Consider the following 72,089-nt stretch of genomic DNA (forward strand, 5'->3'; position numbering starts at 1 on the left):
AACTAAATGCTCTTTGCCCTTTTCTTCAAAGCCTTCCGGCTGCACCATGTAAATTTCCTTATGCAAATCCCCATGCAAGAAAGCTGTCTTGACATCCATCTGCACAAGCTCCATATCCTCTGATGCCACTAGTCCAAGCATGCATCTAAGTGTGGTCATCTTCACAACTAGAGAGAATATCTCATCAAAGTCCACACCCTTCTCTTGCTTGAACCCTTTAGCGACCAAACAGGCCTTGTACCTAGGCACATCATCACCTGTGACCTTTATTTTGTAGACCCATTTACATGGCAATGCTTTCTTTCCATGTGGCAAAGAAACCAAGTCCCAAGTCTTATTCTTCATAAGTGAACTCATCTCTGATTGCATAGCATACTCCCACGCATCATAGCCTCTCTGTAGCAAGAAGGCTCCCCGCAATCAGTAAGCATCACATAGTCTACCCCTGGAACAAACTTATCAGGCGGTCTAGACACTCTAGATGATCTTCTCAAGGGCATTTAAGCTTGCTGTCCCACCTGCATATCAGCCACATTTGGCTCATCATTTCCACCAATACATGATCCATCATCTACACTTGATTGTATACCTGTGGGAGTACTTGGTGGTACCATTTCTTGCTTATTTGGTGCATGGACAGCTCGTTGTCTATCAACATATGTAGGTGGATTCACATCCTGGAAAGTGATTCTCCTCATTTCCACATCCCTCATGGGTGTCTTATGCATCTTCTTCTCATTGAAGACTACATCATGGCTGCGTATGATCTCCTTTGCTTCTCGATCCCAGAGACGATAGCCCATCTCTCCACTTTCACCATAACCCAGAAAGATGCATTTCCTAGACTTAGGATCTAGCTTCTTTCGAAGCTCTTTTGGCACATGTGCATATGCCTCACACCCAAATATACGCAAATGAGAGTAAGAGGGCTTCTTGCCACTCCATGCCTCTTCAGGAATACTGCCATCCAAACTCTTACTAGGTGATCCATTGATCACATGCACTGCAGTCTTCATTGCCTCAGCCCAAAAACCACCAGAAAGACTTGCATTGGAAAGCATGCATTGCAACCTTTCTTTAATGGTACGGTTCATCTTTTCTGCAACTGGATTTTGCTCTGGAGTACGAGGGGATGTGAGCTCCCTCTTAATCCCAGGTGTATCACAGAAATGCTGAAAGTCATGAGAGAGATACTCTCCACCATTGTCAGTCTGTAGGCATTTAAGCGTTCTACCTGACTGATTTTCAACCAAGGCCAGCCATTTCTAAAATACCTGGAACACATCACTCTTCCGAGCTATAGCATAAGCCCACACTTTCCTAGTTGCATCATCAATGAATGTCACATAGTATTCAGCCCCGCCTAATGAACATGTAGGCATGGGACCACATACGTCTGAATGCACCAAATCAAGCTTTTCAAACTCTTTCTTTCCCCTTCTTTTATGGGCTGATTTAGTCTGCTTCCCATAGAGACAATGCTCACAAAATTCAAAATCAGAGAAACTCAAATGCGGTACATAGCCCAAACGGCATAAGAGTTTCATTCCATTCTGGCTCATGTGCCCCAACCGGCAATGCCACAAAGAAGTGCTTGGCTGCTCGGTTATTGCAACAACATGATCAAATACCACTTTTACATGTAAGGGATACAAAGTCCCACACTTGGCACTCCTGGCCAAAAGCATAGAGCCCTTCTGAATTTTGCAACTCTGAAAGCCAAAAGTGGTGTGAAAACCAGCATCATCTAGCTGACCCACTGAAATAAGACTCTTGGTCAGCTTAGGCACATGTCTCACATGTTTCAAAACAAATGCAGACCCATTTGCAAAAGAAAAATTTATGTCACCTGCTCCCACTATGTCACATGCGTAGTCATTTCCAAGATGCACACAACCTGTCTTTCCACTGTCATAAGTGGAGAACCATTCCCTATGGGGAGTAACATGGAATGAAGCACCAGAATCCAAAATCCAATCCTGGGAATATGCATCATCTGAAGTGGTAAGCAACTCTGCAAATAAACTAGACATGAAGAGAACGTCATTGTCACTATCATGTGTGACTGCATTGATCTCCTCGGTCTTCACTTTTCCTTTGTCCTCCCTTGGACTCTCTTCCTTTTGATTTGCACCCCAATTTGCATTCTTTTTCTTATCCTTTTGCTCTCTTTTCAGCTTGTAGCAATCATTTTTCATATGGCCCTTCTTGCCACAGTGGTAACACTCAATGTTCCGTGCCCTGGATTTGCTACGAGACTTCCCTCTTTCTTGGGACTTCCCCCTGAACTGTGATCTGCCCCTTTGCACATTTAGGGCTGCATCTTGCTTGTTGCCGTCCATAGACTTCCGTCTAATCTCCTCGACCAACAAGCTACCCACAACATCATCAAATTTCAGTACTCCACTAGGTGCAGAGTTACTGACAGCTGTACGGATGGTATCCCATGAGGATAGCAATGAACATAAGAGAAATATTGCCTTAGTCTCCGCATCAAAATTCATTTTCTGAGCCTGAAGTTGGATGAAAATAATATTGAATTCATTCAAGTGAGAGGCAATGGAGACCCCTTCCTTCATCTGCAGCTCAAATAACCTCTTCATGAGGTAAACTTTATTAGAGGCAATTTCCTTCTCATAAGTGGCACACAGTTTTTTCCACAAATCTTCCATAGTCTGCTCATTTACTACTGTGAAATAAACTGACTCTGCAAGATGAAGTCTAATAGTAGACTTTGCTAATGCATCCAACTCATTGCAATCATCCTCAGACATATTTGCAGGCTTAGCTTCAATCCCTGCCAAGGATTTAATCTGCTTCTTTTGAATAAGCACATCCCTTATTTGTTCTTTCCACAAAGAAAAGTTTGTCCCATCAAACTTTTGAATGCTGAAAAACTCCTTTTCAGACATGGAAGAGGATGCCATGATGCAAATGAAACAAAATCCCAAATGCTAGTGCCTGCAAGAGAGAATCACACCAAATACCAGGTGCACCCAAATGTGTATGCCACAATAGAGTGAAATGTCACCAAAACGCAAAGCTCAAAGCATCAAAAGATGCATCTGACTCATGTGCATATACTATGCATCCATATGAGCAAATCTGGCCCAAAAGAAAATGCCAACTGCAATGGCAATCCAAAATGCCAATAAGTGCCAAATGACTCAAGCATAAACACTGTCCACTGGCATATGCATTAATAATATCTCATCCAAGAGAGCATACCACTATTAGTGCATCACCTGCAATGTGTCAAAGCTGTCCCTCAGCATAAAATAGCATCCATGTGCAAAGCGTCCATAAAAATAGCATCCCACAAGGCAATTTGGGCCTATCAGCGCATCCAATAAGGACCGCAATGCATCTAAATGGCCTATAAATCATCCACTGCAACCCAATGCACACCACAAATGAGCGCACACTGCTCAAACTGCAACCAGAGTGATCTGCATAAGGTATGCTCAAGAAATCATAGTCCCACGGTAATGACCGCTACTGAAAATAGAACCTAAGATGCCTCAAAACATGGGCACCATTGCATAATCGGACTCAGCAAGAAAATCTGCAAATATCTCTCTTCTGCCAGAACTCCAAAATCCCAACTGATGAGTGAGAAATGGGAGTCAATAGTTATCCATTGCCATGTGGCATAAATCCAAGGTTTCAAAACCTTAGAATGAAAAATGCATAACAGAGAGACAAAATCGAATACACAGATATCTATAACTTTGAAAATCCTCCACCGAATCGTGCAAGAACTGACAGGTAGGGGTTTTTGGGCGTCCGAAATGCAATGGGACAGACGGTTTTGGAAAGCTCTTGAAGTGAAGTGGACACCAAAAGCAAGCAATAGTTGCCTCTACAAGTCAATATGGAGTCTCTGTCATCGAACGGAACAGGGAAAAGCTCAAAAAACGACTTTTTCTTTGAAAACACTTAACAGGCTCTCAAAACCACTTCGCAAAACCAAAGTAGCTTTTCCAAAGGTTCCTCCAAGGTCTCTGCACACTCAGATGCAAGTAAAGTCACCCACAAAGCTTTCCACAGAGCTTCTCCTTCCTCCCACAAAGCTGCTAAGCTTCCAAGCATTCATGCACGCTCAGCTAGATCACCCGGGCTCTGATACCAGTTGAGAGTGCTCTCAATGGAAGCAAGAATGGAAGAAGGAGAGAGAGAGACAGAGAGCCACACAAGTTTTGGTGGGTGCAGAACCACCCTAATCTTCTTTTTCATTCATTTATATATGTGTTTGAGTATTGTACATAACCGGGGTAAAGGCACAGTGACCTTTAACCCCCACAATATCCGCAGCATTCTCTGTAGTCAGACAGTACACCAAGTCGACCTCTCCATCCATGATGAGCTTGGGTACAAAGTGATATTGAATCTCAATGTGTTTTGTACGAGTATGGAACACAGGGTTCTTTGCAATTGCCATGCAACTCTGATTGTCACATGATAACTTCGTAGGCTTGTTTCGCACTGCACCCATGTCCCCTAAAATCCTCCTCACCCACACCGCCTCACAAGAAGCAAAACATGCTGATTTATACTCAGCGTTGTTAGAAGAAAGAGCAACTATAGGTTGCTTCTTGCTTACCCATGACACAGCTCCAGATCCAAGTGAGAAACAATAACCTGTCACTGATCTCCTGCTGTCCACGTCTCCTGCCCAATCCGAGTCACAAAATCCGGTCAAGATGTTGCCCTTGGTATAGGTGATGCCATAATCAAGTGTGCCTTTGATGTATTTTAGCACCCACATCCCTGCCCTCCAATGGTTCTCTAGGGGCTTATTGGAAAACCTGCTTAGTACACCAGTCGCAAAGCTAATGTCCGGCCGCGTGTTGCACAAGTAAATCAAACTGCCCACAAGCCTTTTGTACTTTTCTTCGTCCACCAGTGGTGATGAATCCTCATTGGAGAGCTTCACGTCAACCTCCATAGGGGTGCCAACTGTCTTGCACTCAGCCATGCCATATGCCTTCAGTATCTCTCCACCAGCATACTTTAGCTGTGAGATGAAGATGTGTTTTGGCTCTTGCCAAACTTCAATCCCCAAACAGAAATGCATCAGTCCGACCTCTGTAATTTCAAACTCTCTTCCTAGCAACTGCTTTGTCTGCGATATCTTTTCTTCATGGTTCCCTGTTATGACAAAGTTCATCCACATAAAGGATCACGATCATACACCTGCCTCCTTCTCTGTAGATATACAAATTTGCATCAGATGGGCTCCTCATGAACCCGTTTTGCAGAAAGTAGGCATCAATCTGTTGGTACCATGCTCGTGGGGCCTGTTTCAGCCCGTAAAGTGCCTTCTTCAGTTTACAGACTTTACCTTCTGAACCGGGGATCACAAAACCTGGTGGTTGTTCCACATATACCTCCTCCTTGAGATCTCCATTCAGAAAGGTGGATTTTACATCCATCTGAAACACGAGCCAACTTTCTTGTGCTGCTAAAGTCAAAACACTGCGAATTGTGGTTAGTCGAGCTGTGGGAGCAAAAGTATCCTGATAATCAAAACCATGTACCTGTGCGAATCCTTTTGCCATGAGCCGATCCTTGTACTTATCCAATGTGCCGTCGGACTTGTACTTGGTCTTGTACACCCACTTGGTGCCGATGACCTTGCATTTTGGTGGTCGATCCACAAGGTCCCAAGTGTTGTTCTTCATTATGGAGCCATACTCCAACTGCATAGCCTCCATCCACCTATCATCACCCTGTGCCTCTTCAAGACACTTGGGTTCTTCAGCACGGATCACCTCTGTCATCAAAGCGTAGTTGACCAAGTGTTCCTACGCCCTTCTTTGCTCCTCTAATCTCTTGGACCGGCAGTGTTCGGATGATTCCTCCTCAATGGCTAGAGGTTCTCTGCCGTCCAAAAGCTGCTTTACCCACTTTGGGAATGGCCGTTGCCGTTGTGGTTCTACAAGCTCTTCTTTCTCTTCTTTATCTTGAATCCTCCCAAGCACCGTTGGGGGAGTTTGGTCTGTTGTTGGTGGTTGTACTGGATGGATATCCTGGTCCTGGTTGTTTGGGAAGGAAACATCCTCCTCCAATTGATGTGGCTGTTTTGAGAAGACCACATCGTGACTTACTATTACCTTCTTGGTAACAGGATTATAGCGATGCCAACCCTTCGCCTCTTCACTATAGCCCAAGAAAATACAGCGTCATCTTTAGTCTTTAGGAAGTATATCCATATCCTTATACTGTAGTCGTCGATTAGCGTCATGAAGTAGTAGGAACCACCCAAAGCTTCCGTCTCCATCTTTCCACAGAGGTCCGTGTGTACGAGCTCTAGAGGAGCCTTTGCCCTGCTGGCCTCTTTAGGAAAGGGCTGCCGATGCTGCTTGCCCATCATGCAAGCTTCACATACATCGGGCATATGTGTAATTTCTGGTAGGCCTGCAATCATTCCACTTTTATGCATCTCCTTTAAAGAACTAAGGTTTAGATGACCAAACCTCTCATGCCACAGCTTAGTGTTGCTCACATCGGCTCGAGCACTGAAAGCTGAGAGTTTGTAGATGTTGTTGCGCCATGTACCTTTACCAACGACCTTCCCTTGAAGATCCAAAATCTGTGCGCCATTCTTATCGAATTGAACTTTGAGGTCCCGATCCGTGATCGCAGATACAGACAACAAGTTCCTCTTGATATCTGGCACATAAAAAACATCAACTGTTTTACAACTCCATCTGACTTGAGAGCAATCGTACCTTTTCCTTTTGCTAGACATTTTGCATCATTGCTGACTGCTACTAGGATGGCATTCCTTACCAGATGTAGAGAGGTATACCAATCCTTATGATTGGTCATGTGGCGCGATGCACCACTATCAATAATCCAAGGTTCATCTGCAGGTACATGAACTGCCTCCATGCAAATCTCCTCAATTGCTATGAACAGCTCTATTGGTACTGCCTGCGCGCTGTTGCTGGACTCTTTATTTACTCCGTTCTTCTCATCTGCAATCTTCTTTTGGCACTCATTCTGCTTGTGCCCTGCCTTGTTGCAATAGAAGCACTTGATCTTCTTCTTTCTCTTTTTATCATCAGAAGAAGATGGGTTACTAGAATCCTTACCCTTACCTTTCTTTGATCCAGCCGAGAAAGCTGAATCTTCTCCAGTCCTTGTCTTTCGACGCATCTCCTCCTCCAGAAGCATCGCAGTGAAACCCTCAAAGTTGAAAGGTGGATTTTTGTTCTGTGTATTCAACGCCATAACAAGACCGTCGTACTTTGGTGGGAGAATCCGTATGCACCTTCGTGCTAGATTCTCGCTAGTGATGGTGATGCCAATCGCAGTCATCTGATCGTGCAGATTCTTCACCCTAGTGATCAACTTCTTTGCCGTTTCATACTCAGAAAGTTTCTCGTTCGCGAGTTGAGTCTCCAGATTCTGAATCTGCGTCTGATTCGTGGTCTTGTACTGATTTTTCAAGACTGTCCATGGCTCCTCCGTTGTGGTGACATGTTGAATTAACGCCATGACAGAGTCACTTACACTGCAGACAATAGAACACAGCACATCTGCATTTCTTCTTGTCCATGCGAGAATCTCATCCGCAGTTGGTACTATCTGTTGTCCTGCATTGGCTGGATTCGGTCTCGCAACCGGCTTCACGTCCGCCCTAGTAGCAGTATCCCAAAGCTCATATGTGCTTAGGATGGTCTTCATCTTGAACTTCCAGAGTGGATAGTTAGTGCCGTCCAACTTTTCGCTTTCGCCGAATGGTGGGATTCGCAGTCTTGCGGGCTGGGCCCTCTCACAATCTGCTCGCAAACAAAAACACACTACCAAATCTTCTTGCTAGAGCCCAAGCTCTAATACCATGTAAGAAAACAATACAACGTCTATGCTCAACAGATAACAGGATCTCATATGCAAGAGAGAAAAGCAGATAGTATGGAGAATCAAAAAAATGATTACTATAAAACTGATACAATAAATGGCACTGCCTCCCAGCCGTGCGCTCTTGTGTGAGAAGCTTCGATGGCGTGCTGGAAACAATAGTGGACAGAGGCTGGATGCTAAGGAATCAGGGTGGTTGTAGCCAGTGATGATCATGGGCTTCACGGGCTTGCTCTTATATAGCCACCAGTCGTAGTTGGTTAGACCCAATTGGGTGACCGACCCAGTCTGCCCAAAATGGCCGACTGGAGATCGGCCCCGAAATAGGCCACCAACCACACGATAGAACCGTGCCGCAAAATAGAGCAACTGATCGGGATCATCTGGGGCTCCAAATGGGCCCTGCAACCCGAGAGTGGGATGCCCCGGGAAATGCTCCGTCTATCCTCAATGTGGTCACTCATGGGATGCCTTCCCGCACTTGCATGTAGCCTAGTTGGCAGTGTGCCAACTCTATCTAAAGCCGTCCAGCCATCAGGCCACACATGGCCCCCATCTGGTGTCCAAACTAGGACCCACCAGATAATCGAGCTACTCAAATGCCTTCTCCTCATATGGGGGGCTTACAAGTAGAGTTAGCTGGTTCCCGCGTAGTTACACGAGAGTGGAGCATTGATATCTAACATCTGTGACCTCAAGGCATTGGATTTCACCATTTGGCATATGCATCTCAGCCTTTGTGGTGTCCGCTACATCACAATCCATTTGGCATATGTATCTCTACCTTAATAGTGTCCACTACATCCCAATCCATAGGTATCCATGTGCCATGATGATTTTTCCAACATCTATAAGCATATCTCATGTAAGCAATACTACGCACTACTTTTTTTCTTTTAAAAAAAAAGGATTTTATATATTGATAAAAGGCAAAAAGCGGGGGTCAGTTAGACCTTACAAAAATTGGCCCTCTACCACGGGGTGGAAACCCAGGGCCCATGCTACGAACAACACGATTAGGTAGCTGTTAGGTTGCTATTGATGTCCATGATGGCTTGGCTAATTAGGGGGTCGTCGTTGCTAGTGATCCACCCAAAATCTTGAAGGTAAGCTTTCATGAGGGCTGTAATGGCCGAGACTCTGAAGCCTAGTTGTGGACCATGATAGAATGCAAATTTATTTCTGATTTCCTAGATGTTCATAACCGTCGCCGCCCTTAGGTAAGGCCATGTGGCTGCCAGTGTGGATGAGAGCTTCCATGTGTTGCCTAGGAGCGGGGTCGTCCCATTGGCACCAACTGTGAAGCCGCTCATTAGTCCCAAGCTACGCACAGTCCGTTCCATCTTCTTCCATACCTCCTTTACCACCACCGGACATTTCTAGAATAGGTGCCAGAGGTCTTCCAGTGCTTTACCACAGATTGGGCAAGACAGATTAATCTGCACGCGCTTTGCTAGCTTCGACCTTACCACCGGTAGCCATTGATTCATCAGCTTCCAGAGCAAGAATTTGGCTTTGCCGCTGGTGCAGCCTTTCCATACACCTAGCAGCCTGGCTTTCCACCACACGGGGTTGCGCCTCAACCCCCATCTTCTGTTCAGACCGTGTGCAGGGTTGTCTTCGCAGAGCAATCTCCTTCTTGATGACATTTTGCATAGCTTGGTTTTCCCCACTACCTGTTCAGATATCGAGCTCCACTCATGATATGCCAGGGTGACTGTTGTGCATTTATGTCACCGACTTGTTAGCTGCAGATGCGATTGGTACACCGCCCATGAATAATAGCTGGATGACAACTATCTTTATGTACTCTAGTTAGTGGCTCAGTTAGTATGCCACCTAGGTTAGTTGAGTTTGGTTTGAGACCCACATATAGGGTTCACCTATTCCTTTTGTACTTAGAGAGAGTTCTTTTGGCTTACACAACTAAGAAGAGGAAAACTGTTTTCAGCCTCCACCTTTATGTGTATTCCCCCATTGTGTATCTGAGAAAGCTGCAAGTGAGACTCCTTACTTCTCTCCCACTCTCTTCACAAAGTATCAGAGCTCGGTTCGTGGTAAGGAGCTCAAGAAAGCAAACCAAGTTCGTAGTGTCTTGGTAAGAGGATCAGTGTTGCTTTCCTTTTTCGAGTTTGGGAGCAAATCTCTACAGGTAGCACAGCCGAAAAGTACAAGAGTGCACTGTCTCAGATTGGGATGCCCTTCGCGGTGTGGCGAGAGGGCAGTATATGCGTGCAAAGCCCTAGGTGACATTATTTTTTTGATTCGAGGCCATTTTGGGGCCTGTTTTAGTGGCGGAAGTTTTCCACAGGCACTCATAAAGGTGCCCTATTTTTGCTGTGCGACCACTGTTTTGCAGGTCGGTGAAAAGTTACTGTAGAAATTGCATCGTATGCCTATGCGTAGAGATATTGGGAGTGATAAAATCATTTTTATTGCCTCTTGATGCATAATCGTCACTAGGAAGTGATTGTGTGGTCAAATACCACTTTCATCAGTTTTGCAGATTTGCCCTTGTGAGGCAGAAGTTGTGTTTTTTACAGTGACAGAATATTTTTGCAATGTTCTGTAATGGCATCTGATGCTTCTCTCTCTGCACATTATGCAACTCCTGCTTGAGCTGCATTTTCCTGGCTTGCGTATTTGTGCCATACCTTTTTGTCAAAGTATCCCATGCCTCCTTCGGCATGCTTGCATCTTGAATATGCACAATCATAGAATCTGAAATAATGATATACAGCCAGTACATAACTTTTCTGGCTCTGTCATGCCAGCCTTTAAATGCCTGCAACTCCTGTTGATTGGGAACATTAGGAATAACTGGTTCTTGTTCAGCTCCAGTAATGAACTCCCAATAGCCTTTTCCCTTAAGGAAATTCGTCAATCTAAACTTCCACGCTTGGAAGTTGTTCTTGTCAAGCTTTACAGTGACAATCTATGAAAAATTTAGTTTCTGTGACCTTGAATGGTCTAGGAAAGGATTATGCACATTTCTGGACTATTGGAGGCTGTCATTATTTTGTCACTTTTATTAATGACTATAGCAAAAAAGTTTGGGTGTATTTTATGAAAAAGAAAAGTGAAGTGTTTGGGCATTTCAAAGATTTTAAAGCTATGGTTTAAAAAGAAATAGGCTTGCAAATAAAATGCCTAAGGTCAGATGGAGGGGGAGAGTACCTCTCAAATGAGTTTGCAAGGTTCCTATAGGAGCATCGCATAAAGTAGCAATATTCATGCAGTCATACCCCACAACAAAATGGACTTGCAGAAAGGAAAAACACACATATTGGAGAGGTATCTTGTGTCATGCTCAACGAAAAAGACCTGCCAGATTATTATTGGGCTGAAGCAATTGCTACAGCAGTCTATATAATGAACAGGACTCCCACTGCAGCAATACATGGCATGACGCCAAAGGAGAGGTATACTGGTAGGAAACCAAATATTTCTCCTTTGAAAATTTTGGTCGCATTGCCTATGTTCATGTGCCAGATGAGTTGAGATCCAAGTTGGATCCAAAAGCTGAGAAGTGCATCTTTATTGGTTATTCTCTGTAGCAAAAAGGGTATAGATGCTATAACCCTTCTACTCGTAAGTTTACAGTGAGCAGAGATGTTGTTTTTTATGAGATGATCAGTTGGTATAAACTAGTAAATGTGATTGATGATGTAGATGTACAAAATGGTAATGCTGCATAGAATTCACAATAGTAATCACAAAATATTAGTGGACCTGTAGTGTCCTCTAGCAGTGCTTCAAATACTTTGCCATGGATAGGCAGATTGAGATCAGGAGGATCTCCTCAAAGCAATGCAGATAGTGGTATGCAAGTATCATGAAAAGGAAAAGAGGAAGTAGATCAGCCCATGGTTGATGTGAATGCAGGTCACTCTTATGTGGATGGTGAATCCAGTGGCTCAAAACAGAGCCTTGATGATGAGTTGGGTATTCCTTTTGTTGTTACACCTGGAGATGTTTTGAGAGCACTTGGTAGTGAGCCTATTTTGCGCAGGTCTACCAGAGTCATGTATCCTGTGGATAGGCTGAAATATGATGGATTTATAGCCATTCACTATGCCTATATGGTTAAAGTGATACATGAACCAGAACCCACTTCTTTTGAGCAAGCCATGGGAAAAGAAAAATGGGAGAAAGCCATGGGTGAAGAAATGGATGCCTTCGAAGCAAATGTTACATGGGAATTGGTGCCTTTGCCTAAGACAAGAATGCAATTGGCTGTAAGTGGGCTTATAAGGTGAAGCACAATGCAGATGGTTTGGTGAACAGATACAAGGTCTTGATTAGTTGTCAAGGGGTATGCACAGACATATGGCATTGATTATGAAGAAACATTTAGTCCAGTTGCAAGGATGGCAACCGTAAGAGCAGTCATTGCTATGGCTGCATCAAAGGGATGGTCTTTACATCAGATGGATGTAAAGAATGCCTTCTTGCATGGTGATTTGCAAGAAGAGGTCTATATGGAGCAGCCACAAGGTTATGTTCATGCTGTTCATCCTGAGTTTGTTTGCAGGTTGAAGAAAGCCTTGTATGGCTTGAAGCAAGCACCCAAAGCATGGTCTGACAAGATAGGACAGTATCTTGTCACTATTGGCTTTCAAATTTCCAAGGCAGATTTCTCACTTTATGTGAGAAAAACAGAGAAAGGCATTATGATGCTTGTCATTTATGTTGATGATTTGATCATCACAGGTGTTCGTGATGAAGATATCCTTCATGTGAAAATGCTATTGAAGCAAAAGTTTGAGATGTATTTGGGAGAGTTGCGTCACTTCTTGGGCATTGAGGTGATTAGATCCACAAGTGGGATATGGCTCTTGCAGAGGCCATATCAATTGGACATGCTGTCCAAATATGGGATGACAGGATGTAAGCCTATTTCAGTTCCATTGGAGCAAAATGTGAAGTTGAGCACAGATGCAAGTGAGCTTCTAGAAGACCCTACTATGTATAGACGCATAGTAGGAAGTTTGATTTATATGACTATTACGAGGCCAGATTTGAGCTATGTTGTTGGTTTGGTAAGTCAGTTTATGCAGGCTCCAAGGAAACCGCATTTGGATGCGGCTAGACGCCGGCTAGACGCATACTGAGGTATGTGAAGTCCACATTGCAGTATGGACTATTTTATGAGATTGGGGATTCAGATACAGTTGCATGGATACATTGATGCTGATTGGGCTGGTAGTATTTCTGATAGACGATCTACTAGTGGATATGTGTTCTCTTTTGGGAGTGTTGCAGTCACTTGGAGCAGCAAGAAATAGCCTACAGTTGCCTTGTCGAGCACAGAGGCTGAGTACAGGGGTGCAGCAATGGCTGCATGTGGGGCAGCTTGGTTGCATAAGCTACTTTATGATATGCATCAGTCCACAGATGGGCCAGTTGTCATTTATTGTGACAACATGAGCAATATACACTTGGAAAATAACCCATTCTATCATGTTAGAACAAAGCATATTGAGGTGCATTATCAGTATGTGCGGGAGAAGGTTCTATTAGGTTTTATTGATCTAGTTTATGTCAGCACAGAGGATCAGGTAGCTGACATATTCATAAAGGCATTGGGCGCAGAGAAGCTGCGCAAGTTCAGAGACCTACTTGGTGTGTAGGAATTGGGATTGAGCTCGAGGGGGAGTGTTGAGATATCGAGCTCCACTCATGATATGCAAGGGTGACCGTTATGCATTTATGTCACCGACTTGTTAGCTGCAGATGCGGTTGGTACACCGCCCATGAATAATAGCTGGATGACAGCTATCTTTATGTACTCTAGTTAGTGGCTCAGTTAGTATGCCACCTAGGTTAGCTGAGTTTTGTTTGAGATCCACATATAGGGTTCACCTATTCCTTTTTTACTTAGAGAGAGTTCTTTTGGCTTACACAACTAAGAAGAGGAAAACTATTTTCAGCCTCCACCTTTGTGTGTATTCCCCCATTGTGTATGTGAGAAAGCTACAAGTGAGACTCCTTACTTCTATCCCACTCTCTTCACACTACCCATGCCTGTTCTTTCATGCTGGGGGACATCATGGAGTTGGAAGGCCAGCTGCTCGAGGTTCTTTTTATCGTGGCTCTTACTAGGTCCGCCTCTCCTTCCGTCAAGCAGACCCTCCTCCTGATGTCAGTCACGGATTCCTAGATTCCCAGTCCGCCTTGTGTTGATTCCACAGAGCGATCCATTACCTCAGCCCCTTCCTATGTAGGCTCCGGGCTTTCTTGATGTCCTGGAGAGTAAACACCTCTCCCTCTCTGTTGGGGGAAAAGCTCCACCAGATGCTCTCGAGAAGGCTCCCATCTCCCCGCAGCCCATTCCTGCCCTTCCATTCGAGGAGCACTCTGCATCTCTTCCAGGCTTTGACTAGCCCCGCTATTAGGTCTGATCCAGTCACGTGGAGGGGGAATGCCGAGATGAGTTTATCATACCAGTTCAATCTTGGCCAGGTTCCCATGCCCTTGCCCTTTGCCCTCTCTATGAAGTCTTTGACTATCTCTACCCAGGGGGCATTGTCTGAGAATAGTCACGTGATCAACTTCCAAATGAGGGCTGTATTCCTACACCTTACGTCTGGGAGCCCGATTCCTCCTTGAGCTTTGGGAGCTTTGAGGGGTTCCCACGGGATGTAATGCATCCTCCTTCAGCTCCATGACTCTGCCCATAGGAATCCTCTGAACATCACTTCAATCTCGAGCCATTGCGTTTTTTTGAAATGCCAAATGGAGGCATTGTAGGTTATAGAGGTTGCGAGGATGTGCTGGATGATGAGGTAGCATGCATTCTAGCCGAGGGGTACACCATGCCATGCTCGGGAGCTTGGCTCTTACCTTGCAATCAAACCTTTTCTTGAGGGTGACCCCGATTCCCAGCGAGGCACCCAAGTACCTGACAATTTTCCCTCTCGGGATGATCTACACACCGATATCCTTCAGCCATTGCGGGAAGAGATCGAGGGATGACCGGATCACGAAGGTTTTGGACCAATTGCACCTAGATCCGGATGTTGTGCAGAAAATGTTGATCACCTGAAGCAGGGAAGCCACCGAGTTCGGGTCTTCTTGAGTGAAGGACATTGTGTCGTTTGGTGAACATCTGGGTGTACAGCTGACTACCGGAGGGGAGCACCACTCCTTGATCGCCCCCTCCAGCCCCCTGGTCTTGAGCATTGATATTAACGGTACTGTGCAGATTGCAAAGAGAAGTGGGGCCAGAGGGCACCCTTGCCTGACTAACCTACTTAGTTCAAATCTGCCCACTGCTTCGCTGTTGATGCAGAGGACTGTGCCCGCATTGCCCAATAGGGTCTTCACCATTCTGGAGAAATTATGGCCGAATCCTAGGGAGTCCAGCGTAGCTAGGATGAAATCCCACCTGATTCTGTCGTATGCCTTCTCCAAGTCGATGCCAAACATGATCACCTCCTGGGAGGAGGCGGTTGCGTAGTCCAAAGTTGCTCCAACATTCAAAATGTTCTCGTAAATGTCCCTGCCTTTCACAAATCCTGTTTGTTCCTTGTCAATAACGGCCGAGCAGATGTCCCTGATTCAGATGGCCAACGCCTTGGCCAAAATTTTGTATGATATATTTAGCATGGTGATGGGCCTCCAGTTGCCCATCTTCAGCCTCGCTTGCCATTTTGGGAAGAGCTTCATAAGGCCAGAGTTCATGTCCACGGACAGCAAGCCTTGTGCAACTGCCTCATTTGCCATGTTGGTGAGGTCCTGGCCTATCACATTCCAGAACGCTTTGAAAAATTATGCATTCAAGCCATCTGGTCCGAGAGCCTTCTCATTTGCCAGAGCATTAAGGGCTTCCAGTAGTTCGTCCTCGTTGAACGGTTTGTCCAGCTGTCCTCTGCAGTAGTCTGACACACGAGCGCCCACATCCTTCAGGGCTTCTTTAATGCTCCACTGCCAAGCTTCGTCTTGGGTGGCTTCTTCCCCTACCACTGCACTCAGTTCTTTCTTGAAGACGTCTGCAATTTTCAAGAACTCAGTCACCATCCGGTCGTCGGAGTCCTGCACCTTATTGATTTTTCCCCACATCCTGTTCCTCTTGATAGATTGGAAAAAGGTCTTGGATGGGCACTCGTCCACCGCTGGCCAAAGTTGTCTACTCTTAAGGTGGGTTGTTCCTGCTTCTAGTACCTCCTTGTCACGTAGCGCCGCATCTGCTCCCACCAATAGCGTGATGAGGATGCTATCTTTGGGGGCTTCGCGAATGGCTGCATGGAGTGCAGCTCTAGCATCCTCGAGGTTGGTGAATCTCCTTCTCAAAGCCGTTTTGGCGGCTCTGTCTTCGTCACTCACCAGAGCCATAAGTCGGCGAATCATGGAGTCCCATTTTCGAGCCGGGTCCATGGGCCCCTCCACTGCCTCTGGCCAAGTACTCCTGACTTTCTTGCAGAAGCTCTTTGAAGAGAGACGCTTTGTGTTGAAGGTGAATGGGATGTTGTGCGACCTGCTAAGGGGACCGAGAATCTCCAGTAGATAGGGTGTGATCTGAGATAGTTGTAGAAAAAATACAGCCGCCTTGCATGGGGCTTCTCAACCACCATCCTTCCTCCGAGGCGTAGAACTGGTCAAGTCTTCCCGCCTTGAATTCATTACCTTGTCTGCGGTTGTTCCAAGTGAACTCCTGCCGCCCATCTTGTAGGATGTCTTGGGCATTTACCAAGCCTACCTGATAGCACAAATCCTCCCAGACTTCCCGCTCGTTACCGAAGATCATAGTGCCTTCATGTGATCTGTCTACCCAGCTCTCCGTGAAGTTCTAGTCGCCCTCGAGGATCCAATGTTCACTCTCTATGGCGTCGCCTAGAGATGACCAACATTCAATTCTTTCCAGCCTTGAGTTGGGAGCATAGAGACTAACTACATTGAGTGGGAATCCATTCGAGGCGATCTCAACCCCTAGGAACCACCCTTTCGAGGATCTACACACCTCCTTGGCCTCAATGTGTTTCTTAACTAACACTGCCACACCCCCTCTCCCCCTAATTGGCGAGTTCACAAAGGCACTATACCCAATTTGCTCACATGAGAACCAGAAGGAGTCCTCACAACCACACTTAATTTCCTGCAACAGCACTACACATGGATTAGCTCTACGAACGGCAGCAGTGAGGCATGCCTTCTGCTTAGCTTTGCTGCAGCACTCCCTAACATTCCACAATAAGATTTTCATCTCCCCATCCCCCGCCTTGGATCTATTGGATGATTGCGCGACACGCATCCTTAATAAAATTAAACCTGTTCTCTTTCCCTTTCCCGGTCCCCCTTGCCACGTCCTTGATTCTTTTGGAGAGACTTCTCGGCTACGGCTGTGTCTATGGCATTGTGCGTACTTGGGAGCTCGAGGTCTGTTTACCTCCATCCTCCAGCATTCGTTTCCGGTGGTTGGCTTCTAGCATTTCCTCCTCTGCGGGGGAGCCTTCTCTACCGTTCGGGGCCCCTTGAGACTGATCTTGGGACAACACCACCACCATGTTTTGAGGGACCATCTCCACTACCGACGTCGATGCTGGCACCTACGGGCCGCTTTGAGCTTCATCATGGCTTTTTGTCCTCGACTTTCCCTTCTTGCCCACCACTTTCCATGATTCCTGAGTTGATGGGCTGGGAGAACGTTGGTCCGAAGATGGAGTGGACTCCTCCGCTCGTGTCGAGCTCAATTTTCGGTTTCCCCCCTCTGCGCTATCCTTATCTCCCGTTGGGTGTCCCTAAGTACCACCCGCTTCAATAGACTCCATGGGCTTCTCTTTGTCACCTTCTGCCAGGGAAGTGTTGGCGGCTCTGAGAGGGCAATTCCTGGCGAAATGACCCAAACGTTTGCATGCGTAGCATGCATTCGAAAACGAGCTAAACTTGACATGGAGAGCCACTGGCGGGCCTTCTTGGAACTTGATTGCCAGGTACTCTGAGATTTCCTGCGATCTATCCCAGAGTATCCATGCTCTTTTTCTGCCCATCGGAGCCCGTGCGGATGGGGGAACCTGGAGTACTTTACCAGTGACGACGCAAGTATCTCAGTTTTTCCCCCCAACCACGACGAGATGTTGAGGAACTACACCCAAATGGGGCATTCATGTAACAGGAATTGGTCGATATTGAAATCTGAGCTCCACGGTAGCACCAAGACCGGGGCACCGAAAAAGAGAAAGGCTCGGCCGAGTAGCTCGTTGCGTAGTGCCTCTCCCAAGAATTGCACCAGGTAAAAGCCTTTTCCCAGAAATCTGGTAGAGTAGACACTGGATGGAAGGTCGCACTCATACTGCATGAATTCAGCAAGCTCGTCCTGGGCAGGGATAAGGCCCGTAAAGAACAGATAGAGCCCTCCTCTAGCCAGTCGCTCAATTTCGGGGCACACATCGTCAGATCTGGAGCTCGCAAACCACCGAGTGCTACTTCCCCTTTTCAAACCACGGTTTGTGGGTGACCTCCTTCACTCTTCTGTTGATCTCTGCTAGGACGATCTTTCTGAGGTCATCCTCGAGCAGTGGGGAGAAGCCGCTTTGTATTTTCTTGGCTAGCAGCACCTCCGCATAGAACAGAGTCTCATCATGCGCGCTTTCAGGGGTCCCCTCGTCTCTGGATTCTGCCTTGCGTTCATCATTGGGGGGGGATGTGTCCTCACCATTTTCTGCAATCATTTCTTCTGGCAAAGTTGGCCTGTCGACTCTAGGTCTCTTCCCTAGTCCACTCGCCCTACCTCCATCTGCCTGCCGCGCGTCACTCATGCAAGGGGAACTTGCCTACTTTAGGCTTGGACGGAGAGAGAGAAGCGCTTGATAGGCACACAAGCCTTAATACTACGCACTACTTGATACCTTATTACTAAACTTTTTTTACTAACTACACATCTAAAATGGTCTCCCTTCTGAAAACCTTCCATAACATCCCACATTCGGTAAAGAAGATTTCTAGAAATTCCCCCTTGCCAGGTACCCACATGGTCTTAGTTTTGTGGAGGAAAACTAATTGAAAGTAGTAAACAAATACAATGGAGGGCATGAACCAATTAACACCCATATTTCTTGAACAAAAAGTAAACTTCATTGACGATTGAACATCGGATCTCATCTTGAACACCGTTTGAGGAAAAACATCCAATGAGTATGAATTGTTCTTGCAATGGTGACCTGATCCACTATGTGTAAAAGCAAGTGCACTCGAGTTGTCATAATGCTTCAGGGAAAGTGCTTCTCAAGCCAGCACATAGCTTCGATGGAGTGTGGCGAAAAGGGCTTGCCGCCTTATCGGGGCTTCCCATTCAAGAGGAAAGGGCTCCCAAGGCTCTTTCACTCCAACCTTCAATCCAAACTCTCCATGGTAATCCTTCAAATTTCAAAGTGAATCACAAATCAAGAACATCAAGAACAATCTTGCTGGGAACATCTACTAATAATGTCGCCCGATCAGACGGCAGAGATTTAATCTCCATCGGGAATCTACTCTTCGTAAGCCCGAGTAAACCCCGCCGACCTGCTGCTACAAAGGAGCCCCTCTCGTTGGCCGTCCATGCAGGGAAATCAACTCGAGTCCCTCTTGTTGGGACTCGAGTCGGGGATTCGAGGCTAGAGTCTCGATGCGCACTTTCCAGAGAGTCTGACGGGTTGCATTCTGGGCACTTTCCAGAGCGAGACGGCCGCGAGCTAGATTCCGGGCACTTTCAAATCGGGAATGGCGTCCCCTGTTCCATTCCGCACGAAGTCTACGTTCCTTCCAAATTGTTTTCATCGCAGTGTGATTCTTTGTTGAGGGGGAGGGAGAGAGAAGACGAGGCGCTGTTCCAGTAATGGTGTCAACTCGAGTTTCATCTTTAGCACAGCTGCCCACAATGAACTCCAACACCTCAGCAGTCTCCTTCGCGGAGCTTCCTTTTACTACATCAAGAGAATGGAGCCATTCTCCGCCTCTACTCATGGTTTTTTATCCTCACACTGCTTGGCAGCCGCATGAGGCTCGCTCTCTTCCAACTGCATCCGACGGTTTCACTTCAGCTTTGCTATCCCGCTGCTACTGCACAGACCTCTTGTTGTTTTTTGTCATCGGATTCGAGTCCCGAGCACTTTCAAGGTTACGTACAGAGCAGGGGTTCTACACGAATCCCTCTCAGAGTTCGAACAACATACACTGGGTCTGGGAAAATTTGGCCACAGCTAAAGCTATAGAATTGTCTCAAGAAGCCATAATTTGATTCTGGCGAGTTTTACTAAACTCTACAGATTCCAGGCGTAACGGTACTTTAAAAATTGTACAACTGCTGAGAGGCATTGTGGATAGATGGCTGGTATTACTCAGGTGCCTGAAAGTCATGTTGCTACAACCCTGGGTGTATGAAAGTCATGTTAGAGAAAAGGGAGGCTCAGAAATTGGGAAGCCACAGAGCAAAGCATCTGGTCAACATGCCAAGGAAGAATCTGCGTGTTGCCGTGTGCCTTGGAGAGCGGTCCAGACACAGCTCATCAACTGGGAAAGGGCGGTAGTTGGGAGATGCTGAGCTTAGAGGAGACGCTCAAGATTCTGGACCGGGTGACTGAGCTGCCTTTGGTTGAGAACTTTATCTGCAACTTGCAGAACTGCAGAAAAAGGAAGAATCTTGTGTATGCCAGCCGTGTGCACGCACTCATTTGCAATAATGGGCTGGAGGTTCATACAGATGTTGGGAACTACCTCGTGCCAATGTTTGTGGAATGTGGAAGTGTGTCCGCTGCTCAGGAGGTTTTCAACAAGTTGGTGCATAGGAATCATCATTCTTGGACATCTATAGTAGTAGGGTATATCCAATGTGGGAAAACGCAGCATGCTCTCGACCTGTACCAAAAAATGGAAGAGGATGGCCTACATCCTAGCCGGTATACACTCAGGGCCCTTCTAAAAGCTTGTGCTAGGCTGAAAGATGTGGAACAAGGTCGAGCGATTCATGCTGAGATTGCACAAAAAGGTTTTGAAAGAGATCTTTTTATTGCAAACACCTTGATTGACCTGTATGCCAAATGCAATACAATCGCAGAAGCATGTGAAGTCTTTAATAAGATGCCAGTCCGAGATGTTGTCTCTTGGAATACACTAATTGCAGGATTTGCTGAACAGGGACCTATTCGAGAAGCATTGGAATGTTTTGATCAGATGCAATTGGGGGGCATCTCTCCAGATATTATCACGTTTGTTTGCATTTTGAAAGCTTGTGGTAGCATAGGAGCCATTGGCAAGGGCCAAGAGATACACGTTGAGATTGCACAAAGGGGAATTGAAAGAGAGATATTAGTTTGCAACACGTTGATCCTCATGTATGCAAAATGTGGATCATTAGCAGATGCACAAGGAGTCTTTGACAAGCTGCCCAGTCGAGATGTTGTTTCCTGGAATGCTCTAATTGCAGGATATGCTGAACGTGGACCTGTTCAGGAAGCACTGAAGTGTTTTGAACAGATGCACCTGGAGGGCATCTCTGCTGATGCTGTCACATTTGTTTGCATCTTAAAAGCTTGTGGGAGGATAGGAGCCAACTGCAAAGGCCGTGAAATACATGAAGAGATTGCACAAAAAGGATATGAACGAAATCTTTTTGTTGCCAACTCTTTGGTTGACATGCATGTGAAATGTGGCTCACTTTCAGAGGCACAGGAAGTCTTTGACAAGCTATCAGTCCACGATGTTGTGTCATGGAATGCACTGATTGCAGGATACGCTGAACATGGACCTGGTGAGGAGGCACTCAAATGTTTTGAACAGATGCAACTGGAGGGCATCGCTCCAGTTGCTGTTACATTTGCTGCTGTCTTGAAAGCTTGTGGCAGCATAGGAGCCATAGGCAAGGGCCGAGAAATGCACATAGAAATCACACAGACGGGGCTTGAAAGAGATCTTTTTGTTGGCAACAATTTGGTTGACATGTATGTCAAATGTGAGTTGCTCACAGAGGCGAGCGATGTTTTTAACAAGCTGACACAAAGAGATGTTGTGTCATGGAACATACTACTTGCAGGATATGCTGAACATGGACTTGGTCAGGAAGCGCTGAAATATTTTGAGCAGATGCAACTTGAGGGCGTCTCTCCAATAGCTGTCACATTTCTTTGCATCTTGAAAGCTTGTGGCAGCACTGGAGCGATAGTGAAGGGTCAAGAAGTACATGCTGAGATTGTAGAAAAGGGATTGGAAAGGGATCTTTTTGTCGGCAGCAGTTTGGTCGATATGTATGCCAAATGTGGTTTGTTTATAGAGACACGGAATGTCTTTGACAAGCTGCCAATTCGAAATGTTGTATTATGGAATGCATTAATCGCAGGGTATGCTGAACATGGCCGTTGTCAAGAAGTGCTAAAATTCTTTGAAGAGATGCAACAGGAGGGCATCTCTCCGGATCCTGTCACATTTGCGTGCTTTTTGAAGGCTTGTGGCAACATAGGAGCCCTAGGCAAGGGCCGAGAAATACATTCCGAGGTCGCACAAAATGGATTTGAGAAAGATCCCTCTGTCACAAGCATTTTGGTCGATATGTATGCCAAAGCTGGCTCACTCTTAGAAGCACATGAAGTCTTTGACAAGTTGCCAGGTCGAAATGTTGGGTCATGGAGGGCGCTTATTGCAGGATATGCTGAACATGGACTTGGTCAGGACGCCCTCGATTGTTTTGAACAGATGCAACTGGATGGCGTGTCTCCAGATGATCTCACATTTGTTTGCGTCTTGAGAGCTTGTGGCAGCATAAGAGCCATAGACAAGGGACGAGAAATACATATGGAGATTGCACTCAAAGGATTTGAAAGAGATCTTTTTGTTAGCAGCACGTTGGTTGACATGTATGCCAAATGTGGCTCACTTTCAGAAGCAATGGAAGTGTTTGACAAGCTGCCAGTTCCAGACGTCGTGTCATGGAATGTACTAATTGCAGGATATGCTGAACATGGACCTGGTCAGGAAGCTCTGAGATGTTTTGAACAGATGCAAGTGGAGGGCATCTGTCCGGATGCTGTCACATTTGCTTGCATCTTGAAAGCTTGTGGTAGCATAGGAGCCATAGAGAAGGGTCGAGAAATACACGTGGGTATCACAGAGAAGGGATTTGAAGGAGATCATTTTGTCAGTAGCACTTTGGTGGATATGTATACCAAATGTGGTTTAATTTTAGAGGCACGGGAAGTCTTTGACAAGCTTCCTGTCCGAAATGTTGCGTCATGGAACACCCTTATTTCTGGATATGCTGAACATGGACGTATTCAGGAAGCGATAGAATGTTTCGAACAGATGCATCTGGAGGGCATCCCTCCCGTTCCTGTCACATTTGTTTGTGTCTTGAAAGCTTGTGGGAGCATAGGAGTTATGAATAAGGGCCAAGAAATACATGCTGAGATTGCACAAAAGGGATTTGAAAGAGATCTTATCGTTGGCAACACTTTGGTTAACATGTATGCCAGATGCGGCTCACTTCCAGAAGCACAGGAGGTTTTTGACAGGCTGCCAGTCCAAGATGTTATCTCGTGGAACACGTTAATAGCAGGATATGCTGAACACGGACTTGGTCAAGGTGTACTGGAATGTTTTAACCGGATGCAGTTGGAGGGTGTCTGTCCAGATGCTGCCACGTTTGCTTGTGTCTTAAAAGCTTGTACCAGCGTAGGGGCTATAGGTAAAGGCAGAGAAACACATGTTGAGATTGCAGGAAATGGATTTGAAACAGACCTTTCTGTTGGCAATTCTTTGGTTGACATGTATGCCAAATGTGGCTTACTTGTAGAGGCATGGGAAGTCTTTGATAAGCTCCCACTTCGAGATGTTGTCACGTGGAATGCAATGATAAAAGGATATGGCATAAATCATGAGGGTAACTTGGCTATACAATGTTTTGAGGACATGCAAGAACAAGGTGTGAAGCCAGATGCTATTACATTCACCTGTCTTCTTTCTGCATGCAGCCATACCAACCTGGTATACAAGGGACTTCAGTATTTGAAGGCAATGAGAGAAGAACATTGCATTGCACCCACAATAGACCACTTTAGTTGCATGGTTGATCTTCTTGCGCGATCAGGACATTTGTATGAGGCAGAGAAGTTTCTTGAAAGTATGGGGTGTCCTCCATCTGAAGGAACGTGGACGGCGCTGCTCAGTGCCTGCAAAACCTATGGGGAAGCAGAACTAGGACTGAAATGCTTTGAGAAACTTCTCCAGAGAAATTCAGAATGTGCTGCTTCATATGTGCTCATGTCAAATATTTATTCAAGTGATGGCAGGTGGCATAATGCATATAGCATAGAGGATCTGAGGAAGCATGCACGGGCAAAGAAAAAGGCTGCAAGTGCTTTGATAGAGGTGAATAAGGAGTTGCATGAGTTTGTGGTTGGTGACAACCAAAATAAGGAAATCTCACTAATGCTAGAAATCTTCAGTGCGCGCATAAAGGACGAAGGGCATGTGCCAAATGTAGGTCTGGTCTCGAGATCTCGGGCTCATGAGAACTAATGGAAATTGTCGATGGCTGTTAGCCTTCTGAACAGGCTACAGGTACCAATACGCATTGACTAACATGATGCAAACTGATTGCATCCAGGAAAGAACTGCATCGCTCATTTCAAGGATGGCTTGTGGGTTTTGTGGAGATATATTCTGGTCTACTGTCACATATGCAGAGCTGTTTCATGGAGAAAATATGATCGCATCCAGGAAAGAAGTGCATCGCTCATTTTGAGGACAGCTTGTGGGTCTTGTGGAGATATGTTCCGGTCTATTGTCACATATGCAGACCTGCTTCATGGAGAAAACATCTGTTGTGAAAGCCCAGTTGCGATCAAGTATTGAAGATTCTCTTTTCCATTAATGTAATTGTGAGAGTGGAAAAAGAAAAATAGGAGAATGGAGTAATTTGGGTTTGAAGATAAAGAGGAGAGCAGAAGCTAAATGCTTATTACACATTGCTTATGAATTTTAACGTTCAATTAACACCAAAGTTCAACTTGTTTCAAAAAGTCACTTTGCATGGAGTCCTGAGTTTGATAGAATACCTGAAGCCCTAACTGACAAGCACATAATTCAATCCTTGGGACATCAGTAGTAGAGCTGATAGATTAAGATATTGCCCTAATGTCCAACGCAGGCTGACTGTTGTCTACACCACCCTGAGCTGTTCTTTTAAAAGAGCTCCTATATCTTGGACACAAGATTTCGCGAGAGAGCATGTGCATGAGGATCCAGCCTGTTCCTCAGATAGTAAGGCAACTTTGAGCGTTTCTAAGATTCATGTCGTTCTAAAGAAGTTAGTGAGGGACTATCTCCCATTACAGCAACCATAGACTCAATACACTGGCAAGACTAGTAGACCAACCCACACAAGGCATTCATAGTGGACAAAAAAGGATGTTAAAGAAGAACCTCATCTGTTTCATTAGTGAAATAGGATTTCATTAGTGAAATAGGATTTTGTTACAGTACTAAACTGCACTGACCTAGGTACATACGTGTCCCAAGAAGACTAGGTGGGAGCAACCCTATCCACAAAGATCTAAATATACCAATTTTCATCTTTTGTATGTCAGTGTATAGCTAGCCTGTGGGTGTGCACTCCTCTCTCTCATTCTCTCCGTATCTTTGAACATGGTATCAAAGCTTGTGTGATCCATCTTCTCTTTGATTTCCAAGCCCTCCTAAGATGAGGCAAGTTTCCATCTAAGCAGCCTTTTTGTAGAGCACATCTTGCTTTTTCATCCCAACTTAGGATTTTGAATCCTGGATTCCAAGATATGGGGATTTGAAGTTTTAATGACGTTTCTTTGTGTTGTTTGGTGTTCTTTATATTACTTTGTGAGTGTCTAAGGTTGAGAGAGAGAGAGAGAGAGAGAGAGAGAGCACAGGCTACAAAGTACTAACAACAACCAAGGAAGCAGAGACCAAAAGTTTCGAAGCCCATATGCCTCTCAGAGCTACTACGTAGCCTTCAACATCGTTAACATGGCTTCAAAGCTACCTATGACATGCAGTCTTGCAACTGTCCTTTGAAGCCTCTACGATCCCCTTGTGGCTTGTCTACCTTGTACTTAATCCTGGATGCATGTAGCGCACCCCCCCATCATGGAAATGTACGGTGTTGGCTAGATTCATTCATGATTTTAGTTTGGCCCATTTTTCCATTTTAGGGTTTGGATGCCGTGTCACTGATTTTGGGCTTAGTATATAAGCCATGGTTGTACTTTCTTTCAGTGCGTGAGTGATTTGTACTTGCAGTTCATTGTACTCTGTTCTTCTACTCAAACATTTAGTATTAGAGCCATCTTTTGTGCTAGTGGCTTCTCCTCCCTCCTTGCATCATCCCTTCATAATTTGCAAGTCTGACTTGGGGAGAGTGCTCTTGGTAGGTCACACTTGTTTGAACAAGGTTCAAATGAAGAGTAGTGATGACTCGTTCAGGCCATTTTTGTAATAGGGTAGTTTCTTTCTGCTTGGCTTAAGATAAAATATTAGGGATTAAAGTCGATAGAGCCAGAGAAAAATGCATACCTAGAAAATTTGAAACAAAATACCCTAAGCATCAAAATAACTATATACAAAATCCTAAAGATAATATCATCAATACAGTGGCAAGTGTCATTGGACTAGATTTGTTGTATGCAACTAGTTCTTGCACTATAACAACTCGTTTTTCAGCTTGATATAGGTCGTATTTGCTTGTACAGATTTCGTTTTTGCTCGTCTTTGAAGTTGATGTTTTTCAGCATATACCACTTCCCACCAACCAATTAAGGACTAGTTAAGGCTTTTAACGAAAGTGTGCATTCCGATTAGATTGAGGGGGGTCCAATTATGCTAAATCTCTGAATGGCATGTTAAAAATGTTTGAAAATTTAACCCCTACGAAATAGATACTTTAAGAATTTTTTGTGAATGGATATAAGTTGAAAAAACTCACACATTTTTTGAGGTCAAGAGTAAATCGAAACTACACAATATGGGTACTCATTTGAAAGCTTTTGAATTGAGATTGTAAGCTCTGAGAATGGACATAATTTTGTAAAGATGTGCCATTTTGTGTGAAAAAGATTCACAGTTTGTTCTTAGGATCACTTGAGGCATAATATAATGGGTGCCAAGGGAGATGGAATTGTGTTTTAAGGTGAATTTTAATGTAACTGAAGTAGTTATGTTAAGAAAAGGCCCTTAGCCTTACTTGGAGGAAACTTTAGTAACAAAATACTCATCATTTGGTGGAGATTTTCCTTAGATTCAAAATTAAACGAATAAAGTTTTCTCACATTTGACCGACAAAAACTCATTGTTTGTCTCAGCTTCCATTACAAAGGTTGTTCAAGACATAAAAGCTAAACTGGTCGTGCTTGCTAGTAGTTCCTTGTTTGCAGGTGTTTGAAGGTGGATTGAAGGCAATTTCTGAAGAGCGGAAAGTACATGGGTGCCTATATGTAAAACTAAGATCAAATTTGGATCTGAGATCAAAAGCAGAGCTAGAGGACTTTGAAATCTACAATTGTTGTTTGTACATCATTTCAATCCTAGGTCTCTGTCAAAAGTTATTGCAGTTATAAAAAGTGGAAATTTTTAAACCTGCATGCAAATTTTGTGGCTGCAAATAGGACCACTGGTTGGTGGTAGTTCTCAATTGGTTTTTTGTTGATTTGGGTTAGCAAGGTGCCTGACAGAAATCAGTGCAATGGCTGCTATGTATGCAACTATCTACGCTAGTTTCTTGATGCAGAAATAACAGGAATTATAAGTACACACACAAAAATCAGAGATTACAGTGGGTTTTGAGTGGATGCCAAAATGCAGTGGATATGTCTTAGATGCTATGCTTTTCCAGTGGTTGGAGCATGTCAATGCCTCACAGGCATTGAGAAAATACAGCTTGCTTATAGTTGAAGTGTGCTACACTTGAATCGGTTCTGTTTATGCATTCATTGTGTTGAAGAAAAATGGCAGAAAGCTCAGAAATAACTCAAATTGTTGGTGACAAACACACAAAAGATATTACATGTTTGGCCATATAGAAAGGAAATTTTTTTGATGGGTAAAGGAATGTGGGAGTTAATCATAATTGAGGATGAACGCCCGGTCTTGTGAGAAGAGACTCCTACTGAGGAGCAAATGAAAGCATACAAGACATGGGTTGAAACTTCCATGACAGTGCTTCATTGGATTTCTATTGTATTTCAGAGACACTCATACGGCATATTAAAAAGCCAAGTACACCCAAGGAAGCATGGGACATCATACACAAGATGTATGGGACTAGCACGGAAGCCAGGAAGATTCAGCTTAAGCAGCGCATGGCGTGTGGAAAGGAAATCATACCATCATCGGCTATGTGGCTAAGATTAGACAAATCGCAGAGGATCTAGCACCTATAAATTGCCCACTAGAGGATGATGACTTGATCTCAGTGACCTTGAATGGACTTGGACCCTAGTACAAGTTTTGGATACATCCATATCAGTGCGGGGAGTGTGAATCCATGGAGTGGAAGGTTGCATGAAACCCAAAAGTGGGCTGATTTGAAGCAAGGGAAGAAGCCAGTTGGAGAGAGTTCAGATCAATAGAGCATGGATGAGAAATATGAGATTCCTATTGTCACGACACGGCACTAGGAGTAATGAATGTGCAAAAGTCGTGTCTCAAGCGAACGTGAAAAGTGGTGAGATGCAATTTAGATGATCATCGAGGGTGAAGCACCAAGTGGAGAGGTTGACATACAACAAAAACATGTGTATGCACCATGCATACATGACATCTAGAGTACAGCATGTGGAGCCAAGAAGCCGTGGGGGGCAAAAAGGAAAGGCAAAAGCCATGGATGTAGAGATGGATGCTCTTGTGGAAAATGAGACATGGGATTTGGTGAGATTGCCAGTTGGAAAGAGTGCAATTGGATGTAAATCTCAGACATACATGTTGGATTATGAAGAAACATTCAGCCCCATAGCCAAGATGTCAACAGTGAGGACGACCATGATTGCATTATTTGCAAGTAAAGATTCGAAGTTATGGCAGATGGATGTGAAAAATGCATTCTTGAATGGCAAGTTAAAGTAAGAAGTGTATATGCAGCAGCCTAAGGGTTATCTACATCCTAGATACCTTGAATATGTATGTAGATTGAAAAAGGCTCTATATGGTTTGAAGCAGAGACGAGAGTGTGGTGTGAGAGGATCAACAAATACCTTGTGAGTCTTGGTTTTGTAATTACATATGCAGATACTTCATTGTATTTGATGCACATAGAGAGGGGGATTGTGATCCCAGTGATCTATGTGGACGACCTTTTGTAACAGGTAGTGACGAAGAGAAGATTGCCTATGTGAAAAGAAAGTTCAGTAAGGCGTTGATATGAAAGACCTTGGAGCATTGAGGTACTTTCTTGGCATAGAGGTGGTGAGGACACTACATGGCATATAGTTGATGCAATGGCAATACACGTTAGACATGTTGGAAAGTATGGGATGACTAGATGTACACCTATTGATATCCCGTGGAACAGAATGGGAAGTTAGAGATGGATGGCACATACATTGAGGATGTCACAATGTATCACAAAATGGTTGGGAGTTTGATCTATTTGACAATCACTCGAATAGATCTGAGTTATGCTATTGGTGTGATCAACCAATCCATGTAAGACTCATTTGGAATGTAGTGAGGAGGATCTTGAGATATGCATATTATATACTCCCAATTTTCCTTGGAAGTACTCAAACTTCCCTTTTGAGAGGAAATTCGTGAAAATGTCAATCGCTTGATCATTTGTCTACACATACTCAAGATGAATCTCCCCATTTTGATCACCTTCTCTCTAATGAAGTAATATTTTACTGCAATATGGTTCATCTTGGCATGGTAGATGCCTTACATGCGGTGACTGCTACACCTCTATACTCTACTTCTATACTAGATAAAGTGAGTATTGTTTTTTTAAAAACCAACTCACCATAGCACTTCCAAATGGGAAGGCATAACTACTCATTCTTCTCCTTTTAAGAACATTACTGGCCCAGTCTACATCCATATATCCAAAGAGTTCCATGTCTTTTTCCGTCTCATAGAACAAGCCATATCCACAAGTGGCAAGCTCATTTTGAGCTTGAGAGGGAGGGTTAAAACATACATTAAAATATTGTAAGAGTTGTAAGGGTGTGTAGATTCTCAAGAAAATAAGAGGATAATGTATTAAGGGGGGTGTGTGTGTGTGTGTGTGTGTGAAAGTATGCCTGAAGATGAAGGAGAAATTAGGTGCTATGAGACGAAGATGGATTGATAAAGAAATGGAACATAATTGGCTTCCCACTCACTCAGTGTTCTTCTGTCCCCCCTTCTGCATTTACTGAGTCCTTGTTACAGAGGGTTAACATTCACTTGGACTGATTTCTTCACCCATCTTCGGGTTATGTCTTATTGTGATCATGGAGTTGGAAAAGCCATGTGCATAACCTGGAAGGTGTGGAACCTGTGGCATGCCATTTTATTCCTTTTTTATCCATTTTTGGAGTGCTTGAAATCTTACCTTCTACAATTCAATCATAGGGTATGTAGCTTCATTGATATGTGGATTTGGATAAGAAGTTGATGTACTCAAGTCTTCTTTACTTGACGGAGGAAAGGGCACTTGTGTTTTCTTTTGTAGAGGCATTCTTGGTATAATAAGAACTAAATGATGCTTGGTTACCTCTTTTTGTTGCTACATAATGACATTCACAGGTTGCAACAAAATGCTTATGGGTCCTACATTTTGTTCGTCAAATCCCAGTAATGCCTAATAGAACATCAAGACTAATCTCATTTGATTTCGGGGCTGTGTTTTGAGGGGGAAATCCATACAAGCATGGTTGATGCCACAATCTCGATAGATTGGTTGGAATGTAGTAGGGCTGCCATTATGAGGACATTCTACAATTCGATGATTATCTCCATATCCATAACACTTGATTGGTATTCAATATGTGTTTGGATAAACTTGATTTGCATAAAGAGGGATCAATATTTCTACTCCTTCTAGATAATACACTAGATACCCTGTATCATATTCAATTAAGGATCTGTAGTTTCTCAACTTGAAGTTGTATCAGAATTACCAGAGGAGAGGGAATCGGTGCTCTTGGGTATTGTTGTGGGTTGGGAAATCTAAGTAATTATAGATCTTGGGTCCAAACTAGAACAAGATTCAACATTGTAGATAGTGATGCTAGAGCAAAAGTTGGTTGAATCTACACTAGGATGTATGCCCATTGGTATTCTTGAGGTCAGGGCATGTTTACTTTTATAATTCCCATTGACTGAACATATGTGACACCACAACCTTGGTGGTTGATTTGCTAGTGCATTGATCCTACACCTTAGGGTGGGACATTCATTTGTTATACATTTGGCCATGCAATGTGAACACCATACATTCTCCCACCTTGGATAACTCGGAGGTTGTGGTTGATACATGCAAAGCTTTTGGTCCATGGGCTGAATCATTGCTTCTATCAACTTTGTGGTCATGGCTATGAGGTGATCTGCATTGGTCGTCTCACTGGATGACTTCATTTTTCCCTTTGGGGAGCGTGTTTCATGCACACTTGCTTTGGCGTCATCATTGCTAGTATCAAAATCAAACATTCCATCCTCAATGTCTAATGTTGCTATTTGAGCAGCATTCAAAGACTCATAGCTAATGATCTCCTTCATTTCCTTGTGAAACTCTTTTTTAGGCCTATAATGAACCAGGCCATCAGTTACTTGTCCTTAGGATGAGGGTTTCATTTTGCAACCACGTGCTTCATTCTGTCCGAATACGTGTGCACTTCTTCCTTGTGGCCTTGTTTGATCTTGCCAAGTTGGAGGGATGGATCTCCTTTAAGACGTTCATATTGGAACTGCCTCTTAAATTGTTTTCAAAGCATGGCCCATGAAGCTCTTTCCTCCACCAAAAGATTGAGGTACCATTTTGAGGCTTCATCCACCAAGACCATAAGGAACTAAGTCTTTTCCATCTCTATCTCTATCTCTATCTATGGTCGATTGCTTTTCTTTGACTGGATCCAGCCGGAGGGACACGTAGGCCAATTTCTAGGGGCAGTCCAATGCTCCCCCAATAGATACGATAGTGCGATTCCAACTTCTTGGTGGGTGCGTCGAGCCTTTGCTTTGGTGTCATTAGATTGATCCCCTCCAACTCCACAAGATACATCTTTCTAGATCGCCTTGGCCATTGCATTTTGGAAGTTCAAGGTTGCCAAAGGGTCCCCTTCCATGATTTTAAGGGATGGATCTCCTTTAAGATGTTCATATTGGAACTGCCTCTTAAATTGTTTTCAAAGCATGGCCCATGAAGCTCTTTCCTCCACCAAAAGATTGAGGTACCATTTTGAGGCTTCATCCACCAAGACCATAAGGAACTAAGTCTTTTCCATCTCTATCTCTATCTCTATCTATGGTCGATTGCTTTTCTTTGACTGGATCCAGCCGGAGGGACACGTAGGCCAATTTCCAGGGGCAGTGCTCCCCCAATAGATACGATAGTGCGATTCCAACTTCTTGGTGGGTGCGTCGAGCCTTTGCTTTGGTGTCATTAGATTGATCCCCTCCAACTCCACAAGATACATCTTTCTAGATCGCCTTGGCCATTGCATTTTGGAAGTTCAAGGTTGCCAAAGGGTCCCCTTCCATGATTTTAAGGGATGGATCTCCTTTAAGACGTTCATATTGGAACTGCCTCTTAAATTGTTTTCAAAGCATGGCCCATGAAGCTCTTTCCTCCGCCAAAAGATTGAGGTACCATTTTGAGGCTTCATCCACCAAGACCATAAGGAACTAAGTCTTTTCCATCTCTATCTCTATCTCTATCTATGGTCGATTGCTTTTCTTTGACTGGATCCAGCCGGAGGGACACGTAGGCCAATTTCCAGGGGCAGTGCTCCCCCAATAGATACGATAGTGCGATTCCAACTTCTTGGTGGGTGCGTCGAGCCTTTGCTTTGGTGTCATTAGATTGATCCCCTCCAACTCCACAAGATACATCTTTCTAGATCGCCTTGGCCATTGCATTTTGGAAGTTCAAGGTTGCCAAAGGGTCCCCTTCCATGATTTTAAGGGATGGATCTCCTTTAAGACGTTCATATTGGAACTGCCTCTTAAATTGTTTTCAAAGCATGGCCCATGAAGCTCTTTCCTCCGCCAAAAGATTGAGGTACCATTTTGAGGCTTCATCCACCAAGACCATAAGGAACTAAGTCTTTTCCATCTCTATCTCTATCTCTATCTATGGTCGATTGCTTTTCTTTGACTGGATCCAGCCGGAGGGACACGTAGGCCAATTTCCAGGGGCAGTCCAATGCTCCCCCAATAGATACGATAGTGCGATTCCAACTTCTTGGTGGGTGCGTCGAGCCTTTGCTTTGGTGTCATTAGATTGATCCCCTCCAACTCCACAAGATACATCTTTCTAGATCGCCTTGGCCATTGCATTTTGGAAGTTCAAGGTTGCCAAAGGGTCCCCTTCCATGATTGTTATGTTGTCGATCATCAAAGTTGCGGGTGGTGGTTAAATAAGTAACCTCCATCCACTTCAAGGTCAAGGTCACTATCATCATTGTTGTAAATCGAAGAATGTAGATGGATTGGGTCACTTGCAGGCAAGAGAGTTGGGGTGGCGGGATTTTGTAGATGCCTGATCAATCCTAATTGCATGCACAAATGTTGAGACGTCGAATGAACATGTAGTCCCTAGGTATGGAATTTGATATGAGCTTGTGTCATTCACAACCTGTGTGTCAGGGCGGGTTGGAGCCGTGAACTTAGTGTAATAGGAACCGTTGTGCTATGAAATGTTTCTAATATATTTATCCTTAAAAGTGGGAATGTGCTGGTTTAAACAGATTATGAATCGGAGGTCGCTAGCAAAGTTATGGGTGAATTAGTACAAAAAATAACCCACACGATGGGGGACGAATTAGTCGATTATTTTGGATTTCCATTACAAAAAAATTGGACTAATAAAGGGCCCTATTAGGGAGCCTTTGGGCTGGTGACATGGAAGAATAAGGTGAATAAAACTCAAATAGAATATTGGCCGGTGGAGGGAAATAGAATATTGGAAGTGGCCCGACTTCTTTATTTCTTTATTCAATGGCCCAAACAATGATGTGGAGCACCCACTTGCTACCTCAACTCTCCCTTAACATTTTTAAACTGTAACCAAACTGAGAAACCTAGTTTCTCAACCAAACTTGTACCATTTGAGCTGAAACCAAATCCTCCCATCTAACTACCACACTCCTTTCATTCTCTCTCATTCCTTTTGCTTCCCCCTAATTTTTGAGCACCATTTTGAGTTTTTCTTTGCTCCATCCCTCTTTTCAAATTTCCTACTGGCTCCTGAGCGGGAAGCTTCTTTGTCTATTCTCCCTCTCATGGGATGGACTCTCATGCCAAAATCTTGGCACTTCTCTTCTCTACCTATATTTCCCTCCCATTTCACTCTCATTCTTTCAAAACTTTCAAGATTTGTGAATGAGATTCAACCTACCTTCTCCTATCTCTATTTTGGGTGCTTCTCCTTCAAATCTCGCCACTTGCTCTCTCATATGAGATTCTCCCACGACCTGAAATCATTTCATTCAAGAAGACAAGGTAATCAATGTTCTGAGCGAGCCATGAATGATGCAGGGTGTTTGGAGCTTAGAAGGAGCTACTGGACGAGATTCTTTGAGAAAGGATCAAAGAAGATTGACTTTCAGGCATTGTAGTTGTTGCTGATGCATGAAAATCAATCTTTCTTTTGCCCATCTCTCAATACTAGTTACTTTCCCTACTGCAATCTCTAAGGGTGCATGATTTCGAACCATTTGTGAAGGTTTGGGGTTCATCTAGACAGCTTGTATGGAGGTTCAAGTGAGATAATCTTTGGAACAATGCAATATAATAATTATGACGAGATTTGTTTGTTAATGATGTAACTTTGAAGAAACAGTTAGTTCGTAGTTCATTTTGTGTAGTTGTGTTGTTTTGTTTTATTACATGGTTTGAAAACATTGAAAAATTTGTTTGTTTTCTAAGAAATTCCATGAGAAATGAGTCTTTTTCACTCTTACCATCAATGGTTTTCTACAGAATATTGCTTGAAATAGATTTCGAGATGTTATATAATTTGTTTTGAACCAAGAACCATCAACTTCATCAATCCTAGAACACATTTGGGACCACTGGGAGGGACAAGTTTAATCACATTTTTCTTTCAAAGAACCTTGCTCCAAGATTCAGGTACTGTTCATTCATGTAGTTTTAGAATGTTTTTAGTTTTCAACTCAAATTAGGATCTGTCAAAGCAACTTGCATGGAGAGTCAGGTGAGAAAACATTTAGAACAATGCAAGACAATGAAAATAACAAGATTTTATGATGCAACTTTGAAGAATAAGCTAATTTGTAGTTTGTTTTGGTAATTGTGTTGTTTTGTTTTAATACATGGAGAAAAATCCATCAACTTCAGCATCCTGGAATACAAGAGGGACCATTGAGGAGGACAAGTTTGATCACGTTTTTTCTTCAAAGATCCCTGTGAGGTATTGTTCATTCACATAGTTTAACAATGTTTGATGATAAGTAAATGTTTTTTTGAATTTGTAGATTTCAATTGTTAGATTTTGCATGCAATTGGGGTTTTCATTTTTGCTTGGTTTGATACTTTTCTGAAACATGTCATGTTTGTATATTGTTTGTTCATGTCAATGTTATATTATATTAGGTGGAAAGTGCATGAAATCATGCAAGTGGCTCGGAATGAAAGAAAGGAATATACCCATTTTCAAATAGATGCAGAGAATGCACCATTTTTAAAGAGGAATGAATCTTCCTTAGTAAGTGAAAGTGATTTAGTAGCTCTTCGAAATCAAGGAAAAACATATATGGATTTGTGGTTAGAAGGGAAAATATATCTAGTAGATCCACAAACTTGTCAGACTCCTCAATTCCATGGATTGACCAGCTTAATAAAGTTCCTATGTAAGGGTGAGAATGGTTTGTTAGGATATTGTCGAAGGTTGATTGGTCATGGAGCAAGTAGCCTTCACAGCCATTATCAATCTTTGCTTAGTGAAAGAGACAAAAGAATCGCAATGTTGGAGGCTTGGAATTAACATTTGGTATCATCTATGCAAGCTACAAGTGTTTAAATGTCTGCATATGATGGCATAGAGAAGAAAAATCAAGAATTATAGGTAAAGGTTCAAACATTAGATGCTCAATTGGGAGAGAGTACTGTAAATGCAATTCACTTATAAATGCAAAAAACAGCTCTGAAGGATGAGATCAAAAAGTTAGAAAAAACATTATCATTCATGAAGGATACTCCAATGGGTCCAAGACTACGTAAGAGGAAATTGCATCCAATGGATGAAATATCCAAGAAAAGTGGTCACTAGAAGCATCGAGTGAGAGCTTGTAGGAGTGTTTCAGAACTCATGTCTATCCATGATGAACACTATGGTGCTATGGGTGAAGTGTTTACGAATTTTTTTTTGGAGTCTGTTATACAACATCCAAAATTCAAAAGTCTAAAATCAGAGATAACATCTGAGTCAATGAACAAAGTTGTGGAGCATTTCAATGCAACTAGTGCACAGGGAGTTTGTAATACTGTGGGGATAAGTACAAAAGCATATCGGCTCATATTTAAGAGCTTAAAAACAACATGTCTTTCTATCGGAGCAAAAGTCAAAGCTCTGCTTCCTAAACCGAATGATGTTGATAAGGTCATGCATGCACTCAATTTGGGCATACTTGATTTAGTGGGTGAGACCCAACATGTATGTAGTACACTAACTTTAAAAACCAAGGCTGGAATGTCTAAAGAATTGGAATTGACAGTCAACAATAACTTTGTGATGGATGTTCGAAGAGTTCTGCAAGCCATGGTGAAGTTTTATGATATGCCTATGGAGGAATGCAATGGTACTCTGAAGATTGTACTAAAGCTTGATGAAAGTGAGGTGGTCAAAGGTCAAAAATTAGAAAGAGTTAGTTAGACAATGATGAATAGAATACTAGACCTTGAAGTTGAGCTTGATGATTCAAGATAGTTCAATGTGCAATCTAAACAGGAGATTTGGTGGTTGGCTACCTTTGAGTATGATGGAAATTTGAATTTTAATGCAATAATGCAAAAAGACTTAGAATATCTTGAAATAACATGTGAGCTTTTTTGGCAGGTGCCAAAAGAGTCACATTCAATTTTGAAGTGGTTTTTTGACCCAACCGATATCCCAAGTGTAATCAAAGGTCATAACAATGGTGAGCTACTTGAAGTTGAGGGCTATGGATCCGACCGTGTAGAATGGCATCTAGCTACTGACCTCAAGACTATTAAATGTATGTTTAATGTGGCACATGGAGCAAATACAAGCCATCCTTGTCCCCTGTGCATGCAAACAAGAGTACCTGCAAAGGGTGGTAAAAAGAATCAAAAGCAATGGGCCTCTGAACTTGCAGAGATAGATCAAACTAAGGCACCAGATAGGGATGCTCCAGGGAAAGATCCATCATGGAGCCCAGTTCTTGAAATTCCTCTTGAGCGAGTACACATTTGTATACTTCATGCTATTGTGAGAATAATTGAAAAGTTGGTGCATCTGTATATCATTGATGCATATAACTTGAAGCCCCAACAAGAGAGTGAGAGGATGATTGCAAGAATTAAAAAGGTTCTTTCAAATATGGGACTACACTCTCGGCAAGTAAAGATTACAAAAGATGAGAAAAGATCTGGAAAAACAGGCAATGTTCCTTGTGGTAGAACTAAGTCAAGCCCAATGGTTCAATTGGTTCAATGGTGGTACAGGCGTATCGAAATAAGAGCAGCTGCAACACTAGCATTCAAAGAGTCCTTAGTGTCCCATGCAATGCAATATGTTAACGCGGAACATTGAAGAAGAATATACAACTCATCAAATGCAAGATAGAATCATGCAAGGTGGTGTGCAACCCGTCATAGGCAAGGGTGCATATGGGTGGAGACAAATGAAAATGATGGTGTATACTCTTCCAATGTGGATGCCCATGCATAAATTTCAGAATTTCTTTGTAATTTTAGTTATGTGATTTGCAGTAAAGCCAATGTATAATGGCCATGAGTTGCAGTACAAATGAGAAATTTCGTGTTATTGGATGTTAATTATAAGTATTTAGCTCAAGGTTGCACTAATTTTACTTTTTTAAGACTTTTTATTGAAACAAGTATTTTTAAAAATTAGGGTTTTAGGCCCTATTTAAAAGAATGGGCCCTCATTTTCATTTCATTGTTTAAAGAGCTCTCCACTCCCACACCACCTCCCACTTGCCCCTAACATTTCCACCCTATCTCTCGCACCCTCACCCTTTCTCTTGCACACTCTCTCCATCCCCCATGGCCAGGCCCAAGATCAAGGCACCACAGAGACTGGCACAGCCAGACCCACCTCCAGACTCATGAGACAGAGAGTGATAGCCTCCTCCCCTCTCCCCCTGATGATCCACGTCGAATGGAGAAACTACCAATCCGGAAGCCAGACAAGGAGCAAGAGGGACAGAGGAAGGCACAAGAAGATCCTTATGTAGAGACCGATGAGTCAGAGAGCACAGAGAAGGAGCATGAGGAAGAGGAACAACGAAGGATAGAGTAGAGGACCAAGGCAAGAACAGACAATCAAGGTCCACGCCAACGGGGGAGAGGTGCCTGAGGTCCAGGTACAGGGCAAAGAGGCCCTCAACATCCAAGAAGAGGCCCTCCACATCAAGGGCAAAGAGGCCCTCCTCCAGTGAGGTGATATAGATTCAAGCTGGGGACGGTGGCACTTCGGGAGATCAGAAAGTTTCAAAAGTCCATTGATTTGCTCATCTCGATGGCAAGCTTTGCAAGGGTGTTACGCAAGGTCATGTAGGACCTCAACCTTAGCGCAACGTCCTGGTTTTACAGGCGCGGAGTTGTGGAGGCTCCTTGGCATATTTCTAGAGGTGCCTTGCTATTGTCTCTGTGCCAATATGGACTTAGGTAGAACAGAATGTGTGTGTAGACTAGTGGCAAAGCTCCGCTTGTACTTACATAAAGCTAGAAATAATCCCTCTTAGAAATCCAACTTGCATGCTCTACATGCAACTCCTACATGAAACTCCTACATGCAAGTTCTACATGCAACTCCTACATGCGAGTTCTACATGCAACTTCTACATGCAACTCCTACATGCGAGTTCTACATGCAACTCCTACATACAACTTGCAACTCCTACATGCAACTTCTATATGCAAGTTCTATATGTAGAGAGAGAATGTGTTACAATTCCTACATGCAGAGGGAGAAGCTCTCCAACTTGTATAAATACCCCATAATGGAATGAAGCCCACACTCTTTGGGGCATTGTGTTGAGTTCTACTTTGGTATTCCAAGCAATTGTCTCAAATGTCCATGCTTCCTTGCACTCCACGTCCAAAAGCATGCCCTAACCTTCCAACTCCTCCTCCCCTCTCCTCCAACCTTGCAACCCATCCTCTCCCTCTCCTCCTCCCTCCTCCTCCTCCCTTCTTCTCCTCCCTCCTCCTCCCTTCTCCTCCTCCCTCCTCCTCCCTTCTCCTCCTCCCTGCTTCTCCCCCTCCCTCTTCCTCCTCTTCCTCCTCCCTCCTTCTCCTCCTCCTCCCTTCTCCTCCTCCCTCCTCCTCCTCCTCCTCCTCCTCCTCCCTCCTCTCTCTTCTTTCCCCCATGCTCTTACACCTTCTTTCTCTCCCACTCCTATGCTCCCCCTAAACCCTTAGTTCCTCAACCCTTAACCTCCATGATCTACAAGGGAGACGAGTTCTCCACCATGTACTTTACTCTAAACCTTGAAACATCTTTTAAACTCTGGAACCTCCTTCTGAACTCTGGAACCTCTCTCTAAACCTTGAAACCTCCTTCTAAACCTTGGACCTCCTTCTAAACCTTGGAACTCCTTCTAACCCTGGAATCTCTTCTAAACCCTGGCACCTCCTCCTAACCCTTAAACTCCTCCTAAACCCTGCAACCCCCAAGGAAGACGAAATCCTTCATTACCTCAACCATGATGATACATGTTCCTTTTACACCTGCATGCACTATGTTTGCTTACCACACTTAAGCCTATGTCTCTCACCGGAATACGACTCGAGGTCCTAAGCTACACATATACTACAAACAACAACCCCAATATATCTGTAGGTGACAAAAAGCCTCTGAACCCTGCATACTGAGAATACCTTGCTCTTCCTATGGAAGCCGTAGGAAAGAGCCAACATTTGGCGCTGCTGCTGGGGAGACTAGCGTCTTAAGAGACGAGTAAAGATACGCAGGTATGTGTAAAGAAAAAAAACAAACTACTACGAATTTTCATGAACATAACACTCAAGGGCAAGGAGAGTATTTTTTTTTTCCAACTCTAGCCAAACATATCAACCCCAAGCATCAACCTTGGGTTACAACCTTAAGAAATTTTCTTTATTTCTTAAAAAGAAGCCACGTGATAAACAACTAGGCTAGGTATCACGAAGGTGTAGAGCTTGCAATTTTAATCATTTTACCCTTTTAAAGAAGAGCGATCCAAGCTAACCATAAAAAGTTACTGCTCGGGAAGAATTTAGGGTTTAACCCTAAACCTAAACCCATTTCCTATAAAAACCCACTCCACCCCCTCATTCTTCATCTTTCACATCTTGCCTCCATCCTCTTTCCCATTCCGAGCCCTAAGCAAGACACTCCTCCCTCTCCATTGACCATCACCCTACTCCCATCCTCACATGGTAAGTTACTTTGAGCCCATCTCGTAGCGATAACCTAGCCATCCACCCACCGTCCATTGGTCCTCAACAATCTCGTTACATCGAGAAAGACTTGGAGAGCATTCACGCTACCATCTCTTCCTCCCTTTGGATTTCTGTCAAAGTTTTCTGTCCGTCAAGTTTTTTTTTTTTTTTTCTTTTTCCCCCTCCCCTCCACCATTCCCCCCCCCCCCCCTCTTTTTTCCCCCCTCCCTCCATTCTTCCCCCCCTTCCATCTCCACCACCTCCCCCTCCACCATTCCCCCATCCACCACCATCCCCTCCACTTTCCCCCCCCCCCCCCTTTTTTCCCCCCTCCTTCCATTCTCCCCCCCCCCCCCCCCTCCTCCATCTCCACTACCTCCCTCTCCACCACCACCCTCCCCTCCATCTCCACCACCCCCTTCCATCACCACCACCCCTTTTCTTCCCCCCCCCCTCCCTCCATTCTCCCCCCCCTCTTCCCTCCACCCCTCCTGTCTCCACGACCCCTTCCCCCCCCCTCTCCCTCCACAACCACCCTTTCTTCCCTCGCCCCACCCCCCTCTTCCATCTCCTTGCCACTCCATGCCTCTTCAGGAATACCACCATCCAAACTCTTACTAGGTGATCTATTTGATCACATGCACTGCAGTCTTCATTGCCTCAGCCCAAAAACCACCAGAAAGACTTGCATTGGAAAGCATGCATTGCAACCTTTCTTGAATGGTACGGTTCATATTTTCTACAATTGGATTTTGCTTTGGAGTACGAGGGGATGTGAGCTCCCTCTTAATCCCACGTGTATCATAGAAATGTTGAAAGTCATGAGAGAGATACTCTCCACCATTGTCAGTCCGTAGGCATTTAAGCGTTCTACCTGACTGATTCTCAACCAAGGCTAGCCATTTCTGAAATACCTGGAACACATCACTCTTCCGAGCTATAGCATAAGCCTTCACTTTCCTAGTTGCATCATCAATGAATGTCACATAGTATTCAGCCCCGCCTAATGACCGTGTAGGCATGGGACCACATACGTCTGAATGCACCAAATCAAGCTTTTCAAACTCTTTCTTTCCCCTTCTTTTATGGGCTGATTTAGTCTGCTTCCCATAGAGACAGTGCTCACAAAATTCAAAATCAGAGAAACTCAAATGCGGTACATAACCCAAACGGCATAAGAGTTTCATTCCATTCTAGCTCATGTGCCCCAACCTGCAATGCCACAAAGAAGTGCTTGGCTGCTCGGTTATTGCAACAACATGATCAAATACCCCTGATACATGTAAGGGATACAAAGTCCCACACTTGGCACCCCTGGCCAAAAGCATAGAGCCCTTCTGAATTTTGCAACTCTGAAAGCCAAAAGTGGTGTGAAAACCAGCATCATCTAGCTGACCCACTGAAATAAGACTCTTGGTCAGCTTAGGCACATGTCTCACATGTTTCAAAACAAATGCAGACCCATTTGCAAAAGAAAACTTTATGTCACCTGCTCCCACTATGTCACATGCATAGTCATTTCCAAGATGCACACAACCTGTCTTTCCACTGTCATAAGTGGAGAACCATTCCCTATGGGGAGTAACATGGAATGAAGCACCAAAATCCAAAATCCAATCCTGGGAATATGCATCATCTGAAGTGGTAAGCAACTCTGCAGATAAACTAGACATGAAGAGAACGTCATTGTCACTATCATATGTGACTGCATTGATCTCCTCGATCTTCACTTTTCCTTTGTCCTCCCTTGGACTCTCTTCCTTCTGATTTGCACCCCAATTTGCATTCTTTTTCTTATACTTTTGCTCTCTTTTCAGCTTGTAGCAATCCTTTTTCATATGGCCCTTCTTGCCACAGTGGTAACACTCAATGTTCCGTGCCCTAGATTTGCTACGTGACTTCCCTCTTTCTTGGGACTTCCCCCTGAACTGTGATCTGCCCCTTTGCACATTTAAGGCTACATCCTGCTTGTTGCCATCCATAGACTTCCGTCTAATCTCCTCGGCCAACAAGCTACCCATAACATCATCAAATTTCAGTACTCCACTAGGTGCAGAGTTACTGACAGCTGTACGGAAGGTATCCCATGAGGATGGCAATGAACATAAGAGAAATATTGCCTTAGTCTCCGCATCAAAATTCACCTTCTGATCCTAAAGCTGGCTGAAAATAATATTGAATTCATTCAAGTGAGAAGCAATGGAGACCCCTTCCTTCATCTGCAGCTCAAACAACCTCTTCATGAGGTAAACTTTATTAGAGGCAGTTTCCTTTTCATAAGTGGCACACAATTTCTTCCACAAATCTTCCGTAGTCTGCTCATTTACTACTGTGAAATAAACTGACTCTGCAAGATGAAGTCTAATAGTGGATTTTGCTAATGCATCCAACTCATTCCAATCATCCTCACACATATTTGCAGGCTTAGCTTCAATCCCTGCCAAGGGTTTAATCTGCTTCTTTTGAATAAGTACATCCCTTATCTGTTCTTTCCACAAATAAAAGTTTGTCCCATCAAACTTTTTAATGTTGAAAAACTCCTTTTCAGACATGGAAGAGGATGCCATGATGCAAATAAAGCAAAATCCCAAATGCTAGTGCCTCAAGAGAGAATCACACCAAATACCAGGTGCACCCAAATGTGTATGCCACAATAGAGTGAAATATCCCCAAAACTCAAAGCTCAAAGCATCTGACTCATGTGCATATACTATGCATCCATATGAGCAAATCTTGCCCAAAAGAAAATGCCAACTGCAATGGCAATCCAAAATGCCAATAAGTGCCAAATGATTCAAGCATAAACACCGTCCACTGGCATATGCATTAATAATATCTCATCCAAGAGAGCATAGCACTATCAGTGCATCACCTGCAATGTGTCAAAGCTGTCCCTCAGCATAAAATAGCATCCATGTGCAAAGCGTCCATAAAAAATAGCATCCCACAAGGCAATTTGGGCCTATCAGCGCATCCAATAAGGACCGCAATGCATCCAAATGGCCTATAAATCATCCACTGCAACCCAATGCACACCACGAATGAGCGCACACTGCTCAAACTACAACCAGAGTGATCTGCATAAGGTATGCTCAAGAAATCATAGTCCCACGGTAATGACTGCTACTGAAAATAGACTTGAGATGCCTCAAAACATGGGCGCCATTGCATAATCGGACTCAACAAGAAAATCTGCAAATATCTCTCTTCTGCTGAAACTCCAAAATCCCAACCGATGAGTGAGAAATGGGAGTCAACACTTATCCACTGCCATGTGGCATAAATCGAAGGTTTCAAAACCTTAGAATGAAAAATGCATAACAGAGAGACGAAATCGAATACACAAAGATCTATAACTTTGAAAATCCTCCACCGAATTGCGCAAGAACTGACAGGTAGGGGTTTTTGGGCGTCCAGAACGCAATGGGACAGACGGTTTTGGAAACCGTGGTCTCAATCACTGGGTCTAACACACGGACTGAAAAACGTTTTTGGAAACAGAGCTGTTTGTAAACTCCACCGGAGTGCGAATGATGAGCAACATAGAAGTTTTAAGACCTCCTGAGTCCACCGGAACTGACAGATCTGCAAATGGTTGCTCCAAACTTCAGTTCCAACACCCGAGCAAAAACGCAGAAACTGGCATAGTGAGTCAGAAATCCAATGAAATGATCCCAGATTCAAGAATGAAGGTGTTTCCAAGCTCTTGAAGTGAAGTGGACACCAAAGGCAAGAAATAGTTGCCTCTACAAGTCAATACAGAGTCTCTATCATCGAACGGAATAGGGAAAAGCTCAAAAAACGACTTTTTCTTTGAAAACACTTAACAAGCTCTCAAAACCACTTCGCAAAACCAAAGTGACTTTTCCAAAGGTTCCTCCAAGGTCTCTACACACTCGGATGCAAGTAAAGTCACCCACAAAGCTTCCCACAGAGCTTCTCCTTCCTCCCACAGAGCTGCTGAGCTTCAAGCATTCATGCACGCTCAGCTAGATCACCCGGGCTCTGATACCAGTTGAGAGTGCTCTCAACGGAAGCAAGAACGGAAGAAGGAGAGAGAGAGAGAGAGAGAGAGAGAGACAGAGAGCCACAAGTTTTGGTGGGTGAAGAACCACCCTAATCTTCTTTTTCATTCATTTATATATGTGTTTGAGTATTGTACATAACTGGGGTAAAGGCAGAGTGACCTTTAACCCCCACAACACCCCCCCCATCTCTACCCCCCCCTCTTTCTCTCTCTTTTTTCCCTTTCTCTCTACTACCCCCCCCCCTCTCTCTCTCTCTCTCTCTCTCTCTCTCTCTCTCTCTCTCTGTCTGTCTCTCTTTCTCTCTCTTTCCCCCCCTCTCTCTCTTTCCCCTCCCCCCCCCTCTCTCTCTCTCTCTCTCTCTACCTCCCCCTCGCCGGCCGCTCGACAAACTAAACCTATTAAGCAAGGGCTTAAAGCCCTTGCTGCTGCGACGGGTAGCAGCGCTTGTAGTGACGCCTGTCAAGCCTGTCAACAAGGCGGTGCTCGTGTGCAGTGCTCGCCCAAGGTGATGCAATGCCTGCCCTACGCTCCACCTCCACCTCCTCCGCGGAGCCCCGCGCCCCGCCTCACCTCCACCACTCGCCTCACACTCCGCACCTCCCTCACCACCTGCCTCCTACCCCCTCCCCTCCCCTCCACTCCACACCTCCCTCCCCTCCACTCCACACCTCCCTACTCCCCTCCACTCCCCATTCATGAAAACGCCCCCCCCCCTCACAGCCTCCTGTTAGCCGTGCGACGCCCCTCCCCCCCCCCTTACCTTTAAAAAAAACCTAACCTAATCTAACCTAACCCTAGGACTAACCCTGGTTAGGATACATTAACCTAGATTAACCTAGGTTAGTTAGGTTAACTTTAGGTTATTTACTTGTAGTTAGATTAGTTACACTAATTGGATAGCTAGGTTAGTTTGACTGTACTAGGTTAGCTCAACTAATTGTGGGTAGTTTAGTTAGCTGTAGTCTGTTTAAAATAACTAGGTTAGGTTAGACTAACTGTTAGGCATCTAACTGGATATTTAGGTTAGACTAACTAAGCCAATTAGATCAATTGAGTTGGGTCAGTTACTACCCCTCAGTTAGACTTAAAGCCCATTCACACCAAACCTTAAGACCAAGGCCCCCCCCCACAAAAAAGGTCCATTTTTTGCCTTCTTTAACCCCTCGTAACTCATCCATTTGAGACCCAAACTAGACCCTGTTTGAACCACGATTTCACACATGGAAACACCACACTATGAGGTATTTTTCCAGCCCATTACGCACCATTTCGGCATCCCTAGCACTCGCTCATTTGCGCCCCCATGTGGACCTCGTTTTGCACTAATCTGCTCGTATCTTTTTGTCGTGACCTCCGATTGACGATCAGTCTGCACATGCACATTTCCCTACACACGTGGGACAATATTAGGCACATTATTAACATGTTCTTTACAACACTAACACTACTCCAACCCTCCAAACACAACTACATCAACAACCGCACTTGTGGCAGAGACACCCTTTGCAACTCTCACCCAATCTGCATGAAGCTATGTTCTGGCCAATGCCTTCGACTCCAACACTCGCCAAATCCACATGCAACTCCACTGCAACCACTGCCCCCAAAAATCCTCTACCCTTAACCCCCCCCTGAAATTCAATTACTCCCTTTAACTCCTCCATGCCACAACATGGCTGGACGCCGTCATGACAATGATGGGGATATCGACCTTGATGGAGAGGCTGATAATTTCTTTAATCGCAGAAATATTAACAATCAAGGCAGGCACCCCTTGGGAAAACTGGAACTTTTCAAATATAATGGTAGGGGAGATCCAGCCTGATTCCTCCAGCATTTTGATGCCGCATGTTGAGCAGGTGGAGATCAATCCTAGGAAACCAAGGTGGCCTAGTTTCCCATGGCCTTAACTGATGAAGCGTCTAAATGGTACCTAGACCTTCTAGTGGAAGAGCGAGCCACATGGGACTTGCTTTAAACAGAATTTTAAAGACGCTTTCAAATGGAGAGGCTACAAAATGATCCCGCTCTCCAACTAAGCAAGATTGAACAAGGCCGTTGAGAAGATGTACGCACGTACCTGGGTAAGATAAAAAGATTAATCGCCAAATGTGACCCATGTCCCGATGCAAAGTACTTCACGGCCTGGTTCATTGCAGGACTAAGAAAGAAAATCTAAAAGGATATGAAAAAGATTAGTAGCTATGAAACATTCAGTGCTGCTCATCCGGCAACCATTGATATTCAAGATGGCATGACCGACTCTGCTGACACTAGCAGTGGTGACGACAGATCTAGTGAACGAGATAAGCACTCAAAAAAGGGCAAATCAAAGTCCACTGTCGAAACATCAAATGAAGATCACCTAGAGGCCATGACCATGAAGCTGAAGGAAGACATGATGTAGGCCATGGAACAAAAACTTCACTTAACTCAGTCGCCAACTCAGACATATGCACGGTGAGAAAATGTCTGGTGTCCACACTGCATGGCCAATCATACAGCAAATGAGTGCCCAATCCTAAGAACCACGATCATTGCATAAGTAAATCCACCGCCAAGGTTGTGATGCCATATCTGCGTCGCATGCGCAACAACCCGCCTCGACCTCAACAATACCAAGCGGCACCCATGCCAGTGTATAGGCAATCGGCACTTCCACAAGCACCCCCAGCTCCAAGGCTAAATCCTGTTCCCGTTTGGACACAAGTCCCACAACTACTCAGGAATTCGAATCCACAACCATATCCAAGAGCACCAAATCCAGCTCCTCAGGCAGTTCCAATACATCAATTACAAGCCAAGGAAGTAGACTGTCATTTGAGTATGAAACAGAGTACCCAGTGTACTATGTAGAAGGTGCTGAGGGTATAATACCAGTTTATGCAAATCAAGTACGTCCCAACACATATCAAGCACCAATCAAGTGCTACGGTTGTGGAGAAAATCACCGGATCACAAAGTGCCCTCATCGCAGTAGCCTCGCTACTTTCCAACCACTCTGCAGAGATTGTGGCATAGGACATGTCTATATGGATTGTCCCATGAAAAATAAAGTCCCACAACAAATAGAGGTTAAGCCTGATGTCCCAATTGGCATCATTAGGGTGGACCATCAAAGTCTGGGTCCGGCAAGTGTAATATCACAACCTGTAAATGTAATTACACGCCAATAGAAAGAGGCCACCAAAGACCCAACATTCCAATCCAACCAAAGCGACTTCTTAAAAAGAAAGCACAAGTGCCTCCACCTCCTCCAAGCAATGAGCAGCCGAGCTCATCCACATCAACTCCCGAGTCTTAAATAAAAGAAACTCCATAACCAAATGTAGAGGTGGAGAAGGCTTGTTTTCAGGCACTTCAACAATGGGTACAAAAGGTACAAGCTCAATTTGAGGCTGAGAAACAAGCTCAAGACCCAATCCATGACTTGGACCCACAAAGTATTGATACTGTACTCAAGCCTCTGTTCCAACAACAGACTCCACAACATAATGTACCGCCACATCAACTTGAAGGAGCCACACTCTCTAGCATCCTGAGTTGCCCTGTGTCAATTCCCATCGGAATCCTCCTACGGAATTGTCCCAATCTCTGGGAGAGTTTCAAAGGATGGATTGAGCTCACAAATCCTCCTCCAGCTATGAACGACATCAAAGATATGCCTGTATGGATGGGTGAGAGAGATGACACACAACATTATTGTGCCTTTGATCCACAAGGCATGTAATGAAGTCCAAGCCATAGTGGATGGTGGAGCAGGTGTAAATGTCCTATCAAAGGAGCTCTACGATGAATGGGGTCTCCCACCAATGCAAAAGGCTAATTTCAACATATAGCTTGCCGATGATTCATGGGCTAAACCCTTGGGAATAGTAAATGGTGTGTCCACAAAGGTCGCATGAGTCCACTTTTCCCTTCAATTCACAATCTTGGATCCCCCCAAAAAATCCTATCAAATCTTATTGGGACGTCCTTGGTTATGGGAAGCATCAGTCCTCCATGACTGGGGAACTGATAGACTAACAATCCAAAATTGTGACACTGCAATCAAGGTGAATGTGGAAATAGGAGCTATAAAACCAATTGTGCCTAGAGCGTTGGATGACACATCTTCAACGACAATCTCAAGCTCCCCTGCAACAACATGCCTAAGCGGGCGATTCACAAAGCAATGTCAATAACTGGATACAAACATTGGCAACCAACGACAACTGCCATTCATTAGATCCCATCTTCTCACAGATAGATGCTAAGGTGCTACAGGTAGATCCTCCACTCACACATGAAGAACTAATTGATCTAGAGGTGCCATTCTTTATGGCTGACCTCGAGTGGGATAATGAACCTGAAGAAGGTACCCATACCAATGATGACTCATATTTTCCTTGGGACCTTGAAACAGAGGCTGAGAATGCTAAAATTGAAGATCAAATCTTTGATAATGATAGCCATTCTGCATGCCCTAATGGCAGTCGAGCTCCCAAAAGTTGAACCTCTAAAGTTGAATAATAGCAGAAGATCTCGCAAGAAAGCTGGAGGAAATAGTAGAAAAGCCAAGGCCGAACACTTCAATAAATTCGAACGAGTACAAATAAGGATCGTCAAATTGTACCTTGCAAAGCCATCTCCCTCAAAATCAAAACCACCGCCTCTTGAATGGTCCCCTGAGGGATTGGAAGGAGTATGCACAGCAAATGAACCCTTACTTGGAAACACCTTACTAATGGAAAAGTTACCCCACAAATCCCAACGTAAGAAGTTTTGAAAATATAAGCGACATGTGCGGATTCGATCAAGAGATTTAAGAAAAAGGAAGTCAAAAAGAGCCTAAAATTTTGGTAAATCAAACTATGCCACCCAGTACACATGGCACATGTCAGGTTAGTTTAACACCATCAGACGCTAATCTTCAAGAAGTGTCGGAATACTTCAAGAATTACACAAGTGGCAGTGCGCCAATAGCAATGCCAAGACCACTTAGAGAATCTGAAGTTCAAGAACCTGATAGCATTGGAGAAACTCCAATCTATGAGGGACCGGCAAAAACGTGCACAATAAGCCTCGCCCTTGAAGGGGAGGAAGAAAAACTGGTTTTCATTGGGAAACAGCTTCGACAAGAAGATGAAACTAGAAAACTATTTCTAAAGGCTGCACCCTATCAACTCATTGTAGGACAACTGTACAAGATGGGCAAGGACGAGGTATTAAGAAGATGTATAGTGCCTCATGAGATCATGCCAATCCTGAGTGAATTCCATGAAGGCATTGCAGGAGGGCACTTCCAAGGGGAATCCACAGCAAGAAAAGTTCTCCTCGCAGGCTACTGGTGGCCAACACTGTGGGTAGATGCCTATGAATATGTAAAAGGCTATGATGTATGGCAATGGACTACTAAACCACAACACAAAGACTTCAATACCCTAACAATAGTTGTTGCACAAAAATGATTTGAAAAATGGGGGATTCAGGCACGCTACATCATTGTGGCCACTGATTACTTTACAAAATGGGCTGAAGCTAAAGCAGTCAGAAAGGCAGATGCTAGAAGCACAACAAGATTTTTATACGAAAATGTGATCAACCGATTTGGATGCCCCATTGAAATTGTGTCGGATAGAGGCACATTTTGTCAATGAGGTAATCCAAGAACTCTTGTTTGGCTTTATGGTTTTCCATCAAAAAAGCACACCCTACTACCCCCAAGGGAATGGACAGGCTGAATCTACCAACACAATAATATGCATTATCCTCACCAAGGTAGTAGAACCATAGCATTTTGATTGGGAAAAGAAACTAAATGTGGCCTTATGGGCATATAGAACCACACTCAAGGTCAGTACAAGGAACACACCTTTTCAATTGGTGTACCGCCTTGAAGCTGTGGTCCCACTAGAATTTTGTAATACCAAGCCTATGCATAGCAGTAAAGGAACACATGGGAGACCATGAATCCTTAAAAGAAAGACTCTATCAGTTGGAGAAGCATACAGAGACAAGACTAGTCGCCTACCATGCCATGACAATAGAAAAACATAGAAGAAAGGCATGGTTTGACAGAAATCTTAAAGCTAAAGACATCAAGGAAGGTGACTTGGTCCTGTTATACAATGCCAAAGTATACAAGGGGAAACTGAAGTATCTAGGTCAAGGACCCTATCGAGTAAGAAAGATGAATCCCATCGGAGGTGTGCTGCTAGAAACATTGGATGGAGTCCAATTCAACACAACAATAAACGGAAGCCGACTGAAGTTCTACTACTTCAACACGCAAGCCATCCCCGACAGAAACAAAGATTTCGGAAACCAAGTCTTCCTTAGTTAGGATTAGATTGTATCATGAGCACTCACTTGCATAAGTATGTCTTTGCACATATAGATAGCATCAATCGATTTTAACCTAGGGCTCATAAGTGATACCTGAGTTCTAGCTGCCCTATGAAATCCCAGCAAACAAAAAAAAAGCATATAGTTAGTCCCTACCTAGTTACTAGGTCACGTGCACTCACATGCTTTTGCTTAGACACATAGATGATTGCATGAATAATTGTGCCACACACTTTCATTCCACACTCTAAAAGCATGTATAAAAATAAGATCACTCACAAACACACAGAAAGGTCATACTCGCATGCCAACCAATCTAATGATCGATGGTACACCACATGCACATGGATGCAAGTTCAGAAAAGATGCCACCACTAAAGAGGATGCGCAGAAAGAGCCCACCGCCTCAACCACGAGACCCTCTCTAGAGTTCGCAGCCATCTACATCCTCTCAACCACGACAACTACAGGAATTTGTGGTGTAGAGCGATAGCTCCAAAGAGGATTCAATGCATGACCAAGAAGAACAAATTCCACCCTAGTCACCACCAACCTACACAACCATTGATGGGGCCTAGTCACTGGAACTTGTTTGGCCACCTACCTTGACTTATGCTCTTTCCTAGGAAGCAACATCTTACTTAGAGCAAAGGGGTCTAAGCAGTTTGCATGAGAGCCTAAAATCCTTGGAGGATAGTCCTACAATGACACATACATCAGGGACTTTCTCCATTCTTACCACTCCAGCAATGCAAAGATTGGCAAGTATGGTACAATCACTAGACATCAGAGCCCACTAAACATTATCCTCAACACTACAGTCATTCAAAGGGCTTTCTGATTGCCAACACATGGTGCCAAATACCCTACATGGCTTGTTGATGCAAAGTTTCTCAAAGTACAGTCTCTCCTCACCAAGGGCACACTGTTCCATATGGACGGCATATTACTTCGCACCATCCTTAACCATCACCTCAGGGAAGCAGCACAATTCCTATCCACAATCTTGGGGGTTAAGTTTGGCAAGAATCGATTCCTTCCACTCCGCACATTTGTTTTGATGAGTAGGAAGCTAAAGCAAGACTGGGTCCAGCACTTAGTCATCTTCTTTATAAAGAAACTAGATGGTTCATCAGGCCAAAAATGTAAATTTCTACACTTATTGGCTATAATCATAAAAAAAGAGCTACAAAAAAGAGAAATGACTCTGCCCCAGTCACCAAAACCAATTGAGGAGTTGGACATACCCTTCTCATCAGTATGGGAGCCATCACCAACTTCTCCTACTATCACATTGACAAGTATAGATGTCTTAGAAGAAATACCTATTCTGGAGGTCGGGATTGAGGAATTGCCCCACGAGATGCTACAGCTTAGTGCACAACTACAACCAATATATCTCCAACAACAGTAGCAACCAGAGCCTGAGGAAAGATTGGCACTAGAGCCTGAGGCTACATCATCACTAGAACCACCCATCGACGCCATGCTAGTTGATGAGCCACAAGGGGAGCTAGTGCCAGATCAATAGTATGACTATTGTACACAAGGGACTGAAATACCATTGGAACAACCTCCCCCAAATACTACAAAATCATGGGGATGGCTACATGGGCATCACTTGTATCAGCAGTATCGCCAGACCTCATCACCGTCTATCATTCTCCAACATCAAGCTAGCCAAATGATCCAAATGTCAGAACTATTCACTAGCTTGGCCAAGGAAGAATATGCAAGAGAAGTAGATAGATAGACTACAATAGAAATCGAAGACCAATTCCAGGCAATCGCCATAGAGGTCAAGGCACTTTGGGCACATATAGATGAGAAGGAGGTAAAAGAAGTGCGCATGAACCAAGCTCTCCAAGCTCAAGAGAAGGCAGTGAGGGATGTGACCTCCACCCTCTACTAAAGTCAAACATAGCTGATAGCAGCAGTACAAGCAACGGAAATCCTACAGACCTACTATAACTCCTTGACATCTGCACATGCTTAGTAGACAGAGGTAGTGGCACAAGCTTGACTCACTCTCATTCACAAAGAAGAAGAGCTCCAGGATTGCAAAGAAAAGCTTGAAGACATGAAACAATCTTTGGCAGTAGGAGCCTTCAGCGTTGACAAGCTTACAAGGGAATGCAGAATCTTAAAGGACCAACTTGCTACCGCTCAAGAGGCCAGCACTTCACAACAAGCACAAGTCTTGGACCAATGGTCCAATACCACTGAAGACATTCCTCAACAGGCAAAGGTCACCTTGCAAATGAGAAAGCTTAAGGAGGCATATACAACCATCTACCACCAATACAAAGAAAAAATGAATGAGATGCACTCCCAAAAGATAATCATCTCCAAGCTTGAACTCCAATTGCTAGTGCACAACAATGAGTCATTGGAAGACAACACCAATGAAGCCCCACTACAATGCACAACGGTGGTGTACCAAGAGCTTGTGGCTGCTCTACAAGTGGAAGATCACCTCAATGCACGTGTGCTTATCCAATGGAAGCAACTCCAAATCAATATATCTGCTCATCCGACAATCAAATGGGAATGTTCCATAGGGACCAAAACTCTGTGCATAATTTGCCAAGACTTGAGAAAAATATCTTCTGCCTGTCTACACATGCCGGGTTTATAGTACTCACGACAGATGCTTTCATTGCATATGTATGCCTCATGGGTAGTCCTCCCCTCAGGATTATTGCAGGTTTGTTGCCATTGCGACAAAGGCCATCACTATTATTTGCAAGGCACAACATAACCGACATCCCACCCATGCAGCTGATGATCCCATCCCACCAGAAAAAAGAAGTGTCGGAAGATGACAGGGCCTATCTCACATCCAACTTCCCATATCTAACCACTCTCTCTGCCAACCTCATAATCTCACTTACCCTTGCTCTGCTACCACCCTCTTAACCTTCCCCGAGCTCCATCCTAACGTCTATTCCCTCCATCGTCTCTTTGCTCATGCCTCTCACCATTTTCAACTAACCCAACAGTCACAAACTTATGAGCCCCTCACACCTAGCTTCTTCCCCTCCCTTGCTAATCCTACCCTTGAGGATTACCAAGCTGCTCAAACTATTTGCCCAGTTCTTTCCCCCCTCCCCTCTGCTCCCCCTTCCACAACTAACACTCTTCCATATTTCTCCCCCATGTCCCCAGATTCTCTCCCTGCCCTGTCATCACCTCCGACACTACTTGTGCTTCCATCAGTAGAAAATAACACAGTATTTGATTTTGAATATTAGGATCCAAATAATCCAATTCGTACTCCCATGCCAAGTTCCAATGATGGGTATGATTTTGATGAGATACCACTTCCCAGTAACCCCATCAAGGAATTTTGGAGCAAATATCCTGATATGAAAACTCGAGGTGGATGGACCCTGGAAAACTTTCCTACCAACCTTCGTTAGCGTCAAATTAGTGAAGGTTGGATAAGCAAGTTGGACCCGCAACCTAATTGGTGCTGTCCCAAGCTCTTTGATGTAATCTTCTTGAAAGGAGTACCTATGTGCACCTCCATGTCTCAAAAGCCATCCCAAGTTCTATGCAGTTCCATGACGTAAAAAATGGGAAGCCAACATACACACTTTGGATGAAGATCGAACCATTAATTAGCCAATGATCGAACCATACTTTGGTGTAGAATGGAATATCCAAAACACAATGATCCGAGCACTTCAGCAACATGAGCAAATAATGCACGGCAACATTGATCGCTTCCTTTGCCTAAGTGCTATATTCTGTAAAACATTGGAATTCATTTTGGAGGTCCCATGTTACCTCGATACCCATTTGCCTCCACTCAGTTTCAATCCTAATGAACAGGGCGATGCTCAGATTAGAAGCCGACTCTATCAAAGAGTGATCTTCTTAGAAGCAAGCCACATATCTCTGTTCGAACAAATGGTGGATACAAGCTACTGGGAAATTGAGCAAAAATTGTATGGTGCCAAGGCTTTACAGCAGGATCAACTGGCATGGCACAAGTTCCACAACCACTAGACTAAAGGTATGGCAATCCAGCTACATGCTCGAAATAAGCCATAACCCGAGGATGGGTAATAAAATGGATCCGGGAGTATGTTGTCTCTGTGCCAACATGGAATTAGGTAGAAAAGAATGTGTGTGTAGAGTAGCAGCGGCAAAGCTCCACTTGTACTTGCATAAAGCTAGAAATAATCCCTCTTAGAAATCCAACTTGCATGTTCTACATGCAAGTTCCACATGCAAGTTCTACATGCAACTCCTACATGTGAGTTTCACATGCAAGTTCTACATGCAACTCCTACATGCGAGTTCTACATGTAACTCCTACATGCGAGTTCTACATGTGAGTTCTACATGCAACTCCTACATGTGATTCCTATGCAACTCCTACATGCGAGTTCGACATGTGAATCCTACATGCAACTTCTATATGCAAGTTCTACATGTAATGAGAGAATGTCTTACAATTCCTACATGCAGAGAGAGAAGCTCTCCAACTTGTATAAATACCCCATAATGGAATGAAGCCCACACTCTTTGGGGCATTGTGTTGAGTTCTACTTTGGTATTCCAAGCAATTGTCTCAAGTGTCCATGCTTCCTTGCACTCCATGTCTAAAAGCATGCCATAACCTTCCAACTCCTCCTCCCTCTTCCTCCTCCTCCTCCTCCCTCCTCCTCCTTCTCCTCCTCCCTCCTTCTCCCCCTCCCTCTTCCTCCTCCTCCCTCCTCCTCCTCCTCCTCCTCCTCCTCCTCCCTCCTCCTCCCTTGTCCTCCTCCCTCCTTCTCCTTCTCCTCCTCCTCCTCCTCCCTCCTCTCTCTTCTTTCCCCCATGCTCTTACACCTTCTTCCTCTCCCACTCCTATGCTCCCCCTAAACCCTTAGTTCCTCAACCCTTAACCTCCATGATCTACAAGGGAGACGAGTTCTCCACCATGGACTCTACTCTAGACCTTGGAACCTCTTCTAAACTCTGGAACCTCCTTCTAAACTCTGGAACCTCTCTCTAAACCTTGAAACCTCCTTCTAAACCTTGGACCTCCTTCTAAATTTTGGAACTCCTTCTAACCCTGGAACCTCTTCTAAACCCTGGTACTTCCTCCTAACCCTTATACTCCTCCTAAACCCTGCAACCCCCAAGGAAGATGAAAGCCTTCATTACGTCAACCATGATGATACACGTTCCTTTTACACATGCATGCACTATGTTTGCTTACCACACTTAAGCCTACGTCTCTCATTAGAATACAACTCGAGGTCCTAAGCTACATGGATACTACAAACGACAACCCCGATATATCTGTGGTGACAAAAAGCCTCTGAACCCTACATACTGAGAATACCTTGCTCTTCCTACGGAAGCTGTAGGAAAGAGCCAACACTTGCTTGCCATGAAGCATGTAGGTGAGGCCTACCTCATAGTAGACCTCATGGATGACACCTAGCTAGCTGCCATCCATAGGAAAAGGGTCACGGTGACCGCCGCCCCCAGACATGCAGTTTATTGTCCATATTAGGAAGCCCAAGGGCACTTAGGGATGTTGTATGCTCCGCCTTGGGCAATAGTTAGTTTCATGTACTCTACCTACGGGCATCTATCTTGTATCACCCTCTTTTCAATATAATAAAATGTCTTTTTTTGAATTGTCTTTGTATGTGCAATCTGAAATTTATTTTCAGTATATTTGCAATCTATTAATTAACTTACATGCAATCTCACTTTACTTATTTATGAAAGACTTTTTGATGATGTATACAACAGGAAAATGAAATAATAAACATCAAATCTCAATAGAACATGCAAAAGGAAATAATACTCAATTTTACTTAACATGGAAAAGGAAACAATGTTCTGTAGCGGGAAGAGAAAATAATTTGAAAATGGTCTTCTTGAAGTTAGCACTCTAGTCAAAAGAGCTCAAAATATCCAATGAAACCCATTGGTGAGGGGAGTTAGCAATCACGAGATGACGACAGATTGCCCATGGATAAGTCTATCAAAAAATTGAAGAGAGGGATTATCAATAGGAAGGAGAGCTCTCAAGTGTGACTCAAGATGGAATACCTTGCAGAAGATAGGATAAACCTGATCTGCAGAGGCATGGGAATCAGTGGATGAGATCCACTCGTCAAAAGCCTCTCTAGGGAAAGCCATGAGTGTAGGAGGATGCTCAAGAAGACAAAAGAGGAGGTTGTGGAATGCAAGGTTGGGAAACTGAAAATGTGAAAATAACCTTAGAAGTGTACTTTATAAAATGGCCATTGCCCTTAAAAATGCTCTTAATTTACAGTATTTTTATATTTATTATTTTTTGGTTGGAAAGTGTTTCTCTCTCTCTCTCTCTCTCTCTCTCTCTCTCTCTCTCTCTCTCTCTCTCCTTAGCTGTCTCCCTCTCCTCTCTCTCCCTCCCTCTCTCTCTCTCTCTCTCTCTCTCTCATCCTCTTTGCAGAGCCCTTGTGTCTGACTATTAGAGTTGGGTGATTGTATGTGATTACAGAGATGCCATAGCTTTGAGAGCTTTGGATGATAGAATGTTGATAAAGTTTGGAGCTTGCTATGAAAGAAGAAGAAGAAGAAGCAGAGATGGAGTGGTGGGAGATAACTCTTGCAATTGCAGTGCCTTGTTCTGCAGCCATACTCCTCTTCTTCTTCATCATCATCTTCTATCTTTGAATCAGAGCTTCTTCATCTTTTTCTCCACCTTCTTCTAATCTTCCCCTGCATCCTACCAAACTCATCCTCTTCTCTGCTTCCCGCCATAGCTCCCGTGTTGCTTCCGCTTGGCGCTCCTCTTACCCTATCAGACCTTTCTCTTGGTCCCCTCCCTCATCTCTGATGCGGTCAAACATGGCTGACCTTCCTTCTACTTTACCTTCTCTTGCTCTGCTTGCCCTGTCCCCACAACCTCTGTTATTTGTGCTCTCTCTCTCTCTCCATCTATCTCTTTCCCTCCCTTTATGGCCATTTTTGCTCTCTCTCTCTCTCTCTCTCTCTTTCACTCACACACACACACACACACACACACATACACACACACACACGATGATCATCTTGTTGCCTTGTTGACCTTAGCTATCTATGTCATGGACATTGATTGTACATATACACTTTTTGTATTTTGTTAGTGGCTCCACCCTTTGAATCAGTTGTATCTGGGTTTTTTTCAAATCTCATAGTCTCTTAAAGACCTCAATTAACTTTCTTATTTTTATCTTTCTCAACTTAGAGGTGCAAATGAATAAATGCAATCTTAACTTTCTCTCTCTTCCCATTCTCTACCTCTCTCTCTCTATCCCACTTTCCATCTCCCTGTTTCTGTCCCTATCTCCATCTCCATCTTTCCCTCCCCCTCCCTCTGTCTCTTTCCCTCCCTTTGTGTCCCTAACTGCTCTCTCTCTCTCATAGCATATATATCTCTCTATTCATACATCTAACTCTGTCTCATGGCTAGGTGCATTATTTGTGTCCTTGATTGCTCTCTCTCTCTCTCTCTCTCTATATATATATATATATATATTCATACATCTAACTCTGTCTAATGGCCAGGTGCATTATTTGTGTCCCTGACTGCTCTCTCTCTCTCTCTCTCTCTATCTATCTATCTATCAGTCTCTCTTGCACACTCTAATTGCTATCTATATCTCTCTCACACACTCTCTCGCTCTTGCACAATACAGATATACAAATATCCACATAGATTTACAATTACAAATATTTATCACTTTATCATTCATAGACCATAGAGATGTTGAGATATTGAGCTCCACCACTCGTGATATGCCAGGGTGACCATTGTGCATTTATGTCACCGACTTGTTAGCTACAGATGCGGTTGGTACACCGCCCATGAATAATAGCTGGATGACAGCCATCTTTACGTACTCTAGTTAGTGGCTTAGTTAGTATGCCACATTAGTTAGCTGAGTTTGGTTTGAGACCCACATATAGGGTTCACCTATTCTTTTGTACTTACAGTTCTTTTGGCTTTCACAACTAAGAAGAGGAAAACTGTTTTCAGCCTCCACCTTTCTGTATATTCCCCCATTGTGTCCGTGAGAAAGCTGCAAGTGAGACTCCTTCCTTCTCTCCCACTCTCTTCACATGGTATCAAATCTTGGTTCGTGGTAAGGAGCTCAAGAAAGCAAACCAATTTTGCGGTGTCCTAGTAAGAGGATCAGTGTTGTTTTCCTTTAATTTAAAGTTTGGGAGCAAATCTCTACAGGTAGCACATCCGAAAAGTGCAAGAGTGCACTTGTCTTAGATTGGGACTCCCTTCGCGCTGTAGTGAGAGGGCAGTACATGCTACGGGACAGGGTAAAGCCCTAGGTGAAATTATTTTTTTGATTCGAGGTCATTTTGGGGCCCGTTTTAGTGGCGAAAGTTTTCTGCAGGCACTCAAGAAAGTGCCCTATTTTTGTTGTGCGACCACTGTTCTACAGGTCGGTGAAAAGTTATCGCAGAAATTACATCGTATGCTTATGCATAGAGATATTGGAAGTGACAAAATCATTCTTATTGCCTGTTGATGCATAATCGTCACTAGGAAGTGACTGTGTGGTCAAATACCACTCTCATCAGTTTTGCAGATTTGCTCTTGTGAGGCAAAAGAAGTGTTTTTTTGCAGTGACAGAATATTCTGTAGTGTTCTATAATGGTGTCTAATGATCTTTCACAGATTGTCACTGAAAAGCTTGACAAGAACAACTTCCAAGCATGGAAGTTTAGAATGAGGAATTTCCTTAAGGGAAAAGGCTATTGGTATTTCATTACTAGAGCTGAACAAGAACTAGTTATTCCTAATGTTCCCAATCAATAGGAGTTGCAGGCATTTAAAGGTTGGCATGAGAGAGCCAAAAAAGTTATGTACTGGCTGTCTATCAGTATTTTAGATTCTATGATTGTGCATATTCAGGATGCAAGCACGCCGAAGGAGGCGTGCGATACTTTGACAAAAATGTATAGCACAAATATGCAAGCCAGGAAAATGTAGCTCAAGCAGGAGTTGCATAATGTACAGAGAGAAAATGTGAGCATCAATGATGACCACATGAAGCTGAAGAAGATTGCATATGCACTTGCTTCTATTGGGTCGCCAGTGGAAGATGATGATTTAGTTTCTGTGACCTTGAATGGTCTAGGAAAGGATTATGCACAATTGCGGACATCCATTGCCATCCTGAGAATTTTCCTGATTTTGAAGAGTTGATTGCTCTTCTAATTTCTGAAGAGCAGAGAAATGGTGGTGCATCTTCTTCAGGAGGAACTTCAAAAGAAATTGTTTTCTACTGAAATGATAGAAGAGGTAGAGGCAGAGATAGAGTAGGCCGATTTGGAGGCCATGGTAGAAAACAGAATATGTAGCAAATTCAAGAAAACCAATCCTATGGAGGAGGACATGGTAATTTTAGAGGCAGGGGGAGCCAAAGAGGTCGTGGTGGATGGCAGAGAGGCCAAAATGCAAATAGCAATGTTGAATGCTACTACTGTGGTAAAATGGGTCATATGGTTAAAGACTGCTATAAAAGCAGAATGAAATCATGATTGGAAAATTGCAGCAAGGCAATTATGCATCCTCTAGTAGACAGGGTGATGACAGAAATGAGCATCTGTTTATGGTGCAGCACATGACCAATTCTGTGACAAGTGTAGAAGAAAGCAATGATGCGTGGTATGTTGACTCAGGTGTGTCAAACCACATGACAGGTCATGCACAATGGATGCAGCATACAAGGAAAATGGAAAGACTAGGATTTGTGGAGACTGGTGATGATACTGCACATCCTATTGTGTAGATTGGAAACATTCCTTTGTCTTACAGGATGGGAAAAAGAAATACCTGTTTGATGTATTTCATGTCCCGAATATCACCAAGAACCTAGTTTCTGTTGGTCAAATGGTTGAGCAAGGCTTGCAGGTCATGTTTAATCATCATGGATGCTTTGTTGAGGATATGAAAAATAAAGGTCGCTTGATAGAAAAAGGGAAGAAGAAGGGCAGGATGTTTACGTTGGATGCTGACATGCCTAAATTGAGTGCAGCAATGTTTGCACATGGGACCGGTGTAGTTGCAAATATTGATATCTGCATAAACGCATTGGTCATGTTAATGTACAATGACTTAAATTAATGCAGGCCTAAAATATTGTTGCAAGGTTGCCTAAGTTCAAGGTTGCATAAATGCATAAAGGTATGTGAAGCCTGTCAATTTGGAAAACAGGCAAGGAAACCATTTCCTAGACATGTTCAAGAGTAAGAGGCCATTGGAATTAATCCACTCTGATGTGTGGACTACTAAAGCTACATCTATTGGAGGCTATCATTATTTTGTCACTTTTATTAATGACTACAGCAGAAAAGTTTGGGTGTATTTTATGAAAAAGAAAAGTGAAGTGTTTGGGCATTCCAAAGCTTTTAAAGCTATGGTTGAAAAAGAAACAGGCCTACAAATAAAATGCCTAAGCTCAGATGGGGGGGGAGAGTACCTCTCAAATGAGTTTGCAAGTTTCCTGCAGGAGCATGGCATAAAGCAGCAATATTCATGCAGACATACCCCATAGCAAAATGGACTTGCAGAAAGGAAAAACAAGCATATTGGAGAGGTATCTTGAGCCATGCTCAACGAAAAAGACCTGCCAGATTATTATTGGGCTGAAGCAGTTGCTACAACAGTCTACATAATGAACAGGTTTCCCACTGCAACAACACATGGCATGACGCCAGAGGAGAGGTATACTAGTAGGAAACCAGATATTTCTCATTTGAAAGTTTTTGGTTGCATTGCCTATGTTCATGTGCCACATGAGTGGAGATCCAAGTTGGATCCAAAAGCGGAGAAGTGCATCTTTATTGGTTATTCTCTACAGCAGAAAGGGTATAGATGCTATAACCCTTCTACTCGTAAGCTTATAGTGAGAAGAGATGCTTTTTATGAGATGAGCAGCTGGTATAAACCAGTAAATGTGATTGATGATGTAGATGCACAAAATGGTGATGCTGCACAGAATTCACAGCAGCAATCACAAAATATTAGTGGACTTGTAGTGTCCTCTAGCAGTGGTTCACATACTTCGCCATGGATAGGCAGATTGAGATCAGGAGGATCTCCTCAAAGTAATGCAGATAGTGGTATGCAAGTATCACGAAAAGAAAAAGAGAAAGTAGATCAGCCCATGGTTGATATGAATGCAGGTCACTCTTATGTGGATGGTGAATCCAGTGGCTCAGAGCAGAGCCTTGATGATGAGTTGGGTATTCCTTGTGTTGTTACACTTGGAGTAAGGAAGACAAGGGATGTTTTGAGAGCACCTGGTAGTGAGCCTATTTTGCGTAGGTCTACCAGCGCTAGGTATCCTATGGATAGGCTAAAATATGATGGATTTATAGCCATTCACTATGCCTATATGGTCAAAGTGATACATGAACCAGAACACACTTCTTTTGAGTAAGCCATGAGAAAAGAAAAATGGGAGAAAGCCATGGATGAATACAGTGGGAGAATGATAGTATCTAATGGAGGGAGGGAAATTGAAGGAGTGGTGGTGCATCAGGTAGGGATGGGGGAGAGTGATGGGAGGGAAGAGGGGTAGACAGAAGAGTGTGAAGGGTGGTTGGTGGGTGGGGGATCTCTAGTCACATTGGGGGGAGAGGGTAATGAATGGAGGGGCTGGACGTGGGGCATCGTGCCCACACGAGATTCATCAAGCACATATGCTTAGGAAAATGGTGGGTTTCAAGGGGCAAAGATGCGATTGGGAGCAGATCATGAGGTGGTATGAACAATGGTAGCCAAATGGCAATAGGAGGCAAGCAAAAAAATGTGAGGCAAGGTTTCCCTAGGCCTAGGTGAAGCATGCCTAAGGTGTAGAAGTCAAGTGCACATGCACCAAGTTTCTTAACGAGTCACGCAAAAGATGGTGGGTTGAGGTAAGTAGCACAAGGTGGAGAATCATGCGGGGACTAATGTGCAAGAGGGATGGGAGCTTGAGGCATGGCTCACCATGGGCAAAAACCCAATGGAGTTAGGCAACACGTGCATGCATGACAAAAATGGTGGGAGGCACCCCACGCGTGTTACGAAAATTGAAGTCAAATATGATCACAAATTCATGATTTACCAAAAACCATAGAAACCAAGAACAAGGAAACAAGTGGAAGCAAGAAGAAAAAGAGAGAGTGACGCTGCATAGGGTCCAATCTACCCCCCCTAGGTGGTGGCTCTTGCTTCCCATCTAGAGTATTTATAATTGTAATTCCAAAAAGCAAAGAGCCAATACTATTACATCTAAAAGAATCCATTGTCCACAATTAGAGGGATTGCTCAACATAGCTCCACGATCTCAACATATCACAAGGCTTTATATGCCCTCATCCACAATTAATAAAATAAATTAGCCCACGGCTTAATATTCATTTCTTTACAATATGGCCCATGGCCTTGCAACCATTCGATACTTTGATCAATCTAAATCACCTTCACCATCTCCGTTCCTCGTTATCCAACTCACCATCTGTACTTAAGCCATCAATCGTGTTAGTTGTTCCAATCAATTGATGAATCATCACACCAATTAATCCTAACATAATTGTACAGACATTAAAATACACACCTTGCGACCAATTGCAGTAACACCAGTAACACTAGTGACATTAGTATTAACATGGAATCACCCACAATACCAACCATCTAGCTTGGCAAAAACATAGGTAGTTAGGCGTCCCCAACTAAACCCCACAAAGCATCCACTAGGACCCCCGGCGCATCCGGTGCGCTCTTATGGAATACTTGGCCATAGTCACACTTGACTAAATAATAATAATTCCCATAGCAAGAAATATCAGAAATAGAATTCCATAACATCCCTCTTGCTTGGATTGCAAGTGACCTCAGTTGTGTATTTGACTTTCCAAGCCAACAAGTAGAGATGTGGAGTAATCTCTTGGATATTAATGAAGTATCATCGTGGTCAAAAAAATTTCTCCAAGAGATCTTAATCTCTCACTAACCAAGGGATAATGAATTTAGCCAATTCAAACCTTATGAAAGATTATTAATATTCTTATCTTGTACCAATAGAAAGTGTTATACCACATCCATTCATTGCATATGTTATTTTGTTATAGGTCCAAGCATTATATATGTCATCTTCCTTGATATCTATACCGTCCCATACCAGTATGATATTGAAAAATAATAACAAATACAAAGCATAATTCTTTTTCCTTATGATGTGAGTAGCAACAATAAGTGACATATACTATTATGTGATCAATAGAAGGGTGTACGTCATTATCTAATCACATGTCAAAGTTTCTGATTTAACTTCATAGCTAGTAATGATCCAATATGTATTTTCTTCAGCTGCTAGAAAATACATAGAAGATATTATCTAACATACCAACTATTTTTCATTATCTATAAAAGCAATTTCGTAACGAGATTACCAAAGCAAAAAAATTTCCAGTGAACAATCATGCCTTCCCTTTTGCTTAGCAAAAATATCATTTGCTTTTTCTTCTCTCTAATTTTCTCCAATTCAATGTCATTAGGCTTTAGTATAAATGTGAGAGACCTACCTCAAAATGACCACTTGAGAAACATGGGCTGAAATAATAAAAAGATAATGTGTTTTAACTCACAGGACCATGAGCTAAGGGACTTGCATATAAGAATATCAGAGAGGTCACCTACACATATCTGCAACAGAAGAGTAGCACCCTAGTTTGCAGCTTGAATGTCCACAGATCAACACAATCTTCCTTCTTGCAGGGTTAGCTCAATTTTTTCCATTCTTCTCTCAATTCTCCTCCTAATTACTATGAGTATAGGTTCCCAAATAAGGAAAATGTGCCAAGCTTGAGGCAAGGGGAAGAAAGCATATAGATACCTTGGAAATGGAGAAATTTTCTTTAGAAAAAGGGGGCAGCACTAGGAAAAACATTCAACACAATTATAGAAGAGATTCTTTCTTTCTGCATCTACTACTAGCACCAAAAGGCATGTAATAGAGTGTGGCGAGACAGAAAGTGAATGGGACTACCTTTTTTGAAGCACAATAACAAGGTGTTGCCACTATTCATGCAACTAATTAAAAATTTCCTCATTTTTCTCCTAATTTTCTTGTATCCATTCTCCCTAATTTTCCTTTTTTTTTACTTACTCTCCCATTCCCCCTTTTTTTTCTATTAATTCCACTATTCTAATATCGAAATCCAAAGTTAAATTAAACTCCTAAAGTTTTCCCTTAATTTATCTCTTTCAAGCCCTTAAACCCAAAAACAACCCCCTTCTCTTTCCCTACTACTAGACTCAAGTTATCCTATTTCCCTACTAGACTCAAGTATGATTTTCCTTATTTTATACTTATTCTTGATTGGATAAAGTAAACTCCCCACGGCCCTATTTTTTATTCCTTCCCAAAAAAACCTATATACCCTAAATATTCCTTCTTATTTTTTACTATTTTTTTCTATTTTTAAACTATGGTTCTCTATTTTTCACTAATTTACCCTACTCCCCCCTATTATTCCCTATTAGCACGCCCCCCCCCTTCCCCCCTTTTTTTCCTTTCCTTCCTAATTGTCCCCTATATCTCCCCTTTTTTCATTTATTTACCTAAATCCTCCCTTATTTTTTCTTATATACCAAAAATTCCCCCTAATTTTTCTATTTAACTAATTCTCCCCATTATTCCCAAGGCTTCCTAAAGCCCCTACGCTAGACCTACCTATGACCCATTTTTTCCTACACATGCAACCTTTAATAAATACCCTCCACCCGTGCGCTCCCGTGCGCCTCCCGCCATCCTTCTCTCTTCCACTTCCTCGGACTCCTCACCTCCCCGACTTCCCCTGCCCCGACTAGCTGCCTATAAATTAAACCCCCCTCCCTTTACTCACTACCTGCCCACTACTCTTAAAGCCCTCTGCCCACGCCTCTTGTGCCTCGCCTCACACACGTAAAACCTCAAATCCGCATGCACTTACTATGTCTGTGCTTTGGCACTACCTCGCTCACTTGCTCGCTCCCCAAAGCACCCTCCACTGTTCGCTGTTGCAACCTCTGCTGCACCATAATTCGTGGCCAGCGCCTCTCCAACAGCACTTTGCAGCTCAATCTGTATACTTTCCAACAGTACCCTCGCTGCTCCTGCTTGCGTGCGTACTTTGAAGTCCCGCCACCCCCTCAAGCCTCTTGATGGACTCTCAGGTCTCTACCACTCTCCTTTACACTTTACAAATTTTTACCCCTCTCACTTCATGTACTTTAGTTATCTCTCTCTCCCCACCTCTTTTAAGTATATTGTTCATTGTTAAATACCTTATATACCCCCCCTCACTCAATACAAATTTTATGTACCTCCCCTCTCTCTTATACCCTAAAATGACTATGTCTTTCCCTTATTCTTTTTTAAAATATTACCTATCCCGTTCCTCTTCCTTCTTAAAAAGAAAAAAAAAATTTATCTTATTCTCCTTCTTTTTGTCACTTTTTCAATCACATTTCCTAATCTCTCCAAATCCCTTACCCCTTGTCCCGCTTATCTCCTTCTCCATGGTTTTTTTTCCATAACTAAACCCTTACCCCTTATCCCCCTTTCTTACTACTTAAATATTTTTTTTTCTCTCCCCAATAATTTACTCTCATGTGCCAATGGGGTGTGTATGTGTTTACTTCATTTACACCCCCTTAATTTTCATTTATTTCTTCACACTTTTTAATACTCCCACCTCCCCTTAATCTCTTCTCTCGTGGTTCAACATCCTCATCCAAATATCCTTAAAAACTTTTAGTTAGAATATTTCTTTTCAATTATTCCCCGCTTTTTCCTTCGTCATTTGTTTAAAATTTTCTCTCCCCATAACCTCTAAACTCACTCTTCTACCCAAACATTCTTGTTTCTTCATTATTCTTGATAAGTGTATGTCCAAGTATTAATTTTTATTGTGACTCTGATAACAAGGGAGAGATGTTTATGACACCTGTCTTCCCAACTAAAGTTAAAACTGGTTCTTACTGTTTTTCTTGTTGGATGGTGGCAAGTAGGTAGACTCCCCTTTTCAATAAAAGTGATGCTGCCAACGACTTATCAAAGCTCTACTACTCACATTTCCTTTTTTAGAAAATTGTTCATCATTTAATGATGCTACTCCTTTTTCTGGATGTTTATTGCAATGTTTATCTATTAAACATTTCTCTTTCCTTCTCCAAATTTGTCTACTCTTCACTATGGAAAGGGGTGTTGTAAATGTCTGCTGCTGCTGCTACTACTACTACTACTACTACTACTACTACACACACACACACACACACGAGCGCGTGCGTGTGCGTGTGCATGCATAGGCACCACATGATATCCGTAAGTTTGCTCATAGTGGAAGAGAAATGTTGGCCCTAATATGACTATACACATGTGAAGTGTGTTCTTCATATCTCTTTTTTTTTTTGTTCTTAGATGTATAGATAAATTTATGTGAGGGGTGTGGTGCCCCATGTGAAGGTCCCTCAAATGTCCACTATTCACTGGTGGATTTTTTGGACTCCTTTATGCCCTCTAGAAATGCAACCCATTTATTGCGTTTATTTCAAAAGGATGGTCCAAGATTGACCATATTATTCATTTTCTTCATATAACTTTTTGTTGGGAATCGGGTGGCCTTGTGATATTATTTTCAAAAGCATTTTGGCCTTTGTCATGGTAAATCTTGTTTGAGTGTGTCATGGTTCTTTTCAATATTACATGTGCTAGTTATTGGTTATAAAGATCTAGTAGGTTCTCTCCAATTTATTAAGGTCACATGTGACAGATGCATGCGGTTTTTCTTGTTGGGGTGCCTTCTCAATCACATCACTTGAGTATCTCACATCTTGCAGTGTGCCTTGAGTGTACTTGTCATCATCATGCTAGAACCTTCCAGTTTGGTAACATGGCATCACAAAACAAGTTCATCTCACTACCTTTAACCATAGGTGAACCCTTGTCCTTTTGTGTAACAATTGCACCAACTTTGTGAGGCCTCCAATGCATTTTCCAAATCTTGAAATCTCACCAAACTTTGTGTGATTCACTCTTAATTTGAATGAACATATCTATGTGCTTTTAGTACCTTAACCATTATACATAGTGCTCTAACCAAACAATTTCATTTAAGTGTGCAGATTGCATGAGACACTACCAAAGTTGTGGTGGAGGTTGATTAGGTCCATTTGACACTTTAAATAGATTTGGTGCTTGACTTTTGTAGGACAATGTCCCAAATCACCCTTACTCTTGATACATGTTGAAATTACTCCTTTCTAGTAGCTACACAACAACTAAGTGACTTAAAATATGACCACGCATTATTGGTCAATTTTAAACCACTCTATATAAAGCCATTGGTCATACATGCACATGATTCAACATCAATCATATCATGAAAATGTCCAACTATACATGTGCATGAAATCAAAGAACATAAAAGTAGACTTTGTGTGTGTATGTGCATGCGCGGCTACACATATGCATGTATATATGTGTGCATGTTATAAGGTTGTGTGTGGGATGAAGTAATAGTGATCATGCCCTGTACTACTTGACAAAGAGCGGGGTTTTTTTTAAATGGAATTTTAGAGAATGCTTCTAGTGTATGAGGGACCTAATGAATGCAAAATTTGATTTTAATGGCACAATAAAAAGAGTTGAGAGCACTTCTCATGGAGTGCAAAACTTACTCTACAAGGAATTGGAAGGATATGTAGGGCATGTGTTCTAAAGCACCTACGCATACCATACTTCTAAAGAAAGGGATATGTATAAAGTAGCTTAAGGCACGGCTATCAAGTTTGATGAATTAATAAGGCTATTGATCCAAGAGGAGGATCTAAGAAAAGCATTAGGAAAAACCGGATTGAGGGTGAGCTGGGTGCATCTTTGCACCATATGTTGAAGTTCAAAGGCAAGAAGCCTCGAAAGAATGCACATAAAGATAGAAGCTCTTGGTCCAAGTTTAGAGAATACAATAACAATCAAAGTCCACAAGTACAATAGTCTCATGCTAAGTAGAAACCACGTGCAAAGAACCAAATATAGTATTATAATTGTGGCAAGCTAGTTGCCAGAGATGGTAGCAACAGCAGGCCTTAGGCTAGGCATGTCAACCATGGCAAGAAACAATTCAAGTCATATGCAACATAGGTAGAATATCATTAAAAAAATGTGAAAAAGAGATGAAGTTTCATATAGTATGTGTTGTATAAGGGAAATAATGCTAGATCTTGGCAAACAAGCCATGCAAAAATATTGGATCTCTCAAAGACATTAGACTATGAATAAATCTAATTGCATCAACGAAATATGATTGTTGAAATGTTTGCAGAGTGGAGTTAGGTGCGCCATAACACCTATATTATAGATGTGATTGGTTCAAGATAGTTGACCCACTCAAGGGAGACCCATTTGTGATGTGCTTCATGTATCAAGATTGTTAGAGGAAGGTAACTCACTTGGACATGGTAGAGAGTAGCATAAATTGAGCAATGTTAACACATAATGAGTGAATTTATTCATGATAGAGTGAGCCTTAAGTAGGCTTTATTACAAGTAGTAATGTCATCATAGATGAGATTATGGAAGAGCATCTTAGATCTCCATGAATTTCTCAGTCTTCCACATCACAACTCATAGATGAGCTCATGAAAGAGCATCTTAGATCTCCATGAATCTCTCAATTTTCTACATCGCAACTCATGCCTGCATCATAGCTTGTATTATTCTCTACTCTTTTGCCTTCCAACCACTCCCAAAAACACTATCTCTCAACACACACACTTAAATTGCATGTATTCTTGGTGTGCACATAAACACATATGCAATAGCTTGATCCCAACAAACCCTCCCCTCAAGGGATGACCTCATACTGTGTCTTGGATAGATCTAGGCTCATGGTTTCTCATGCCAATTTTTCTAGTAAAGGATAAATCCAAGGCTCTGGTTTCACATGCTAGCTATGGGATCCCAAGGTTAAATACAGAGGAAGGGACTAGATTAGACACAAATTATATCCATTTTGAGATTTCTCTTTGGGTAGGGAACCCAACCAAAACACACAAAATAACAACAAAAAAAAACAACTATTGGCTTTATAAATCCAAACCACAATTAATGTAGTTCACTTTGTCTTGGAATAATGCACTCTATTCAATTACATTAGCATTGTCCTTCCTTGAAAAAAAATCTCTTATAAGTGATTTTTCTTCCCACAAACTCGGTTTTTTATAGAAGCAAGCTTGTTCCAGATGATTAAACTTTCCACAATGTTTGCAACATTTATATTTTAATCCTTTAAAGATCTTTTGCACTTTTTTGTTGGGATTTATTGCTATTGTCTTCATTTTTCCTTTCCTCTTGCTTTCTTTCTTTTTCTTGTAAAGAATTGATGATTCCCTCTAAGGTAGGATTTGGTAGATTCTTCAAAGCAGTTATCAAGTTGTCATATTCTTCTCGAATGCTTTCGGGAAGTATGTTTATGAAATCATATAGGAGATTGTACTAATGCTAATCAAGTCATGTGACTCCCCATCCCTCTAAGGTAGGATTTGGTAGATTCTTTAAAGAAGTTACCAAGTTGCCATATTCTTAAGGCATGCTTTTGAGAAGTACGGACATGAAATCATCTTTAGTGATGAGAATTTTGTACTATTGCTAATCGAGTCATGTGACTCCCCATCTAATTGATATCTGAAGCAAAAGATATCTCTGTTCTTCAATTGTAGTTTAAAGAAAGGTATTTTCAATGAAAGCTTAGAGTTTTTCACTTTAGCTCCCAAGCTTGTCCCATGCTTCAATAGTTGACTCTAGATAAAAAATATGTGATGTAAATAATCATCCTTAAGGATAAGAGAAAAAATTGAATATGCTCTTTCTTCTCTAGTATTATTAAGAAATATCTCTAGTACTATCGTAAGATGGTGCCTTTCCCTTTCCTTTATATGCTCCCTCATTAGTTGCAATGGAAGAAGTGGACACTTCACTTGTGTGAAGATAGGATGGAGAGGAAGTCTTACTACTTACCACTTGATCTTTAGGATATGAGCATAGTGGCTATTCCTATGCAAGTAATTTTATCCATAAATATGCATATTGGTGCTCAACAAAATTAATAATGCCATCTTCTTAGGTCTCTCATAACAATAAGGTTTAGACTTGATGATTTTTTTAAATTGTTTTTTACACTCATGTACTTTGCATTTGAAGAGAAACTTGAGGAAGGCATCGTACTAGAAAACTATCCTTGGTCACAAGGACATGGAATGAGGCAATATAGATGAAATAGTATCATGAAATACTACTACATTGAGATGTAGGACTAAGCAATGCTTCACAATAGTAACCACAACTGAAAATTGAGTTTAAAGAGTAGAAGCAATACTTACACGCTATTTTGTCACATTTGCCTAGCAATGACATTTGGGTCCTTTAATCTGATATTGGGGGTTTCTCAACGAAATTGCCAAGAAATTGCAGCAGATTTGGTCTTTGCAACTTGATTTGGGCCTTTTCCACATTTTCCCTCTTGTTGGCATATTTGCCCTCTCAGAATTTGGGGCTTCTGCCAGATTAGCTGTAAATTGCAGTGGTATTTGCTTGGTACAGCTCAATTCAGGATATTCATGCATTTGCCCTTTGATTTGGTTTGGTCATTTGCAAAACAACTATTTGCAGGGGGGGTCCTTTGATTGGATATACATTTTCATGCAAGCCATTTTGGCATCTTGAGCAGCCATCTTGGCATTGACACTTGCAGACATTTGCTGTACTTGGGTAGCCAACTCTTTGCATTGTAGCCGTGAGGCTGTGACATTTGCTAGGCACTTTTATTTTTATTTTTTTGGGGATTTTCATTTGCAATGGCAAACCATGAATCTTTTGGGATTCTTACTGGACAAGCTTGATGGCACCAATTATCCCATGTGGTCGTACTTGGTGCGCAAGTTGTTTGTGTCCAAGACCTTTTGGGAAATTGTATCTAGATCGAATACTAGACCTGTCTCTTCATCATAGGCACCTGCTACCACCACAACCACTTTTGCCACTTGTGGTTCATCTA

The 72,089-nt window shown here is 43.1% G+C and overlaps 1 protein-coding gene across 1 annotated transcript; it reads left to right on the forward strand.

Moving 5' to 3' along the window:
* Positions 1-19,566: 19,566 nt before the first annotated feature.
* LOC147898586 (pentatricopeptide repeat-containing protein At2g33680-like) lies at positions 19,567-24,785 on the forward strand. The gene has a single exon (XM_087379357.1). It carries the CDS (start codon positions 20,383-20,385, stop codon positions 24,352-24,354), a length of 3,972 nt encoding a protein of 1,323 aa, XP_087235483.1. The 5' UTR covers positions 19,567-20,382; the 3' UTR covers positions 24,355-24,785.
* Positions 24,786-72,089: the final 47,304 nt, after the last annotated feature.

The sequence above is a fragment of the Dipteris shenzhenensis genome, chromosome 9 (genome assembly GCF_047967505.1).
Source record: "Dipteris shenzhenensis isolate YYH24624 ecotype China chromosome 9, Dip_SZ_1.0, whole genome shotgun sequence".
Taxonomy (NCBI): domain Eukaryota; kingdom Viridiplantae; phylum Streptophyta; class Polypodiopsida; order Gleicheniales; family Dipteridaceae; genus Dipteris; species Dipteris shenzhenensis.

What these genes read in the sequence shown, in the direction of transcription:
- LOC147898586 (XM_087379357.1), top strand. Translation starts at nt 20,383, where the DNA reads ATGCTGAGCTTAGAGGAGACGCTCAAGATTCTGGACCGGGTGACTGAG.